General features: G+C 34.3%; 4 protein-coding genes and 1 pseudogene across 7 annotated transcripts; 4 read left to right on the forward strand and 1 right to left on the reverse strand.

Moving 5' to 3' along the window:
* The first annotated feature begins 24,823 nt into the window (after positions 1 to 24,823).
* On the forward strand, positions 24,824 to 25,168 carry LOC133700548 (calcium-binding protein PBP1-like). Its single transcript, XM_062124147.1, has one exon. It carries the CDS (start codon positions 24,824 to 24,826, stop codon positions 25,166 to 25,168), a length of 345 nt encoding a protein of 114 aa, XP_061980131.1.
* Positions 25,169 to 33,631: 8,463 nt separating this feature from the next.
* On the forward strand, positions 33,632 to 35,146 carry LOC133686560 (uncharacterized). Its single transcript, XM_062106982.1, has 2 exons — positions 33,632 to 34,517; positions 34,695 to 35,146. The coding sequence occupies exons 1-2, from the start codon at positions 33,948 to 33,950 to the stop codon at positions 34,962 to 34,964; spliced, it is 840 nt and encodes a 279-aa protein (XP_061962966.1). The 5' UTR covers positions 33,632 to 33,947; the 3' UTR covers positions 34,965 to 35,146.
* A 3,991-nt stretch (positions 35,147 to 39,137) lies between these two features.
* Positions 39,138 to 42,904, reverse strand: LOC133674074 (universal stress protein PHOS32-like). Of its 4 annotated transcripts, none has more exons than XR_009835117.1 (3): positions 41,969 to 42,904; positions 39,668 to 39,715; positions 39,138 to 39,430 (listed from the first exon to the last, which is right to left on the reverse strand). XR_009835117.1 is itself a non-coding variant. In XM_062095047.1 (2 exons), the coding sequence occupies exon 1, from the start codon at positions 42,751 to 42,753 to the stop codon at positions 42,013 to 42,015; it is 741 nt and encodes a 246-aa protein (XP_061951031.1). In that variant the 5' UTR covers positions 42,754 to 42,904; the 3' UTR covers positions 39,138 to 39,430; positions 41,969 to 42,012. The 4 variants fall into 4 exon arrangements, 2 of the variants coding, with proteins under 2 accessions (XP_061951031.1, XP_061951040.1); XR_009835115.1 differs by having other exon boundaries at positions 39,570 to 39,715; XM_062095047.1 differs by lacking the exon at positions 39,668 to 39,715.
* Positions 42,905 to 44,259: 1,355 nt separating this feature from the next.
* On the forward strand, positions 44,260 to 47,523 carry LOC133700638 (uncharacterized). Its single transcript, XM_062124258.1, has 2 exons — positions 44,260 to 45,387; positions 47,018 to 47,523. Exon 2 carries the CDS (start codon positions 47,035 to 47,037, stop codon positions 47,521 to 47,523), a length of 489 nt encoding a protein of 162 aa, XP_061980242.1. The 5' UTR covers positions 44,260 to 45,387; positions 47,018 to 47,034.
* A 1,856-nt stretch (positions 47,524 to 49,379) lies between these two features.
* Positions 49,380 to 56,068, forward strand: LOC133700792 (uncharacterized; annotated as a pseudogene).
* The last annotated feature ends 16,021 nt before the right edge of the window (positions 56,069 to 72,089 follow it).

A 72,089-nucleotide genomic window follows, 5' to 3' on the forward strand; every position in this document is an offset into this window, starting at 1 on the left:
ACGCAGCAAAAAAATAATAATAATAATTTAAAGTGTGTTTTTTTAAAGTTTCAAAGATCATGTTAAATAATCAAGTTGTTTAGGGTATAAACAAAAATTACTTAAAGATCACATTTTTTTTATGATGTTTGATTAACTTCTTTAAAATTAAGTTATTACAAACTACAAGCATTCCAAGTATCAAACCTCTAATAATAATATATGCAAATTACTAATGAGAAATCTCATAGAACTCTTCTAGGAGAGAGAGAGAGAGAGAGATATTATTATGTCTGGAGTGCTAACTTTTTCTTTTCTCTACTTATCTATATAGGTGGACTCTATATATATACAATATGTTATGTGTAGAAAATATGAGGTGTAACATTTTTTTTATAGAAAAAACTTAAGAACTCTATAAATAGTAAAATATCACTTTATCCTCTCAATAATATTACATATTATTTTAGGATAGTTTTAAAATTTTATTTAATCAAGTCCCTTCTTGATTTTTATAGATTTAGAATTGTAATTCTTTTTATTAATTACATTCTAGTTCTTAATTTTTAAAACTTATTTATAATCAAGTCACAGTTGATTAATTATTTCAGTTTAATTTCTAATCAATGATTTTTAATGTTTGTAAGCCATTAAATTTCTAATATATTGGATGAAATATAAATAACAATCCTAATCCTAAATCAGTTGTTCAGCTTTAGCATAGTCTCCAGTACAGAAACAATTTTGCACATTAACTTAAGAATTATCTATCTAGCTTCAAGCTCAGTTATGGAAAGTGCATTTTCTGTATAATGTTCTTCTTCCATACCAAAACTTCGTTCTATGAAGAAACCAAGCTGCTTGGGTTGAGCCAGGACAGCTCCCTCACTTTCCAACATGAAAATCACAGATGACATTGTTGGCCTGTCTTCAGTGAGCTTTTGGACACACAGAACGCCCACCTGAATACATCTTAGTACTTGAGATTCAACACATAAATCTACGAAACATGTATCCATTAGTTCCAAGGCCCTGGCCTCACTCCATAGCAACCATGCCTGAATCATTACAGTGTACTTAGTCATTTAACATGAAATTATGAGAGGGAGAGCTCATAAGAACTTTTCCTACTTACATGTCCTATGAGATTGTGGCTGTGATCTGAGTGAGTAAATGTTCGATTTCTTTTCCAGCTTACTATCTCCAAAAGAAGCATGCCCAAGCTAAAAATTGTTGGGTTGTTGCCATTGCATGTGCAGCAAATGATTGCCTTTCATGGATATTGCTCCCATGCTAAAGATCAATGAGTTAGAAGACATTTGCCTTGGACAATAAGTGTGTGACTTGTGGAGCATTAAGACGCGGCTGCTATGAAGGAGCAGAGGGCATGCGCAGATTCCGGGAACGAGTTGACTCTTGTCAAGGTGGTGAGCTCGGTAATGGCATTGTAATACTCAGAGTATGAAGACAGATATGGATCAACCTTTAATGGGCTGCCCCCATGGTTAAAGGTAGAGAGCTACCTGGACTCTTACGACTAAGAGCGAGAGACTCACGGAGAAGTAAGGCGTGGTTCCTAGGGTGGAACAGAGGGCAGGCTTAACTCCTGGATGAGTAGACTCTTAGAAGAGTGGTGAGCTCGTGATCATATTGAGATACTCAGATAATGACTGTCGCACTTGGAAATAGAAATTTCCGTTTGAGGGGGTGTTGTAAGCCTTGGTGTGAGGCTTGATGAATCATTCCGGACCGAGCATGGTTGATACGCTCGAAGGGGAATGTTGTGTCCCAGAGACAAGCGTTAACACTCTTCAGATGTGAAGTGGCAGACTATCTGGTTGTAGTGATCCTTTTGTGTGAGAAAAGGTGTGCTTTGATAACTCTGGTGATTGAAAGGTTTGGCGAGTACCTGTAAACTCGGCCACAGATGCTCTCAAAATGGTAAACTTGGAAAAGCTGCAAGATGCAAGCCTGTGCTGAAGAAGCAAGAGGACAGTTGTCCCACAAGAATGGCAAAGGGGGTGATTGTTGGGTTGTTGCCATTGCATGTGCAGCAAATGGACAGCACCAACCATTGACTATTGGCAGCCACCATTGTTGAAGAAAAGATGGAGTTGGCAGCCACCTTTGTTGAAGAAGAGCTGGAGTTGGCAGCCACCTTAGTTGAAGAAGTGCTGGAGAAGGTTGCCATGAAATGCCTATAAAAGAGGCATATTTTGTTAGAGCAAGATTGTGAGAGTGTGTGAGAACGTGAAGAGAAGAGAAGAAGAGAGAAAGAGGAGCTGCTGCATGGGTAGCAGCCCTGCTGCCATATGCAGCAGAATGTGTGAGCTGGGAGTTGAGTGATCCTCCTCCATGTATTTATTGTATCCTTTCTCTATCTCTAATACAATGAGACTCTCCCGTGGATGTAGGCGGTTTTGCCGAACCACGTTAAATATTGTGTCAGTGTGCTTAAGTCCTCCTTTGAGCAACTATCAGTACACCGCCGGTCCGCACATGGGGTACCGGAATCACCCAACAAAAATGTCCGACTTCACGTAGAAGGTGTCATCAATGGCATATTAACGAGATGTCTAGCCACTGCACGAAAAAATCAAATGTAAGTTTTTGTCAATAAAACAAGCATGAGATGTATAACAACAGAACTTACTATGTTCCAACTACTCTCTTTGTTTTTCCTTCTTGATCGTCACCAGAAATTCTTGCCAAGCCAAAATCAGATATTTTAGCATTCAATTTGGTGTCTAGCAAAATATTGCTGGGTTTGAGATCCCTGCGAACAATATGAAGTTTTGAATCTTGATGGAGATACAGAACTCCTCTCGCTATACCCAAGACAACGTTGAAACGCTCTTTCCATGCTCAATAATGCGCTTCTAGTATGATCTGCACATCATTTCCACCCCTGTAAGATACTGAATCATATACGCTATAGCTTTGAAAGCACTAAGAGTTAAGATCAAATAAACGGGGAAAGGGTCGAGGATAAGAATTTCACACCTAAAGGGTCGAGGATTGGAATTTCACCCCTATTAAATCACACGATCATATTAGTTTAGATGCACGAATAGCATTATATATGCTCATGGAAGATATTTGTGACTTGACAGACAGCGAAAGGGTCAACAGGCACGAACCAAATATGAAGTAATCCAAGCTCTTATTGGCCATATACTCGTAGATTAGCATCCTTTCTTCTACTTGTATGCAGATTCCCAAGAGCCCTTCAAGATTCCGATGTTGGAGTTTGGCAATTAAAACACTTCACCCCTGAACTCTTCAGCACCCTGCTTTGAATTCTTTGACACTTTCTTCACTGCTATTTCTTGTCCTGATAAAAGTTGACCCTGCAAATTCAAAAAGGAAAATTCATGTTTATTTTTCTACTTTTGAATTTCACAAGGCATCCCTTTTGCTTACTGTTTGCTAATGTGCATGTATAAGCTTGTTTATGTTTGCTAGTGTGCATGTATAAGCTTGTTTACCTTATAAACATGACCGAATCCACCTTCTCCAAGTACATTAGCTTTAGAGAAATAATTCGTGGCATTAGCGATTGTAGCCAATTCAAACAGAGGTACGTCTACTTCCTCCTTCTGGCTTTCCCCGACTATAGAATGGATAGGTGACATTAAGATTGAAGAGAGAGAAAGAGAGAGAGAGAGTAAGAAACTGCTTTCCCAAAATGTTCCTCTGTCAGAGGAAGCTATTGGAAGAGTAGAAAATGACTAAGGTTGCATAAATGTTTTTGTTTTCTTCCTACTCATGCAGAATACCAAGCCCAAAAAAATACTGCAGAGGTGTTGGAAATGAAACCCCCATAATTATCTTCAGCCTTCTCGTCTAATTGGAGCTGTCGGCCGATTCTATAAAAAGAATGGAAAAGAAAAAACATTTGTAAAAAGAAATTATTCTTCTTTCTTTATTTATTTATAGCTAATTTCTGGTTTCATTTGTCAAAAACTCTATTTCAACAGAGGAGACAGGTGACAAGCAAAATCAAGCAGATTACTTGTGCTTTGCATTTGTTTTATGCTTCTACTCTTTAAATAGCTTTGGAATGCAAGGAGTTAGCACCTTATAGCTTACCGAATTCTGAAATTTGCACTCGTATGTAGATATCCTCTCCTCGTACCATTTCCGGTTGCTCCATGATATCAATTAGGTCCTGGAAGCACATTAAACAGACTTTGCCTCCACTGACATTCAAATTTGTGCAAGCACTGCAAGAGCAGTTTCTCATACACTCCGTCTCATATTCCTTCAGAGTTATTTTCTTTTTAAACGGAAAATCTAGGTCGGGTAATTTTATCCGGGAAACCTTAAGAAACCTCTCTTCTCTTTGGCATAATGGAAGTTTCCTCACATATTTTGTTGACCCAGATCAATTCTGTGTTAGCAGCAGACACTCTGACGGCAATAACTATGGTGTGAGTAGATGGAGTGATAAGGTGACTCAAGAATATGGAAGAAATAAGGATGAACACTCATACTCTGATATTAGCAATATTCTCAGAATTAGTAGATAAATGTTAGGAGAGAAAGAAGTTCAAAAGGCAATAAACTCTAGCCAACATGGAGTCTTATTTGATAAGGAAACAGCAGCTATAGGAGTGATTGATATACAATCAAAATCTATCTATAGAAAGCACACGAGTAGAATTCTTATGCACAATGGAAAAGATCATCCACAAGGATAAGGATAAGACTCGTCTTCCTTATCCTTGTAGATAAAGTAGAGATGTAATGTATACCTATATAAATACATAAGAAAAACTCATTCTGTAGTAATCTGAAAGAAAGGAATTATAGTGCTCACGTTAATAAAACAAACAACACAATTGTTGTTGTTCTGTCCTCTTTCTCCAAAACAATCTCTGCAAATTCAATTTTTCTTCTTGGTATCAGAGCTTGTGTGAGCACATTCTAGCCAAACAACACAATGACCTCACTTTCTCTCAATGTTGGTAACTTCATTACTCTCAAGCTAAATCCAACAAATTACCCTTTGTGGCGTGAACAAGCACTGGCACTAGTAGAAAGCCAGGAACTTGTCGGCCACCTTATAGATGAAAAACCATCCCCCACCAAATATACCACACAAGATTTAGCCACCAACACAGAACACTCTACACCAATGCTATCTAATGAATACATCTCTTGGCGCAAGTCAGATCGACTTCTACGAGGATGGATCATTGGCACTCTATCAGAAGAAGCCCTCAGCATTGTTGTTAGAGTAGAAACAGCATATGACGTCTGGGAAGTACTCAAGAATGCCTATGCAAAAGACTCTCAAGAAAGAGAGTTTACTCTTCGCCAACAGATGACATACTTCCGCAAACATGAAGACAAAAACATGGATGAACACATTTACAGATTCAAAAGCTTGTGTGATAGCCTTGCTGTAATAGGAAAACCAGTTCCTGACAAAGAAAAGGTGTTATGTCTCTTCACAAGCCTTGGTCCACAATATGAATCCTTCACCACAACTATGCTGAAACCCCCAAGACCAACCTATCCAGAACTAGTATCCCATCTTCAGAACTTTGATCAGAGACACAATTGGTTTTTGTCTCAAACAGATATTGCACACACACACAATCATCAACAACATGCTTTCTATGGACAACATCGTCAACAACGCTCTCAACAACCATCCTCAATCTATCATGGTAACACATCAAAATTCACTTCAAATGGGAGAGGCTTCCAAGCACAACAATACAGGGAACACAACGGAATCCCCACCACAACAGACACACAATGATGTCCTCCACCCCCAGGAGAACATCGGATGACACAAATAGAAAGAGACAATTTTCGCAATGAAAAATGTCAATATTGTGGGACAAAAGGCCACATTTCCAAGATATGTTGGTGGATACCGAAGAAATCTTTCAACAATGAAGAAATCCCACACGCACTTGCAGCTTTAACTATGGACAACACTTTAGTAGAAACAGAATGGACAACCGATACAGGTGCCTCCAACCATATGACAGGACAATCAGGTATGTTAACCAACCTTCGTAAATATAAGGGAGCTGACTTTGTAATTATAGGAAATGGATCCTCAATACCAATCCTTGGTATTGGGGATACACAAATTAAACAGCAGAAAATTGCTTTACCTCTTTGAGATGTCTTATTAGTCCCTATGCTAACGAAAAATTTACTATCGGTAAGTCAATTGACAAAGCAATTTCCTGTTAACTGTGAGTTTTCTAACGTTGATTTTTGTGTCAAGGAATGAAAGACAGGACAACCAGTAATCACAGGGACTCGCAAGGGTGATCTTTATGTCCTTCCGACTTCACCAGAACTATATTTCTCAACTAGATTTAGAACAGGTTCTGCTGAAGTGTGGCACTAGCGTCTAGGACATCCACAATTCTTAGCTTTACAATTGTTGAAAAATAAAGGCTTGATAGATGTAATGGGAACGTTGAAATCCAAGCATCTATGTGATAATTGTCAATTAGGAAAATTGAGCAGATTACCATTCTCATGTTCAGAAAATTCTAACACTGGTATTTTTGATAAAATTCATTGTGACTTATGGGGACCTTCTCCTGTTTTATCCATTGGTAAATTTTGATATTATGCATGTTTAGTAGATGATTTTTTGAAATATACATGGATTATACCCTTGCGACATAAGTCTGATTTTGTGAATGGATTTTGCCTTTGAGCAATATGTTAACTTGCAATTCAACAAAAAGATTAAAATTTTCCACTCTAATGGAGGTGAAGAATTTGTCAACTCCAAGCTTACATCTCATTTCCATACATCATGTATTATCCATCAAATTTCATGTCCATATACACCTGAACAAACAGGTATCGTAGAGAGACGACACAGAATTATACGAGAATTAGGAATGACTATGTTATTCTACAGTGGAGTACCCTTATTTTTGTGGGTAGAAGCATTTACAACAGCAGTACATCTCCTAAATAGGTTGCCTTCATCTACACAGAACTCAGAAACTCCATATTTTAAAATGCATGGTTCTCACCCGGACTATTCTTCATTACGTGTGTTTGGCTCAAAATGCTTTCCATATACATGGGACACACGAGGGCACAAGTTTGATCCAAAAACAGTTCTCTGTGTGTTCATTGGTTACAGCACAGCACATAAAGGGTACAAGTGCTATCATCCACCCAGTAAAAAAATATTAATCTCACGTCATGTTGTCTTTGATGAAACAATGTTTCCATACAAACCATTAATCACCATTCAGCCATCATCACATACATTTAAAATCTTTGACACATGGATACCTCACATTTCTCAAAGTATTTCAGGAAATATAGAGAACAAGGAAACAACCCCAAGTTGCAGTCCTTGCCAGGAATTACACAGGAGCAAAATACACCTGCCATACAGCTTCCCCAAGATAGCAGACTACAACCAGCGGGGTCTCCTGCATCACCACAGGTTGAGGGACAACAGTCAGCTGAAGATATGTATCTACAAGAACAGGAAAGCTATCCTACAACAAGGACAACAGTAATAGTGTATCCTGTAACAGATCATGTAGTAGCAGAAACAAGCTCTGAAGCAGCAACAGAGTTTACAGCAGAAGCAATGCTAGAATCCATAACAGATGTTGCAACAAATCTCACAGCAACAGGGATAATAATAGATCTTACAGCAGCAGATTCTCCAGCTATAACAGACTCTGCCCCAATCGTGACAGTCTCCACAACAGACCCTGCAAAAATAGCATCCGAGGCAGCTACAACTCATCACCCAATGATCACTCGTTCCCAATCAACAGAATAGGCAAAATCCTCACGAGCAGAGCTTACATCAACAATTCTACAGTAGTCTCAAGGACAAGACTCTCACACTATGGTTACACGATTTCAACATGGAGTTGTAAAACCAAATCCAAAGTATGCCTTGACATCCATAGCTTCTCAAAGTGTACCCAGGGAACCACAAAATATTCAAACAAGTCTGGCTCATCTTGGTTGGAAAACTGCAATAGAAGAAGAATTTGTTACCCTACAGCTAAATCAGACATGGATCCTTGTTCCACGCACCCCGGACCTACATATAATTAGCTCTAAATAGGTGTTTAAGACAAAACTGAAACCCGATGGATCCTTAGACAGACTAAAGGCTCGTGTTATTGCAAAAGGGTATCATCATATTGATGGAATTGACTACAATAAAACCTTCTCTCCAGTTGTCAAATCGGGCACCATACGAATGATTATCAGTACATCACTAACTCAAGGATGGCCTATTCGACAACTTGACGTAAAGAATGCCTTCTTGCATGGTAACATCACTTAAGATATATACATGGAGCAACCACCGGGAATGGCAGACTCACAACATCTAGAATATGTCTGCAAATTACAGAAGGCTCTCTATGGTCTCAAACAAGCTCCACGTGTCTGGTTTGATCGTTTCAGCACTTTTCTTCTTGAATATGGATTTATCTGTAGCCTAATTGATCCATCTTTATTTATCTTTCATTCTGAACATGGCTTGCTAGTACTTTTACTTTATGTAGATGATATGTTGCTCACTAGATCTATAGAGACCCTTGTCAGCAACTTCATTCAACTTCTAAGTGGCGAGTTTACCATGAAAGATTTGGGACCTATTCATCCTTTTCTTGGAATTGAAATATGCAAAACAAGGAGTGGACTCCACTTATCCCAGTCACACTATGCATTGACTATACTTGAACGTGCTACAATGACAGATTGTAAACCTATGAGCACACCTCTTGAAGAAAAAACAAAAACCTCCTTAACTGATATCCCTCTAAAAGACCCTAGCCATTTTAGAGGATTAGTTGGATCACTACAGTATCTCACTCTCACACAACCAGACCTTTCATATAGTGTTAATTATGTGTCACAATTCATGCATGCACCAACAATGACACATCTAAAAATGGTTAGACGAATCCTACGATATGTGAAAGGGACACTTAACATAGGTCTACATTTTTTTGCCAATACTTCACTTGATCTTTCTGCCTTTTCAGATGCTGATTGGGCAGGATGCCTCACTACTAGACGTTCCACCACAAGATACTGTGTTTTTATGGGTAAAAACATCATTTCCTGGTGCGCAAAGAAGCAACATACAGTATCGCATTCTAGCACTGAAGTCGAATATCGTGTAATGGCCAATACAGCAGTTGAGCTTACATGGTTAACTTTTATTCTAAAAGATCTCCACATTCCAATGACATCTCCTCCAACACTCTATTGTGACAATCTCAGTGCTCTTCATACGACAATCAATCCTGTCTTCCATACCAGAAGCAAACATATCAAATTAAACTATCATTTTGTGCGAGAGAGAGTTACCCTTGGACAACTGATCACCAAACATATCTCCACTAATGAACAAGTTGCAGATCTCTTCACAAAGCCAATGTCAAAGGCAGCCCTCAAAAGTTTTCAAAACAAACTATGCCTTTATCCCAAGCATAGTTTGAGGGAGAGTGTTAGCAGCAAACACTCTGACGGCAGTAACTATGGTGTGAGTAGATGGAGTGATAAGGTGACTCAAGAATATGGGAGAAATAAGGATGAACACTCACACTCTGCTGTCAGTAACATCCTCAGAATTAGTGGATAAATGTTAGGAGAGAAAGAAGTTCAAAAGGCAACAAACTCTAGCCAACATGGGAGTCTTATTAGATAAGGAAACAGCAGCTATAGGAGTGATTGATATACAATCAAAATCTATCTATAGGAAGCACACAAGAGCAGAATTCTTATGCACAATGGAAAAGATCATCCACAAGGATAAGGATAAGACTCGTCTTCCTTATCCTTGTAGATAAAGTAGAGATGTAATGTATACCTATATAAATACATATGAAAAACTCACTCTGTAGCAATCTGAAAGAAAGGAATTATAGTGCTCACGTTAATAAAACAAACAACACAATTGTTGTTGTTCTGTCCTCTCTCCAAAACAATCTCTGCAAATTCAATTTTTCTTCTTTCTGTACGTCTAATTTGTTTAGATTTCTAGATTTTTTTAAAAAAATCAATTTATCGGTTGTGAATCAATTCACTGGTTAAATTAAAAGAATCGATTTGGCAGTTAAAAAATAATTGACTAGTTAAGTTTGCAGAATTACTTTTCCTGATGAGATTAGGTTTTTTTCTATTTAGTTTAATTTCTTATTTGTTTAGAATTTTAAATCTATAAATAGATTTGTAATCGAAAATATAATGATAAGTTTGTGGAAATAGTTGAATCGGTCTACCAGTTGACCGGTTAAATTAAAAGAATCGGTTTACCAATTAAGAAATAGTTGACCAGTTATGTTTGCATAATTACTTTTTCTAATGTTTTTTTATTTAGTTTAATTTCTTATTTGTTTAGAACTTTAAATTTATAAATAGATTTGTAATCGAAAGTATAATGATAAGTTTGCAGAAATAGTTGAATAAGTCTACCAGTTGAGAAATAGTTGATCAGTTAAGTTCGTAGAATTACTTTTCTTGATGTGATTAGGTTTTTTATTTATTTTAATTTTTTATTTGTTTAGAACTTTAAATCTTTTGTAATCGAAAGCATAATATAATGATAAGTGTAAAACATATTTTATGCATTGCTTCTTTCATTTTCTTTTTCAATCAGTCACAAATTTCGAAACCATGGACAAAGGCTAAAGGCAAGTTTACTTTGCTAGCTTGTGCATTGTATCTGTTTTCTTTTGAATTGGAAGTAAGTGAAACCATAAATCAGAAAGTGCACATACCTAATTCTGAAGTGGGTACTCGCATGAAGATATCTTGTCCCATCAATGTTCTTGATTGCTCTCTGATATCGATTAATTAGATCACCAAACCACATAATACAGCCATTGCCTGCTCCACTTGTATTCGAATGTGTGTAAGCTGCACAGGAACAGTTCTTGAAACATTCTGTTTCACATTCGTAAAACTTCACGCTCTCAACCAGCCGAAACTCTATCAAATCAGGCAATTTTGTTCTTCCAAGCTTGAGGAACCCTTCTCCTCTTTGGCAATCTATGGTCAATTTCCTCTCACATTTGGCATAACCAAACATATTTAGAACATCCAATTGTGCTTGTGATGAATTGGACAAAAACCCTTTTAGACAATCACTGTAACTTTTTTACCTAGTTCTGCAAATAGCATTAGCACCACACTGCCGTAGCAATTTTGTCCATTCCATGGTCTGTTGTGGACCTTCTTCACAGATCCCCTGGCAATAGCAATAACTGAGGCAAACCATGAATGCCGAGTATGTAAGTCCATGTTGAAGTTCAAAATTAACTAGGATTTAGACTAATAAGATTTAAAGTTTATAAAAGTTTTAATTTTAGCTAAAAAAAGAATCCTAATTAATATAGGAATTTTTGATGAAGAAGAATTTGTAATAAACTAGTTTATTAGAATCCTTGTTTAATTAGAATGTTAGATTTCTTATTAGATTAGAATTTCTTTTGAATAGTTTAATTCTTTAAATGTCTAGGACTTCAGGCCTATAAATAGGCTTGTAATCTTAAGCATAATACACAAGTTGAGAGAGATATAGAGAAGAGCTAGAAATGTGTATGTTTTCAGAAAACTCTTAATAAAATATCATTCATCTCATTCTTCTTCTTGTTCTGTAACTTTGTTCTTATGTTTGTTCTTATAAATTAGCTACCACATTTTATCCTTCTTTTCCAACAAGTGGTATCAGAGCTTAGGTTTTATTATTTAACATGGTCAATTTAAACTTTCAACTTTAATGTCCTAGATTAACAAAGAACAAGTATCAAATTTGGTGTATTTGAGTAAAAGCTTGGTTAGGTTCCCAAGATGTATGAGAGATGATTGAAAAAGGCTTTGAAGAGCCTATAGATGGAGCAACATTGACTTCAGCTCAATGAGAGGTCATGCAAAAGGCATGAAGGAATGATCAACTAGCACTAACAATCATCCATCAATGTTTGGATGATGCCACTTTTGAGATAGTGGCCAACACAATCACCGCCAAGCAAGCATGGAAAGTTTTGCAAAATCAAATCAAAGAGTTGAAAATATGAGAAAAGTACATCTACAAAAACAACATGGTGACTTTAAAAAGTTACATGTGCTTGAATCAGAGAATATTTTAGAATACTTTGCGAGAGTATTAACCATATACAATCAAATAAAGAGATATGATGAAAAGGTGGAAGAGACACATGTGGTAGAGAAGATCCTACGCTCGCTGCAAAAGAAGTTTCATTATATACTGATCGCAATAGAGGAGTCGTAAAATATAGATTTTCTTTAAATACAAGGTCTCATGAGAAAATTACAAGCTCATGAAGAAAGAGTCAATGAGATTCAAGAGGACGTGGGTGCACAAGCACTTTTTTTAAAGCAAGATGGTTCTGGATATTTCCAAGGATGAAGAGGAGATTGAGGCAACCCCAATAAATCAAATAGTCAACCGAAAAAAGGGAATCGATTAACTAGTTAATTAGCAGTAGCAATCCAAGATACAGATTTAGTAACAAGTTTAACAAATCAAAAGTTAAATGCTATGATTGTCAAAAAACATGTCATTATGCTAGGGATTGCTAGAATCCAACCAAAAGGGTTGAAGAGAATGCAAATCTTATAATAGAAGAAGATAAGAAAGCCACTCTATTACTAGTGCATAATGAGAGAATGTAAAATAAAAAGATTTTATGGTACCTAGACAATGGAGCAAGTAACCATATGTGTGGAGACAAAGACAAGTTTATAGAGCTTGATGAAGCAATTAGTGGTAATTTCACCTTTGCAGATCATTCAAAGGTTGTCATCAAAGGAAAAGGAATGATTTTGATTAAATTTAAAGATGAAAGTCATCAGTTTATTGGTAATATCTATTATATACCAATGGTGAAAAACAACATATTGAGCTTGGGACAATTACTGGAGAAGGAGTATGAGATTAAGATGAAAAATCATACTTTGACATTACTTAACATTAAAGGACATATGATTGCAAAGGTAGTCATGACAAAGAATAGAATGTTCTTGCTAAACATAGAGACGGATATGCCTAAATGCCTAAATACATATGTGAAAGATGAAACTTGGCTTTGTCATATGAGACTTGGTCATGTAAACTTTGATAGCTTAAAGATGATGGCACAAAAGGAGATGTTGAAGGGTCTACCATCCATTATACATCCAAATTAGTTATGTGAAGGATGTTTAGTGGGCAAGCAATTTCATAAGAGTTTTTCGAAGAAGTCTACATCAAGAGCAAATCAACCCCTACAAGAAATACATGTCAATGTTTATAGTCCTATCAAACCATGTTCGTTTGGTAAAAATTCATATTTTCTAGTTTTTATTGATGATTATAGTAGAAAGACTTGGGTATACTTCTTAAAAGAAAAGTCTAATGTGTTTAGTTGTTTTAAGAAGTTTAAAGCATTAGTTGGAAAAAAAAGTTGTTATTTTATAAAATCACTTAGGACGAATAAGGGGGTGAATTTTGTTTTAATAATTTTAATGAGTTTTGTAAAGTTCATGGTATAAAGAGACTCCTAACAGTGTTCAAATCCCCACAACAAAATGGTGTGGTGGAGAGAAAGAATAGAAGCATCCTCAACATGGCAAAAAGCATGCTCAAAACGAAAAAGATGCCTAAAGAGTTTTAGGTTGAATTTATAGATTGTGTTATTTAATTGTCAAATAGATGTCCTACTAAAAGCTTGAATGGTATGACTCCACAAGAAGCATGAAGTAGAAGAAAACCAAGTGTTTCTCACTTGAAAGTTTTTGGAAGCATTGATTATGTGCATGTAGATTATCAAGTAAGGACCAAGCTAAATGACAAAAGCAAAAAGATGATCTTTATGGGCTATGACCAAAAGTCTAAAGGATACAAGCTTTACAACTCTAATGAAGGAAAGATGGTGATTAGTAGAGATGTTGAGTTCAATGAAAAAAGAGCATGAGATTGAAAGGTAAATGATGGTGAGAAATATGATTTCTTACCAATTCTTGATGAAGAGGAGGAAATATATAAAAATTATCAAGAACCTATAGTCACACCTCCACAAACACCAATGAACTCAACTTCTTCTTCTAGTGAAAGCTCAAGTAGTGGTATTCCACCAAGTCCATCAAAACATATGAGGAGCCATAATGACTTATACGAGGTAACTAATCCTATTGATAACGATGTAACACTATATTGTTACCTTGCTACACGTGATCCTATAGTATTTGAATAAGCAATAAATGATGGATGAGGAGATTGCATCAATTGAAAAAAATAACACATGAAAATTAGTTTTTAGACCAAAAGGAAAGATGCTAATAGGTGTTAAGTTGATCTACAAAGAAAAGAAAAATGTCAAAAGAGAAGAAGAGAGGTACAAGGCGAGATTGGAAGAAAAAAGCTATAGTCAAAAGTAAGGAATTGATTACAATAAAGTTTTTGCTTTAATCGATAACACTAAAGGTAAGCTATAAGAAATTGAAAACATGCAAGCCCAAAAGTTAATCTCATTTGGAAAAGTCACAAATCCGGTTAAAGGTTTAGAAACATAAACATGGCGTGGAAAAATAAAATTAATGTTGAGTACAATAGTGAAACTACCTTCATCAATTTCTGGTAATGATGGAATGCGAACAACATCAATGCTATTAAAGCAAGATATCGTGAAGAGAAAGAAAAGATAAAAGAATAATGAAAGTTGATATTGAGGGGGGAGTGTTGAAGTTCAATATCAACTAAGATTTAGGCTAATAAGATTTATAGTTTATAAGAGTTTTAATATTAGTTAAAGGAGGAATCCTAGTTAATATAGGAATCCTTGATGAAGAAGGATTTATAATAAACTAGTTTATTAGAATCTTTGTTTAATTAGAATGTTAGATTCATTGTTAGATTAGTATTTTCTTTAAATAGTTTAATTCTTTGATTATCTAGGACTTGAGGCCTATAAATAGGCTTGTAAATAGACTTGTAATCTTAAGCATAATACACAAGTTGAGAAAGATATAGAGAAAAGCTAGAAAGGTATATCTTTTCATAAAACTCTAAATAAAATATCGTTCATCTCATTCTTCTTTTTATTCTTTAGTTTTATTCTTATGTTTATTTTTATAAATTAACTACCATACCCTATCTTTATTTTCAACAGTCCAATCCCCAGGGAAGGGTCCTTCGTAGTTCTCCATGATGTTAGGTATCTTTCTTGACCGCTCTTTTAAGTCCCATCCCAGCTTCATTCCTGGTAAAAGTGTATCTGATGGGTGATCAAAACTCTGCCACTGATAGCTTTCCCTACTTGTGCCGTTATTCTGGTTCCTCAGAACAAGGTTTCCAGAATCTAAGAGCTGATCCTCAGGATGATCTGCTATGATTGCCGACACATTTGAAGACCAGATAACGTTCTTTTATTGGTTGTGAAGGACAAGGTTCCCATCATTTCCGATTGTTAAAACTCCACAGAGATCAGTGATAGGGCTGTTCCTGTTTGCAACCCACGCAGCTGTCTCAGGGCTCTTCTTATACCATATTCCCAAGGTACCTGTTCTTTGAGTTTCCACGAGAGAAGAAACCAAGCTCAAAACTTCGAGATGCAGAGCTTAAAGTCTCACCATCTCTAAGAGGTAGCTTTGGAGTAATAAAATCAGCAGCAAATGAAGATTTTAGCAAATATAAAAGAAATTAATAATAATCAGAATGTTAAGAAGGGAAGGCTCTTCATTATTGTTTCTTGGTTAAAAAACGGTGTTGAACTGATCAGCTACTGTAGTCTTCTTTTGATTGCCATTGTTAGACGCCCATGTCATTTTTCCTTTCTTAAATTTCTGATTGGCTTGCTTTCTCACTTAATAAAATGAACAATTTTCATTTTCTTTCCAAGAAAGCCAGAGCTGTTGACCTGTTGCATTGAAGCACTCTAGCAGCAATGCAGGGAATTGAATTTGGAGGATTACACTAACCAAACAATTTAATTTGTTCTTATAATCTAAAAAGAAATGGGAAACTGTTTATGTTTAAATGGTTAATTTATTTGCTCATTATTTGGTTAATATACATTTTTTAAGTTACAAATACTAAATGTTTGAGTCCTTCCTTTCAATCCCTCCAATTGATAAGACTCCATTAAAGATTAAGAGCATGTTTGGAAACGCGATGCAAATAGTGTTTTTTTAAATTTTAAAAAATATTTTTTACTAACAATTATTTTTTTATGTTTTCAGATTGTTTTGATGTGCTGATCTAAAAAAAATTAAAAAAATAAAAATATATATTATTTTAATGCATTTTTAAACGAAAAACACTTTAAATCATAACCGCTATCACAATCCCAAACAGATACTAAAAAAAGTGAAGTTTCCTTGAATATCACCAATATTCCATAATTCCTCGTACTTGCCCAACATTTAAGCATGTAAACATAAAGGTTTATATTGATAAAAATCGATCAATAAACATTAGGTTTATTAACTAATACTCTAAATGGCAGAGGAAAGTAGTGTAGCTTTCCCCACATGTTTTTTCTTTCTTTTTTTTCCATTCCTCACATGTGGTTTTTTTTTGTGTTTTTTTTAAATTATCTTTGTTGATTTTATTTTTTACTATTAAACTGGTTGAGAATTTAGCTTTATAGTTTTTTCTTTGAAACATTGTCGATTGCTACAGTGTTTCACCACATGATTTTTGTTTTGCTACAGCATTTTTTCACATGTTTTTTTCTAAAATTATCTTTGTGGAATTTAGTTTTTTAATATTGAGATGATTAAGAATTTAGCTTTATAATTTTTTTCTTTAAAATATTGTGGATTGCTACAGTGTTTCCCCACGTGGTTTTTATGTTTTTTTATATGATTTTTTCCAAAATTATCTTTGTCGATTTTCTTTTTTTAATATTGAGTTGGTTGAGAATTACAAATGTAGCTTTTCTCACAAAACATTGTGGATTGTTATAGTGTTTCCTTACATAGGTCTTTTTTTTTTCTTTTGTTTTTTTTTTATGATTTTTGTTTTTTTATATGTTTTTTTTCAAAATTGTCTTTTTTGCTATTATCTTTATAATATTAAGCTGGTTGAGAATTTAACTTTGTACTTTCAAAAAAAAAATTGTGGATTGCTATAGTCATTTTCCACATTGTTTTTTTTGTTATGACTTTTTTCAAAATTATCCTTGTCATTTTTTTTTTATATTGAGTTAGTTGAGAATTACAACTGTATATTTCCTCACAAAACATTATAGATTGCTACAGTGTTTTCCTACATGGTTTTTTTTCTTTTATCTTTTTATGTTTTTTTTAATTATCTTTGTAGTTTTTTTCTTAAAAACATTGTAGATTGCAACAATTTTTTTATATTTTTTTCATAAGTCCATAACAACGCACAGGCATATCACAAACCCGTGGCAGCACGCGGGTATAACATCTCATCTAGTCACAATCTAAAGCCCTAAGCTATAAAATCTACATCATGTAACAGATCGTAAAGATTTTATGCAATAAAAAAATGCATAAAGAATTCACATCGAGCATAGAACTTGCAAGAAAAAAAATAGAAGATTAAATTACATAGCAAAGAGAGCAATTAAATAAAGCAATAAGTAAATTTCATGAAAAGTAAATTATGCGACAAATAAAATAAATGCATGAAAAATAAAGCGTAAAGCCATAAAGAAAGCATATAAAAAAAACAATAAATTAAATATAAAGATAAAGCATAATTGAGCTGAAAATAAATTTATAGAAAATAAATTGCAGAAGATAAATTATAGGGATAAGAACTTAAGAAAGTTTTGTATTGGAATTATATATCGAACAGTCCAAAGAAAGATTTTAATCTAAGACCTAAACTATATAAGTAAGAAAATGAGCTGAATAGGAATGGTAACATACCCGAAATTATTTACATTTATGGTAGCAAGAGATAAACCTCAAGCACAAGCCCAAGGATTTTAAATCAGGAGGGTCTTTTCGTTTCTTTTTTTCTTTTTGACAGGACTTTTGCTAGAAGAATTCGATAAGACAACTCAAATATATTGTCAACGTATATAATACTACTAAATATTTTACTTTTGTTTACTGTGTATCTGATAATTTGTTTTTGTAGAAAAATTAAATATATAGATTTTTTCAGCATATTTTTTATATAAGAAAAATTTTAATTATAAATTGAAATGTTTTAATGCATATCGAATTAATTAATCAACATTTGATCAAGAAATAATATAAATTAAGATATTTTATCTTGCAATATAATTCATATACTCAGTTGTGTGTGTCATAATTTTATTTCTTAGAATAATTTTTTTATTTAATTAAACAATTATCCATGCTAGTAAAAGATTAAAAAAAAAGTCATAAACGAAAGTGAATTAAATAAAACTATGAAGGTCAACTTTTAAACAATCCAATATTTAATGGTAAAATTAAAAAAAATTAAAACTAGTTTATTTTGAATAATGAAATTAAAAAAATATCAATTTAAAAAATTATCAAAGTAAATTCAATAAATAATGAAAAATAAAAATAATTAAGATAACTTGGGTTATTTTTTTAATTAATAAAAATTCTATAAAAAAACAAATAAATAAAGATAATGGAGCTCAATCTCCATTTGAATAAATAATGAAGTATGAACATAAAAAAAGGAGGAAAAAAAATTTTAATTAATGAAAAATTCTATATAAAGCAAATAAATAAAGATAATGGAGCTCGATCTCCATTTGAATGAATAATGAAGTATGAAACTAAAAAAGATAAGCATAAAAAAAGAAGGAAAAAAAACAAGATAACTCGGACAAATCTCTTAAACCCAGGTTAATATATGAAACTCGCATCTTGTCAAAATCTTAGATCTTGGCTCAATTAAGAAGCTCAACTTCAAATTAATTTAATGTTAAGGATGAAACCAAAAAAAAAAATCAAAGTGAAAAAATTATCAAGTGAAAAAATAGCAATCAAAAAAATAGATATCAAGTTTAATATGAAACAAATATGACGAAGAAATTATATAAAAAAAATGATCTTAGATAAAACATATTGAAATTAAAAGAATTGAAAACAAATTTGAAAGATAAAAAAAATTAAAAATGTGAAATTAAAAACAAAGTTTAATTTTATAAATTATTCCAAATAAAACAAACAATAAAAAAAAACAAAGACCAAATCCTAAGGAATTAAAAATTAGCAGGTTGCTTTGAAATTTTAAAGGAGCAAGCATGAAAATTGAGGGGAGAGAAAATAAAGTGTAAAAAAAAAGGTCATTGATACTAAACTAGGTGGTCATTGGCCACACTCATCGCCTCCTCAAGGAGGGGACGTTGAGCCCATTCAAACTCAACTGCGAAAAACGGTGTTTGGTCATTAAACGACCCTACACCTACCGTCTAAATAAAGGTGGGGTCGCCCACATGCTAATGCATAATGTTTTTTAATAATATTTGTTTATATTGAATTATAAAATCTGACATTAATTAAAAACACAAATCATAAGTGCAAATACAAAAATGTCCAAGAACATAAGCTATATAAAATCCACTTTTATAGGCATGGAAGTCATTTTAGTATTCTTAAAAAATATAAAAGATGAAAACACTGATAAACGTAAGATTTAAAAAAAATTGAATCTAAAGATATAATGATCATTTTATTGTGTATTATAAAAGAAAAAAGACTTAATTGCCCCCTTTTAAGTTTGGCAATTACAAATGGGTTGTTGTGAAAATTATCTTCAATAACATGTTTTTTTATTTTGTTTTTAAGGTTAAAATGGGTATTTCACCTTAAAGTCCAAAAAATAACACTCTTTCTTTCATTTTTTTTCTTTGATCCCTTTTTTTAAATTTACAATCTCCTAATAAATTAGCCTATATTAACCTACAATTTAGAGACCGTTTGGCACTGCGACTGCGACTGCGGTTAATAAAAAAAGCAGGACTGAGATGTTTGATTATTTTCAACCACACTTTTTATTTAACATGGCCCCACCAAAAACTAAGGTTGGACCTCAGTTTTGGAAAAGCAAGTAACACCTGCTTTTCACTCCATGCCATACACTTTTCACGGACACTTTTTTTCTTGTAAAAAAACTTTCCTTACCCGAGCTTAAGCTCTGTTCCCTTCCTCTCTGTTACTGATCTGGACAATATTGATGAAGATTGACGAAGATTGACGCCAGAGACAGTGTTCCATCTTGTTCCCCTTTGTCCCTTCTCATGTCAAACGAAAGATTTTAACACAACATTTTCTCAATTTTCCCAACCCGAGCTCGTCTCCTCTATTCCCTTCCCCCCTGTTCCCTTGATCTGGACGAAGATTGACGCCAAAGACAATGTTCGTCATTGTTCCCTGTTGTCCCTTTTGTTGTGAAGCGAAGATCAAATCACCTTCACCGAAATCATTTATGCCGAGCAGTCTCCATTGTTTCCGTTTGCAGGAAGTTTCGGTTTGCAGGAAGCACAACAATGCTAGGAACTTATTTCTGAAATCTTGATTTTTTAATAGAAATTGTCAGTTGAAGAAATTATGTAGTTGCTATTTTGGGTTTTGAGTAGTGATTTGCAGATTTTGCATCTGATTTATGGATCAATTTCGTTTTTTATTTATCTCCTGTGGGGCTCTTTTTGTTGTTAATCTGCCATTCAAACTTGTTGTGTTTTCCTTACACTTTGTTGATCAGTTTTCTTGGTAGTGTTGGCGGATTTCAAGACTTTGGTAAACTATCTTCTTGTGTGTAGTTTTATCTGTTGGTGATCTTGATTTCTTGAGAGAATTGTGCTTTAGGTCTCGGGGAAGCAAGATGATGAGGTTTTTTTCGAGTATGATCGCAATCCCAATTTCATTCCAGATGATTTTTTATCTGATATTGTACCTCGCTTAGCTAATCAAGGATCACAGCAGCCTTCATGTATGGATTTTGTACGAGATGGATTTTGTACGAGATGGAATTGCAAATAGTTTGATGGGATAATAAAAATTATTTTATATAAAGTATTATTTATTTCATCATGTAATAGGAGTAATTAATTCTATAATATTTAAATTTAAAACCATCAATATTAATATATATTTTTTAAAATTATTTTATAACCTCAATTTCAAAAGCATTCTTAACCAAACACATTAAACTACTTTTTCTTCAACCTCAATTTCAACCATAATTTTAACCAAATATCTATTTTTTCAAACCAACCTCAACTAAAAATATTTTTTATAAAACAATTTTTTTCAAATCACAGCAGCTACCGCAATACCAAACACGTATACTCCTATAAAATCTAAATAAAACAAGAGATGAAATAAATCTGTGAACAATAAATCTATAGTATTTTATAAGAAAATTCACAGTACATTTTACACAATAAATCTCCCCAGCCATTTAGATTTCCTTGTAAATAAATTATAAATATGTGAGAGTCGCCCTTATCTATTCACTTGTATATTTATTATGAAAACATATAAAGGAAAAGAGAAAAACTAAACTCGAAATGACGTAAGAACTGGTCATGCCTGGTCAGCATTTAAGGCCCATAGACAAGCATCAAAGATTTTTCTTTTCTTTTCTTTTTTTTAATGCTAAAAAAAAAATTTAACTCATTAGATATTAGACTTACTTTATAATAATCATTAATTAATTCAAGTTTTTTTAAAATTATTAAAAATTTATATAATCATTAACTTTAAAGTTAGTAAAATTAATATAAATACATGCAAAATAATCCAGACATTCACATTAATTAAAAAAATTATTTTTTTATTTTTTTTAATTCTCTTTATATATATATATATATATATATATATGCATAGTGGACAAGCATTTCTCTCGTACACTAATGTGCTATAGAAAGGAGGGATTCCAAAATCTTTGTTGTACATCTATGAATCACAAATAATCCTTCAAAAACCTCACATATCCACTCTAATTAAGTTCGTGTCTCCTGAGATAATTAATTTGATACTTTAAGAAATGTATCGGATATTTCTGATCAAGTATTTTTAAATAATGTTTTTTTTTTGAGATATTTTGGAAATAGTTATCTTACATCTCAAAGATACTCCACGAGCGTTGTTTTCATTTTGCACATCATTTCTCTAAGAAATGTTTTACCATATCAAAACATTTTTTTCATGAGTGAAAATTGATTAATATCATTAAAGGAAATACAAAACGTGAATTCGACATCCTTGTTTATTGTTCGAACTTAATGTATATTTATTTTTGCAATATTTTTTAACTACTTGAATTTACTTTTAATATATACTTACTATTTTTCCTTGAGAAAAATAATACATTAAATATGAAAAAAACGAATAAATTACAAGCATAGTTTTCTAATAACGTAGCATGTCCTTAAATTTTAAGAATTGACGCATCTTTGTGGAAAATTGACGCATTTGTGTCCGTACCTTTTGAGCGTGAATTGTGAGCTTATGCTTGCAAAAGGATGCTTAGCGTCTCCATCCATGCCACTCACGTCTACTTTTTTAGGATTTCAAAATCTTTTAGAATTTGAAACTCAAATCATTGACATGATACCTTCACTTGGAGACAACAGCTCCAGTTTGATTACTCCATTACCAAAAGGTTGTGTCTTATCATAAAGGAACGGTCTATATATGCTGCTTGCTTGACGTAAATTCAAATTGACACTAATTTGATTTTATTTTCTTTTTTATTTGATGATAAGGGTTATATTTTAATCAACTTATATTATTAAATCTTATTCAATAAACTTTTTTATTAATATGAATTGTCTTTTCATTTTTTTAAAAAAAAAGGTTTTTTAAGTCGATAGTCACATGCATAAAAGAATGCATAACGTTATTCATGTTAATTGAATATAAATTCCCATATTATTATTTATTATTAATTCGAAAACACATGAAATTGGAGAGGCATGAGATATTACATGTTCATGTACTTTTATTTACTTCCAAGCTCTTATAGAAGTAGATGTTATTATACAATGCACAACACTTGAGTTTTAATATTTAATGTCATAGCATTTGTGTAAATATAAAGAGAGTATAGTAACATTTAGTTTTCAAAATGTTTTTTGTTTAAAGATATATTAAAATAATATTTTTTTATTTTAAAAAAATTATTTTTAATATTGATTAGCATATTAAAATAATCTGAAGATATTAAAAAAATTAATTTGAAGTAAATAAAAAATAATAATTTTAATTTTTAAAAAAAAACATTTTTAAAATAAAAAAACAAACTGGCTAAAGATCTTATAATAATATAGTTCAGAATCTCTAATAAGTGAAGTGAGCTCCACAGAAGTGAAGAAATCATCAGAGGGAGTTGGTTTGTTCCCCTTGTAGATATGTTTGTAAGACATGAAACCATGCACTGCTTCTAGCTGTATTATTTCTTAATTTTATCATCACTAAGCTAAAGAAACACCATTAATTTTTCAGTATTAATTAACCCTTCTCTGAAAATTATGCAACTAACTTATAGACCGTACGCGGTTTCAAGATTTTCTCTGAAAATTAAAGCTAAAGATCGTGCAGGAAGCATGCGTCCCTTTCTTCTATCACTACTGCTGTGTTAGAAACATCATTGGCACTCAAAGTAGCTAGGGAGCATTGATCAATTAATTCACTTAAGAGGACGACTCGCTAGTTTCTCTCTTCTGATCCTTATTATTCAATATTCTAACCATTATAAGCTGGAGTAGATAAGTGGGCACATTCTAACATGCGTACAAAGAGTGAGGAAGGAAACTTCAGTGAAACTTCCTTTCAGTTGGAGCGATGCCACAAATTTCAATGAAAATTTTCCATGTTGCATCGCCATCAACCTCCTCCATTTGCAACTACAAGTTATATATCAAAGATAAATATTTTTGTATGGATTCTCCCTGTCTGTTTCATCTCATTAATTAATCAGCACTTGAAAAACCTGCATAGTGCCCATTTCCCTTTCATTTCACCATCTTAAACGTACACGCACCGGACAGTACTACTGAGGGACACTGAATTATATGTATATGTACGTACAGAAGTGAGTTGAAATATGCGTAGCACAAAGACGATAATCAGCCATTAAAGCGATCCAACAGATCTCATTTGGTTCCTAATGCCAGAGCTCCACGTTTTGGAAATTGGAGCGTGTCCCACTAGCTAATCTTGATGACTAGCTAGATACATGTCGCTAGTGGGAACTCTCTTGAGATATTGATGCTTGCATAGTTAACAAATATTGGTCTATAAATTTGGAATTTCGGCGTTGTTATAAATTTTGGTGCCAAATTAAAAGCACCGTACATGCATGCGGATTTGTAAGTCCGAGTTGATATCAAGTGCTTTGATAGTCAATCCGAGTACTTGTATTTATAGGTTGATGCAATTGTCAATTACTGTATGGTTTTGGCACAATTACAAAAGCTTCTACTTTTATTAATTTTCCTGCTCTCACGTTTGTCTCACCATGTGTAAGTTGCAAACAAGCTATAGTTCTCTATCAAACAAACTTTACTTTTAAGAACCTTCAGGAAGATCCTGTGATCCTTGCAGCTTCCAGGAAGTAGAGTTTTCACATAAGCTTTGAAAAAAAACGAAGCAAGAAGCTCGCTGCTAACCATAAAAGTTTCGCTGCTATTTTATTTGTTCCCTAGTTATTTACTGTAAGGCTCACTCTTTCCACGAAGACCTCTCCCTTTCTGTCTTTATCTCCTTCCTTCTCTTATATAACCCCACCCTCCTCACTGATTCATCCACCATCCCATTAGTCACATAACTCTCTCAAGCTTTCGCCATTTGTTTTGGCATTCGATTTCTTTATAATTAGCTATCAATACATTCGAGTTATTTTTTTTTTTGTACATCTTTTTAACCATCAATGGCATCAATAGGTCATGCAGTTGAGTTTCAGGACTACTTCCCTTCCATGTTGGAGGGACTGGGAACACAAGGATTTATGTTGGAGCTGTGTAATGGGTTTCGTTTGCTAATGGATAGTGATAAGGGGCTAATCACGTTCGAGAGCTTGAAGAGAAATATTGTGCTACTAGGGTTGCAAGAGATGAGGGATGATGAGCTTGTGTGCATGTTAATGGAAGGTGATTTGGATGGAGATGGGGCTATAAATCAGATGGAATTTTGTATTCTCATGTTCAGATTGAGTCCAGGGTTTATGGACGGATCAAAGCAATGGATGGAAGAACTTTCTGCAAATGAAATGTAGGCATCTATCTGTGTTGTCCTTAATTTCATGTTCTTACTATATCGTTAAGCATTAATGCTGATATTGTCATGGAGATGAAGCTTTAATCAGCTGTATTATGAATAACCTTCTATGAATAATAATTTAAGATTTTTTTTTTTTTTTTTTTTTTTTTTTTATTATCGTGGGTGTCCGGGCCAGCTTGCGCGCACCTCGACTAATCCCACGGGCAACTATTTAAGATTAATTCTATTGTTAAGAGGAGAGATCAAAGGTCGAGTTTGGGTTAGATTTTCTCTATCATACAAGTATACATATGCATGACAAAATTATCTAGAAAAAGGCTATGCATATTGCATAGGAATTGCAAGTACCTCACGAGGAAACTCACCAGCCTTCAAAATTATCATTGATGTTTGATTCGGTACTGGTACAACGGAGTCAAGTTTCACCGTTTCCCTCTTTACCACGAAAAACTTACTCTTAAATGGGGCTTGCAATTTCTAGGAAACTACCTCGCTAGGTAGACAAAAGGATTCTCAAAATCTGTGGTAGATGATGAATACATTAAATTAAAGATTGATTGATGAATTTCTTTCTGGCATGATCATGAAAGTTTAAATGGTACATTTCATCGTGCATTTGTTGAATTCCTGTTTGCCACAACCCCGTGCAGTTATATGAGAGTGCTTCCTGATCTTTTATGTCGGATTAAACATACAAAACTATATAAAAAATAATAATAAAATAAAAAACATGTTTCGGGTTTTTTTTTGTATCAATCTCAAATGGAAGAACTTCAAATTAATTATAGAGTTTTTCCTGACTCGAGAGAATACTTTATTATTTTTTAGTTATTTTGGTAATGAAAACTATAAATCTAGTAAATTACATTAAAAACTTCAAGTTTATAATTACAGCCCTATTGAAATTACAAGTTTATTATTGTTATTGTTTTATATTTAAAAGCTTTTTTTTTATTTGAGGAAATCTCATCCTCGAATAGCGTATTTTATGGGTTCTGATAAACAAGTAAAACTTTAGTTGTCCCATTATTAATAAGCCTATTGTTATCAGCTTACAATTACATATTTGTTTGATAAATAAATTTTTAAAATTACATAAACATGAACTTGATTGAATTATATAGCAGTTGCTTTTATTATTTTATTTAGTTATTGTGTATTAATAATATGTCTTACATCCTTTTTCTACTTACTCTATTATATTTAAGGTAATTTCGGATATCTATTCACCCAACCTATTTTATTATAAATATGTTTCATGTAGATTCTTTATATTACTCTTTCATGATATCTTTATAGTGTGTGTGGACTTTATCAAGTTTAGTTTGCAATTTGGTATATTTTTTATAATCCAAACTATCTTTTTCTTGAAATAGTGTTAAATTAAAAAAATTTATATATTTTTTATGATTTTAATAACTCAATATTAAAAATATAAAAACATTTTAATTATATCACATTATCAAACACATACTAAAAAAATTACTAAATTAAGGGAATGGGATTTCTGAAAAAACGAAGTGCTTTCCATGTTTATTTTCTAGTAAATGCGATTAGTACAACGTGAGAAAATACTCTCTCTTTAATTATCATGTTTAATTCATTACTTGGGAGGCTGTTTAGAGTTGAAGTTACACAACTGGAGATCCTTTTTTCAATTCATAGAATCAACTTAATTAAACCTTGAATTCTAAATCTGCAGATGAAATATGAAATAACTTTATATTATACAATATTAACTCATATATAGCAGCCTGTAGCCATGAATATTTGTTTCCATCACTGAACTACAGCTACAGAATAGTTTTGAGCATCTGGGAAACGACAATTAACGTAGATAAGTTACTGACAGCCCGACCAAGGAAAGACCAATGGTCCAGGCGTAGGCCTTATATTTCCTGTAGAAACCCTCATCACGAAAATGATGGGCCCTTTTCATTGCTTGAGTGAAATTCTTTCTTTTTAAATTCTATCTTTCTTTTTGGTTTTGGAGAGATAGCCCTCGAACTGATGCATAGATAAATTCGGTGTTGATTCTGAACCTCAGTTTTGTCTTCTGTTTTTTTTTTAATAAAAGACCGTAGGCTTGTCGTTACAAATACAGTGTTCATCAAATTCTAGAATGAGCACTTCGTTGTTGAGAGTCTTGAGACAGGGCAGGAGTGTATTGTGGAGAGCTTGAGAAAAAGAAACCCTTTTCTTTAATGGAATTTGGCAACCATTTTGATTATTTATTAGTAGTTCATTCAACTTGGAGGGAGCAGTAAGATTTAAATTATTTGTTTCCTCCATTATTGGAGCTTCAATTGACGATCTCACATTGGAAACCAAAAAAACGAAAAGAGTTTGTGACAACTGCCGAGACTGGTAACAGATGTTCTCTTTCCATCCAATCATGGTCTCGTTAGTGGGATGGGGAACCTTTTTAACCTCGAAGTTGGAGATAAGTAGATAACATAGAGATAGTGACTATATACAGTTTTATATTCAGACATTACTGGTGCATTTTAAGAAGGAAAAAAAAGCATTGACTTGACCTCTAAACTCCGCTAGATTCAATAAGAGAGGCTCTTTTAACTATATAATAAAAAAATAAGAATATTAAATTTAAAAAATAAACTGGGTTATCTCCTTTTTTTTATTTTTAATTCTTTGTTAAATTTAGTTTTTTTAAAGAAAATTTATTTTTGAATTAAATTACATTAATTGATTAAATATAATTAAGCATCGAATACCTACTTCATGATATTTTATTTGGTTTGTTTTTCGAGTTGTATTTTTATGCTGCGAGTGGCATTTTTTGATGTTATTTTGTTGTGTTTTGCAGTGGTGTTAGAATAGTCTCGATGAGTTCTTTCTAGTGATAAAGTGGCATCCAAAGCAGAGCAACAGTCACTTTTCGATGAGTATTTTTTTTCTTCTCCTCCCGATCAAGTATGATATGGGATGCTCATTTTCTATATTTGTTGCTAAAAAAAATATGTTCACTATATTTGTTGTCCATGGCACCCTTTTTAAAAATTATATTATTAAATTAATTGGGTTTATTCATTACAATTAAATAAATTAAAGAAGTGACTTGCATCTGGAGTTTTTTTAAAAAAAAAGGTTTAATCATCTAAGCATTATTTTTTTATTTTAAAAAATATTTAGGTCAAACCACATCCTACCACGAGTCACCTATCTATTAGTTTGTTATAATGATAAAATTATATTTACCGATAATCAAGTTTGATTCTATGATTTCCTCTTCTTTAAGAAATCATTTTACTTTTTTTTTATTTGAAGATTAAGGGTATCTTAAGTCATTTTATGTTAAAAATATACAAAATGAAATAAATAAATAAAAAAAAGTGAGAAATATATAATATTGTTCAAGGCATGATATGTTTAGCAATGAATTTAGAGTAGATTTCCTTGCAACTCACGAAAAAGGCAATAAAAAAACCAATTCCTATTGGAGATTTATTGTACACTGGCACACAAATCAAGAGACAGGGAGAGAGAGAGTGAGAGAGGGAGAGGGGGAGAGAGAGAGAGAGAGAGAGAAGCAACTGAAGCCACGCCAGAGACCCACCAATTATACATGCCGCCTTAAGAGTGATGATTCCAACACTGCCCAAAAAAGCCGTGAAAGGAGCCCCCACAAATCCCCACTTCAATGTGGCGGGCAACTTCACACACTAGCGCTCGCATTATATTGCGAGGGCTAGTTTTTTTTTATTTTAATTTGGTTTTTTAATTAATTAATTTTTTTATTTGATTTTTAATTTTTTAATAAATTTTAAGTATTTATACTTTTGCCCCCTATTCTTAGATGACTTTTCTAACTAGTCCTGATACTCATCTCACACGAGCCCAATAAAAACTCAACCAAAGAAAAGAAAGATGAGGAAAATAAATTACCACACTTAATTAGGTTCTTTTGGTCTTATCATGACCTGAATTATAAATTTAGCATATTAAATAGTTACTCTGAAATTATTTTTGGTCAATGGGCGACTGTAATAAAGAAGTTCAATCGTATGATCGTTTCTCTACATGTCAGAGTCATCACTGTTTGCTGCATGGCATGTTGATGTTATCCTGCAACATGCCATTCTGCTTTTTCAGTAGCTTTCGGCTGTGTGACTTCTTCAATCGATGACCTTAATTCGTTCATCGCTGTAAGACTTAAAGTTAACCACCACCACCACCACCTTCTTCCACCACCACCACCACCATCTTCTTCGATGAAATAAAGGAGTTCGTTATCTGATGTCTTCAATGGTGAAAATTAACCAGTTAATGAGGGTGACCCGCCTTCAAAAGGGCAAGTAATTTAAGAGCCTATTAATGCCCTATGTGGTATATAATATCAACTTCTCGATAAGTTTGGTGGGCTAGTAAATACGAAAATCAGTAAAGGATACCAATACTTTAAAAACTTTAGCTTCACAGAAATGATTAGTAATTACCTTCTCTTTTCTATTTTTTCTTTCTGTGGGTTAGCCAGCATCGACAATGAATCCTGAAGCCATATGAAAAGCTTGAGAATCTTTGGTTATGATTTTCGACTTTCCATTCCATAAATATAATTAGTATGTTTTGCAGTGTACATAGTAGCATTTATTTTTTAATGATGTTTTTTTATTTTTAAAATTTTAATTTTGATATTGGTATATTAAAACAATTCAAGATATACAAATTATATTAAATTTTAGTAAAATAAAAAATAAAAAAATAAATTTTTTAAAAATATGATGCAACCGTGTTCCCAAACGATTGTATTTCATGAAACAAAGCATAATTACTCACTCATAGTGCCCCCTTGAAAGGTTATGAGTTCTTATTATTATATCTTGGATCATATTAACCTTGAATAAATCTAATATTTTGCACATCAACTGAGAAACAAAGTTTATAGATCATTTCTTATTAGATTCTCCAAAGTTTTTTTATTTCTATAGAGGGTTTTTTAGGTTGATCTTAAATGTTTTATACTGTGTGGGTTTTTCCTGGCTTTCAAGTTTTTAAAAATACTTGAAAAACAACTATTTTTCTAGAATTAATTATAAATTAATTTAATTTTTTTAATAATTGTAGGGGGTTTTTGTTTCCCAAAAAATAACAAAAAATCAATGAAAAAAACATAAATAATATACAACAACACAAGCAAGAGTGAAAATTAATTTTTCGAGAAATTACGTCTGTAAATCATTAATAAAAATCTATATATAAAACCTAATCTTCAAACACTTTATTCATAAGAACCCAGAACAAAGATTAAAAACAAATATCAGACACCCACCGAACTCACAACAACAATAATAAAATAAAATAAAAAACATAAATTGATTATCACTATTGATGAGAACCCTTCTAATTAACGGTAAAATCATGACCTAACCTAATTAATTTTATATATTGATGAAATGATTCCTCCTAGCTCCTCCCCCAGTTATTCCTTATGCTCTAGTTTTGACAGACACATTTGGATGAGGGCAGCTGAGTGGGGCTCACAGAACATCTCTAGACACCTCACCTTCTTCTCCAAATAAACAAAGTCTCAATACAGAGAACCCTAAATCCTTTCTTTCTCCTCCACACATTTGACATTCCCCTCCTTGTGGCTGCAAGTAAGCGAAAAGATATAGATTTCACTCGCTCCACCATCTGCCACGTTGGATTTTTGCCATGTCAACATAATCTTACAAGATCTTTTTCCATATATAATCCCTTGAAATATTACAAGATTATATTAACTATTTCAAAATTAACTATATAAATGATCCGTAATTTATAGTATCTTTGGGCTCTTAGATATTAATTTCTTGTAATTTCATTATATTTTTTTGAGGCTTTTATAATTTATTTTTATTTAATTAAAAAAAGACGTGGCCATGGTTGTGCCACGACCATCAACCACGCCCGATAAGAAGATCACTTCCTGCCCAAACATTTCTTGGGCCTCTGCATTTCTTTATAATATCAAAACAAATAAATAATTAACATAAGGTGGACGTCGGGGAGTCGATGTGGCTATAAATTACTCCCTATGCATAGAACAATTTGATATCATGCCGGTGAATCTCCTTTTCTAGAAGCAAATAGGGTTACCATAAAGTTTTTTAATGCAGAAAATGTGTTAAAAATAAAAAAAATATTATAAATTTGGTTTTATATTTGTGAGAAGATCATCATAAAAAAAAATATTCTTGAAAGTAGTGTTATGCTTCGAGGACGGGAGAGGGGGGGGGGGGGGGAGAAATAGAAAATAGTATGAAAAGTCGAGGGATTGGATAAACAGAGTATGGGCCCACATGAAACTTAGGCCGTAGCATATGAAATGGGCAGGTGGGCGTCACGTGGGTCAGTAGTTATCGTGGACTAGGTTTGTCCACGTAGGATAGATTGGAATCTGCCGGCCCCTAAGTGTCTCATCCTTAAACCAGAAAAATATCTCGGGGGACTAAACTAAATTTTTAATTCTCTTAGTTAATTACCCCTGCAAAACCCAGCTATATTTTAGCTCCGTAATTCTTTTGACACGTGGCACGCAAGTAGGCTCGATATAATTATATCAGTAATTTAAGATTAAGCTTCGAGCATTATTCCTGTACTAGATAAGTGTCTCGTTATACATCGTTGAGCATGTCAAATTTATTTTCTAATATATAAACAAAATTCAAAGGAAATTAGGTTTCTGATTCTATGAATTCAACAAGCTCAGATAATTTAATAATATAATTATATATATAAAAATCATGATAATAAAAAAACAAAAATAAATTAAAAACAATGACTAATAAAATTATATTCTCTAAATATTTTTAAAATTTCTCAATAATTTTATTTGATGACATAAAAAATAAATAAATGAGAAAGAAATAACTTTGTAAAGAGAAAAAAAATTAAAACTTAGGTCTCGTTTATTTCACAGATACCTAAGTTTTAGAAATCACTTTTCAAACTTTTATATGTTTGTTTGTTATCAGAAAAATTTATTAATGAAAAACACTTTTTAGTTAAAGAAAAATTTAGCTTGATTTTCAGGAAAGAGTTTTTCTTTTATTTTGGGCAGAAAACACTTTCTAGAAGTTGTAAAAAATTTAGAAATGTCATGTTATTTGCTGATTATATCAAATTTGGTTCTCAAACTTTTAATTGCTCTATATTTTGTTTTGAATCTTTTTTTTTAATTTTATCCCTATGAATTTAATTTGATTTGATTTTTATATCAACTTTAGTCCTTATTTTTTATGATTGTTATTTGTTTTTTTAATTGAAATTTTTTATCTATCATATTTGGTCCTCATTCTTTTAATTGTTATTTATCTTATTTGAAATAATTTATAAAATTATATTTTTTTAATTTCATCATCTTTCAACTTTTTTATTTGTTAGGTTTAATCTCCATTATTTTGATTGTTATTTATTTTTTTGAGATAATTTCTGAAATTAATTTTTTTTTCAATTTTATTCTCATTCAATTTTTGAATTTGTAATATTTGTCCTTCATTATTTTAAAAACATGAAAAAAATATTAACAATTTATTTTCCAGCTCATTTTTCATGATATAGTCAAACACTATACAGTGTTTTCCAACTTATTTCACATGTTACCACCAAACATCGAAAAATAATTCACTTTTCAGGAATCTATTTTCCAAGAAAATTACTTTCCAAAGAAACCACTTACCAAAAGAAAACTATTTTCCAACAAACAAATAGGGTTTTAAATTTCAATAAATCAAACGCCAAATAATGAATTAAAAAACACATATTTTTAAAAATAACCAAAAAGCTCAAATACAGTCAGCATGCTAAAATCACAATCGATCATGAAACTAGGATAATCTCACGCAAAAGAAAGTGAATAGAGCAATGGAAGTCAAGTCTCAAATAAACTAGATAACAAAAGGTGAAATTAAAAAAAATTGAGTAAACTTTTTGTTAACTCGACTAACTCATGACTCGGGACACGAGATTAGGATAATCACATAGAAAAAAAAACGAAAAAAATCACGAAGCTCGAAACCCAATAATATAATGTAGAATGATAAAATTGAGAAAATCAATTTTAAAATAAGAACCTAGAAAATAATTAGATCGAGTTAATCTTTAAAACTCGTGACCCTGAGAGCAAGATCATCTAAAATTTTTTTTAAAAAATCAAATATAAATTTGAAAAAACAAAATAAATAACAGGCATAAAAAAGAAATTCTGGAAGCTTTCTTTTTCTTCATGGCAAGAAACCCCGCACAGGTGACTTCGAGCGCATGATTCCTAAAAACTAAATTAATCCAAGCGTTTCGATCTGAATAGTCAATTTCTAGGAATCAAGGGAGACTTTTGATTACAACTCGTAATTTATTATATACCTTCGGTCCAGTTCACACTTGAATATTGAAGCAGAAGTTGTGTGGACATGCTTCTTCCGAGAAATGGCATATATTAAAAAAGTCGATTAAACATCTTGTTAGCCTCATTGGCAAAGCAAATTCCAGCCCTAATTGAAAGCAAAGTCTTTCCATAGATGCTGCTGAAGGCAGCAGCCAGCTAGATCTTTTTTATTTTTAATCTCACATCAACCCTAGATTCCCCATGAAACTCCCAAAACACCCCCCGTGGAAAAAATATCCCATAATTAAATGCAAAAAATTAGGGTAGTTTCCGTTATTTACTACATCTTGCACGCCTGCCCTTTCTCTCCTCTCTCAGAACTCCTTTCCCCTTCCCTAAAAAACCACCAAACCCAACAAGGACATAGACAGAGAAGCAAAAGGAGAGAATGAAAGGGTGTGAGCTATGTGGGAGTTCAGCAAGAATGTTCTGTGAATCAGACCAGGCTAGTTTATGTTGGGATTGTGATGAGAAAGTACACTCTGCCAACTTCCTTGTTGCAAAGCATTGTAGAACCCTTCTTTGTCAAGTGTGTCAATCTCCAACTCCTTGGAAATCCTCAGGGTCTAAACTTGCCCCTACCGTTTCTGTATGTGAATCCTGTTTTGCTGTCCATAAAAATAATAAAAAACAACTCCAAGATCTGAACGTCATGGCTAGTGATCAAGAAAGCCGAGAAGCCGGAAATGATTATGACGAGTCTGAAACTGATCGAGAATTCGACGACGACGACGACGACGACACTGATGATGATAGTGATGAATATGACGAGGAGGAAGACGAGGAGGAAGATGGAGACAACCAGGTGGTGCCATGGTCAGGTCTTACTGCATCTTCTTCGCCATCAATTGCGCCACCTGTGGCTAGTTCTTCTAGCAGTGAAGAGGAGATTTCCTGTGCTGGTGGGAATGGGTTCTTGAAACGGATGCGAGACAGTAATGTTGATCTTGATTCTGATGTAAGTCTCTTTTTCTTGTTCTTTCATCTCTTTGCCATTTTTTTTATATTAGTTTTTAGAGGGCACATTTTAATAATTGAATTTGTGGATCTTAGGAAATATTGGGTCTTCTTCCTCTTCCTTTTTAGGTTACAAACTTTGGGTTTGGTTAATACATTTAATGTTGGATAAATGCAGGATGAAACTGGATGTTCCTCTTCGCATAATTTAAGAGATGGAAGCATGAGCACCGAGGAAGGGAATTCTTTGAGTTCATCAAGGCCATGGAAGCAAGCAAGAACAAGCGTTCATGTAGAAGAAGATGGTCATGATGGTCAAGCAATGTCAAGATCATCGGCTATCATAGACTCCCTGAAGAGACTGCAGAAAGACTTGGTCGCGAATGGAGAAAACGCGTCTGCTGCTATTCTTGGGATCTGCGAATTGAGCAGAGATCAGAGCCTTTGATTTCTGCCCCCCCTAACTTTTTTTATATGATTAATTAGTAACCATATAGTTTTTGAACCATAACTATTTAGTATTTCATTTTATTTTGAAGCTTGTTTTAGTAGCTGGTTGTGTTTGTCTTCATGGTTTTGTACATGAGATGGTATTTGGTTCAATGGTTAATGCAATATTACCTTATGCTATTTGTTCTTCATTGTTTTTCTTGATTTACCCATGGAAAAAGTGATTTTCTGTGTGCTTCTCCTAACATTCTCGACTTGCTAGCTTGCTATTGTCAATTATTTAGGAGTAGAAATGGTAGATGATTCGCCATTCCCCCATTCTTATAACTACTTTTGTTACAATAAGACGTTGCTCTACACTAGAGAAATAAGAAAGATCACTGATCCATGTAAATTTCAACCCTTGAGTCTTGACCGATGCTGACTGAGGCTATGAACTCAATGCTTTATTGTAAATGTTAGTTACATTTCGGCTTATATGAAGAAAAGATGATCAGATCGAAGCTTGTATTCGATGATCCATTTACTGAGCACCTCGATGCAAAATAATTAATGGATTGTAAATTCCTAGTTGGCCATTTATGCTAACTTCTCTTTAAGAAAAGGAAAGGAAATGATAGATTAAAAACACAACTTTTTAAAGATAAATTTGATATAATTAAACATATAAAAATAGATATAAAAACCCATTTTTCTCATAAAAAATGTTTAGATCCATGTAAATTTACTTCTTCTTTTTTAAGATAACGTAATATGGGATTCCTGGTTATCTAGTTCATAACGGATGTACATGTACCCAGCTCAGGTTGATGGAGTAATCGATGAGGAACAGAAAGGGACGTAGGGGAGGTTGTCTGGCCATTACGTTGCAAAATTCAGGACCATCCATAGCCAAAGGAGTCTGTAGTATAGACTGTATTATGGGCTACTTCTCCTTCCCACCACATATCGTTGCATGCCTAGCAAAAAAGGTCAGCAGCTGTCACGTATCAACTGGCAGAGTCCATACTCCATGCTGACATAGCTGCTCCTCTCTTTGAATATAAACGGGATGCCATTGTAGCGAAAGATGAAATGAACAGGAGCAATGGAAGATACCCAGAACGAGAAAGTTAATATGTGGTTTTGAGCGGACCAAATGTTCTTGAAGTCAAGAGCGGCTGGTTTTTGTGGTAGCACGCCATGAACGTGGGCTACAAATGAGAATAGAGTGTGTGGCTGGTATGAAACAAAACCCCACTAGAATTTAGCATAAAATAAGTAAAGAAGAAGTCCACTTGCGTGGCTTTATACGGTTTTGGAGATAATTTCCCTTAATTTATAATAGAGGGCATTGAACTTTGATTTCATCTGTGGTTTTGATTCGACGATTTTTGATTTCTTATCTTCATTACTGTGGAAGTTATTTTTCGTGTCGAGTGTTACCTGGTTGAAAATTAATATCTTGGTTTGGCTTTGTCATCTAGATGCTAGTGTTTTTTCTCGCTGTCGGTCGGATTAATTTTTTTAAAATTAACTTTTTAATAATTTTAACTTATTTTAATGAGTTGATATCAATATAATCTTTTTAATATATTTTTATATAAAAGATATTTTAAAAAAACATTTCCATCACAAACTCAAACACTATCGTAAACCAAGCTTAAATAAGATTAAAAGACTAATTATGAATATTTTAATAAAGATATTTTTTTAGATAGTGTGGGTCATTGGTTAAAGTATTTTTTATTTAAAAATATATTAAAATAATATTTTTATTTATTTAATATTAAAATAACCTAAAAATATTAAAAAAATCAATTTCAAAAAAACAAATTCTAATTTTACAAGAAAAAAGACGGTTGCCTCCACGTAGACAAACATTGTATTAATAAATAGGGAAAATTAAAGCGAAGGGCCCTTCCCATCTAGTTGAATCGAGGAAGCAATTATTTGTGTCCTACGATATGATATGAATATTGTATTCTGCCTTTGAAGTTATAGACCAATTTTACAATTTGAATAGCTGGAAAGGACCATCAAGTTTGACAAGAAAATATTAGATAAACAAGAAAGGTTAAAACCACGTGTACAGCTTGATAAGATCTGTTTATTTTTATATTTTAAAAATGTTTTTTAAAAAATTAAAATTTTTTATTTTTTTTAGTTTAAATTCATATATATATTTAGTGTTTTTAGATTATTTTGATGTATTGATATTAAAAATAATTTTTTAAAAATAAAAAAATTATTTTAATACATTTCCGAGTGAAAAACACTTTGAAAAGCAACCACTACCACATTCTCAAACACCCCCAAGTAAAAATCTAAAAGACATGTGATTTTAGCTGTAAAGCCAGCACTATTCACATGCACACAAAACATTATGGATTTATTGTGTATTTTTTAATAATTTATTTTGGTCATCAAAGTTTAATTTTGAACGATTTGATCCTAACTAAAAACCAAATTGGAAGAAAATAGACCAGATTAAAAAAGACGTCAAACATGGGTAGCGTGTGAGAAGTTTCAGGAAAGATGCATTTTAGTCCTCGCAGTTTAAAAATAACGCAAATTGTACAATTTTGGTATCTCAATATTTTTCCAATTCAATTTTCATAAAAAAAATTCATTTTTGTTATCGTTTGGTCCTTAGTTGAGAAAGGAGAAAGAAAAAGCAAGAGGTCCCTGGATTTTCTTGGTAAAAAGATAAAGATGTTGTTGACATTGATTTAGGTTACCAAAATATTCCATATTTATTTCAAATGATTTCATTTGATAAGTAGGGTTCATATTAGATGTTTTTTACCCATAAAACATATCTAAGTTCTGGTTGATTGTTTTATTTCTGATTGATTTTGGGATAATTTTTTGTTTTTTAGGTCATATATAGGTTTATCATAGTTTTCTAAGATGTTTTGGGTTGAAAAACAAGTATTTGGGTCAAACAACATTAAACTCTGACTTTCTAGCCACCACAGTGGCCGGAATCAAGGCAAAAATGAGCGACACTGCTAATTTTTTTTTCAAAAAACTTTTGGGCAAACAACATGTGGTTTGCCCCAAATGCAAAAAAAAAAAGGGGTGGCGGGGCTCGATTGCCCTGGTAGGCTAGTGCGTGGGACCTAACAAATGGGCGATGTAGACTGGCCTGGCTTGAGAGGTGGGCTGGCCTAGCTTGCTAGGCTTAGTAGCGCTGACTTTTTTTTTTTAATTCATACTTCTTTTTATATGCTTTTTTTTTAAAAAAATAAATTATTTATATTTAGACTAATACTCATTCTCTCTTTTATTTTATTTAGAGCCTCTTTTAATTGACAATTATTTTTTTTTTGTTAAGCATTTAATTTTTGAAGAGATTTTTTTTAATTCATCTATAAGTTTTTTTTATACGTTGTATAAATATTTTTTTTTCAGTCTTGTATAGTATTTTTATTTTATTCTATTCTATTGAATCAATTTGATATATATCTATTTTTATTATTATTTAATTTAAAAAATAATTTTATTATATAAATTTAATAAATAAAATTAAATTAATATCTCATCTTCTAAGATGAGATATTTGTTGCGGGAAGAATCTCTCAAATCCCATGAGAAAAGAAAGCCTCAAAATTTGGCCCCCATTGAAAGTCAACGATATTTCATAGGCTCAGTATCAACTTGTTAGGAGCTTCTCAACGATTTTGTTGCTTGCATGAATAGTTTGACCATTTCCTTTATCTTTCACCATGGGGAGCTCAGGATATTTAGTCAGAAATTCAGAAGGTGACCTTGCATGGCATGAGAACACAATCTAAGAAAACATGAGTAAAACAAGAAAGCCATCAATTAATCTCTTAGTTTCTGGTACGAAAACATTGACATGTTTCCAGTCAAGACTTCAACATGTCAGCAACATCCTTTCTCATCATTACAAACACACACTTGCTAAGGTAACCCAACCAGTTGTCCCAGCCGGCAACTGTCCTACATTGTCAACTATTACAAAACCCGGAGCTCTCAAGTCAATCATGCGCCGAGAAAAACCCGAATATTTTTGCCCACAAACTGGGAACCTGTCGTCAATTCTTCTTTACACACAAACTGTACTTTAGCTTATTGGGTTGCTTGATTTCAGTTTACAAGTTCAGTTATGATTAACTTATTCATAAAGAGCTAATAACCAACTTCGTAACTGGGAACAAAAAGGTAGAGAGAAGCAATCTTCAACACCAAAACGATGTACATTATAATCCATTAAAACATATTTCCAAAAGCCTACAAGAATATCCAGAAACCTAACACCATTGATCAGCCGTGCGAGTGTAACAAATCCTCCCAAGTTTTCATATATGAAAAACTTCTGACAAGAGTCGCAAGGGAGAAAAGATCATCCTACAATCTGTCTATTAGCACAAACAGGAGACCCAAACAAGAACATCTTATTAACTCCTCAGCATGTTCCCCTAATCTCTGCTGACTGTGACACCTCCTCCATCATATCTACAAAGACAGACGGCCAAATAGAAAAATTGGATCCACATGACAATTGAAGAGTAGAAACATCATGGAAAATGCGCATACAAAAACAAAGGAAGGAAATAACAGCGGCTATGATTACAGCGCCATGTGTAATGCATACACGTGATAATGGGGGGAGTGGAATGAAGGGGCATGACAAGACAACATTGCACAGATAAATGCAAACTGAAGAACAAAAACCAAGATCCGGCTGCAAACTGCTGTGGAGATGGATCAGTCACGATATAGTAAGTTCAAACTAGGCATCTGTCAGGCAACAAGCAAACAAATAGAGACATCATTTAAAAATTTCCCACTATTTACTAAAACAGCTGTGAAACAACACAAGTGACAATAGCAAGAACAGCAATTCAGCCATCAGCATCCAGTCTAAGGAGATCACTTCTTGAACAGAAACAGCACAGCTAACATGATCATTCAGAGTAAAAGGCAAAAATCATGGGCCAAATACAGTATACCTGTTTTCTTTCAGCTATGTTAAACAAGAGACACTACGAAACAAAAATTTGTCAATAGTGTTGACAAATAAGTGTTAAATTACCTATTCTGAATAGGTAGAAGTATTACAAAACATAGCAAAAAATCTTATTTCAAACACCATTGAGGAGCTAGCCTATAACCTCACTGAGCCAAGGGAGGAGCTAACCCATAACCTCACTGAGCCAAGGGAGTAGAAAACAATCTTCTAGACAGTCGAATTATACACTGTCTTGACTCTTGTTCATGCACTGCCAAAGCTATGCAAGGCCAATGAAAGTCAAACCATAGTTGCAACAATACACTCCAGTGTAGCCTTCAAGAAACACAACATAAGCTTAATGCTAATATTATGGATCCAACTAAAATGTCTAATACTCGAATAATTGTGTTATTGCTACTGCATCCGCTGCAGTAAGACCAGCAGAACTGAAAACAAATAAAAAAAAAAACAACCCTAAGGATCTGTCTATCCAAAGCCCAAAAAACCTCCATCATATTGCATTAATGAGATGCAAAAGTGTTTCATCAAGCATCATATATCGATTTTAGTGCTTAATTTTCATCAATAACTTGGTCAAATCACTATCAAGCTCCGTGGTAATAAGAACCAATAGCAACACAGTTGCAACAGACTCACCACTGCTTGCACTTTACATTTCATATGACATATAATCTCTCTTGATCATATCAACCACATCTCTAACAAAATTCTACAAGTACCTAAGGCTCCAAAGTTTGCTTACAATTCAGCATGCATTTCAATTATTTAATGCATCTTTACTGCAATATCACAGCAACTCTCTCAAATCCAGCCATGTAAAATATCATGTCACCCATGAGAAGATGAATCTCACATATTCACAAGTAATCCATTTTGTACTATTTATACACAACATCAACCACTAAAGAAATGCTATCGAAACCGATTGTAATTTCCGAATTTCTTTTGCTGCATAGGCTCCTAGATATTGTTTTAACTATGATCAATTCACTCAGCTGATAATGAAAAATTCAGGATGATGTGTCTTTATTCACACAAACCATTATCTGCGCCATTGATATCATAAAAAAACAAAATAAAATAAAAAACTCCAAAACCTAGCATGATCATGCATTACTAGGTCATCACATATTGGAATAAACATAACCATATTAGCCAATATCTCACAAGGCAGAAAACAGGCCTGGCAAGCATAATCATTGTGAATTTTGGGGAATAACCCAGAATTGGGTTATGACAATCATTACCAGCAATGACAAATTCCACCATCTAACAAAATAACAAAACGCAAGCACCAATCAAACCAGCTAGTTGAGGTAAAACTTTGCCAACTAATCAATATAGATTACAATTAGAAGAACACAATGAAGCCAAATAAGTGGAGTTGTCTTTCTATAGTCATGAAATGGCCGATACCCATTTACATTTAATTATAGCAAAGTAGCCTGCACATTTAGATGCTGACTCCAGCTCAAATCAACCCTACTTTCATCACCACAGCTTGTTATTTTACAAGCACCATTCAGATTTTCCGCTCAGGATTCATAAACCAACTCAGCTATTTAATGCATCTTTATTGCAATATTTCGGCAACTCTCCAGAATCCAACAATTTCAAGATTCATGAGAAGATTAATAACATCCAAAATCAAAATTAACCCGGTGCATCCTATTTATATGCAACTTTGATCGCTTATAAAATGCTCTAGAACCTAAGACATGATGTACACATTTCTTTTACATCCAAGTTAGGTTTTACATTATGATACAATCCAGAGCATTACGATTAGATAATGCATCCTAATCATGTGCATAACTATCTCTACGTTTTACTTTCGAGACAACTATCCTCCTCCAGTACATTACCATCATTAGCATACACTAGCAAACTTATAAGATAAAAAATAACATCATAAACAAAAATCATCAATCATTAAAGTAAGAAAAAAAATTCAAAACTTCAAACCACAATCAAAATCACCAAAAGCAAAAATGAACGGTCACATTACAAATCCTAACCTTTAGTTTTCCCCCCCGCAGCCTCCTCCACATCCTCCGGCACATTAACTGCTGCCTCCGGCTAAGTCCCGACCACAATCCTTATCCTCAGGATATCTAACAACAACGACAGGACAAAAACAATGATGAACACAATAATCACTTACACTACCCAATCTCTCATCGCTCCCTCTTATCGCCGCACCAAACCCTCTACTTCCCATAATAACCGCACTCAACCCTAACCTCTCAATTTCCAGACACAACCTTTCCTTCATATCATGATCTTTCACAATATGAATCTTATACGGAATCTGCGCTTCCTTCAAAGGCCTCGCAATTTCCGCCGCTTTCGAAGCCGTGAAAGCATCGAAATCATCCTCTTGCCGGGGCTGTGGCTTCTCACTATTCTCATTTTTAGTTTTACTATCAATTTCACTATTAAATTTGCTATTATTGTTCAAGAGATCGAGTTGCGATTGCGTGGGAGTGGAGAGTGGGAGTGGGCCCCAGTCAGCGCCGAGGAGGACGGAGGTAGGGCTGACGTGGAGGAGGATGACAGAGTCGCCAGGACGGATGTAGTGGTGGACAGACCAGCGGACAGCGTAGGCTGACTCGTCAGAGAGGTCGACGGCGACACCAATCTTGCGGCGAGTGGTGGGGGTGAGAGTAGGAGTGGCGGAGGGTGGGAGAGGGTGGCGTGGGGGAGAAGGGTTGTGGTGGATCTTAATTGTCGGGAGTAGCGGCTGGTCAGGATCTACTGGGTTTTGTTGTTGTTGTTGTTGTTGTTGTTGTTGAGGATTCATGGCCGCTGCTGCCGCTGCTAAGGTTTTGATGTTTGCTTGTGTAGTTGTTGATTTCTTGATTGAAAATGAAACTTGGATTTGTCAATTGTCTTTGTTCCTTTGTTTGGAGAGAAGGGAAATGGTGACGAGTCTTGGAAGGGGAGAAGGTATGAGCAGTTCGGGGACTGTTCGAGAATAATATAAATCATATCCTGGGATCTCACCTAATAGCTTAAGTTTTTGAGTTGAGATGGTTTTTTGACATGGTATCAGAGCCTTGATGATCAAGCGATCACGAGTTCGAATCTCACTATCCGCAAGTTTCAAGTCCAAAGAGCTTTCACTTAAGGGGGTGTGTTAGAGAATAATATAAATCATATCCTGGGACCTCACCTAATAGCTTAAGCTTTTGGGTTGAGATGGTTCTTTGACAGGGACAGTATATGAGATTTATTATTATTATATATATAAAAAATTATTATTATTATATTAGAGATATAAAGTTTTTTTACTATAAATACATGAAAATAATTTTTTAATTTTTTTAATATTGAATCATTAAAATGATATAAAAATACAAATTTAATTAATTTAAATTTAAAAAAACTAAAATTAAATTATAAAAAAAAAAACTAGTGTAACTCAGCTACAAACATGCACCAAAAATAGGTAAGATAATTGTGTGGGGTTGAGTTGGGTATGCTTTTCATGGGAACAAAGGTTTGATTTTGATATGGAGAGATGGAACCCAAAATGCGGTGGTAATTAGACTATTTGTATGACCATTTCAAATACAAGATATCTCACATATTTTTTTTTTAATTTCAATATTCTCACATGGATGATCGAGACTAAAAATCTCTTAATGGAAGTTGTGTTTTTTTATATAAATTTAAAAATTTTCAATAAACTCTTATAAATATTGATTCTTTAAGATATGTTAGCGGGTTAAACTAGGTTATGGTAGTATTTGTAATCGCGATAAAAACTATGTTTTTTAAAATTTTATTTTTTTATTTTAAATTTTTTTTTTATATTTTAAATTTTTTTTGATATGCTGGGGGTAAAAATAAATTTTTTAAAAAATATTATTTTGATATATTTTCTAATAAAAATACTTTAAAAAACAATTACTATCATACTTTCAAATACAAGAAACCATATACTGAAATGTTTTATTATATTCAAAATACTCTCCGGCACACAAAAACTTTATTTGAAGAGAAAAAATAAGAAAGAAAGAGAATAATATTTTATTGGTCTTTTATTCAAGGAGAAATGTAAAATTTATATATATAGCCATGATGACAACTTTTGTCATAACCCAATTTTTGACTATTTTATTTTAATTATTAGTATTATTATTTTATTTATTAAAAAGAAAAAATGATGAAAAAAAATAATGTTGGAAAAACAAGTAAATGAAAAATGAATTAAAATTTGGGTTAAGGACAAAATGATTGGAAGTTTTGGGGTTTAATTAAACTTTGGAATTAATCCAATTAAGTTTGGAATTAATTTAATTAATCCAATTAAGAGTTTAATTGGAGAATTGATAAGTTTTGAGACTTAATTAAGCTTGAAATTAATTTAATTCATCCAATTAAGAGTTTAATTGGAGAATTGATAAGTTTTGAGACCCAATTAAGCTTGAAATTAATTTAATTCATCCAATTAAGAGTTTAATTGGAGAATTGATAAGTTTTCAGACTTAATTAAGCTTGAAATTAATTTAATTCATCCAATCAAGGGTTTAATTGGAGAATTGATAAGTTTTAGACTTAATTGGACTTTGGATTTAATTAAATTAATGAAATCAGGGACTTAATTGAAGAAATTTCAAAGTTTAGGGTTTAATTAGGGTCTAAATTGCAAAAATTAAAATCCAAGGACTAGCTTGAAAATAGCACGGAAATGCAAGGATCCAATTACATTTTAACCAGGGGCTTGATTGCAAAATTACAAGAATTACAAGGACCGAATTGAAAGCAGCCTTTAGAACTGGAAAACGGAGTCGTATTGCAGCGACTGTTCACCGTCTTCTTGCTCTGCAACGGCTCCGCCATTAAGGCAGAGACGTTTCATCCGTTGGCAGCAACGCTTACGTTTGATCATGGAAGGCGGCCAGTTACATGGCATTTAGGAGGCGACCGTTACAGCGCTAATCGATCTCTGGCCTTATAAAAGCTGGGCAAAGGCAAACTCGCAGGGGGGTCAAAAACAGAGAGGAGAAAAAGAAAAAAATGGGGAAGGGAACTGAACAAAAAGAGAGAAGAAAAACCCAATAGACAGGGGAGTGGGGAAGCTAAAACCCAGACTCGAAAAACCACAAAGACTGAGAGGAGAAAAAAAAAGGAAAAAAAGAAGAAGGCAAAACAGAGAGACGGAGATACAGGGAACGAAAGAAAAACTGGGAGAGACAGAGGACAGAAACCCATAAAACAGAGACCAATACAAGCAGTAAACCCAGAAAACCAACACTAATATCATTGTCTTCAATCGCCCCCTCCTGCAAACCAAAAAAGCGAAGGACCCAAGCAGCAAGCCGTGACCTTCATCATCACCGAAACAAAAGGAAAACAGAAAGGGGAAGGTCATACACAGACGATAGCAAAATCACTGTGCCGCAAGCCTCCTCGCAATCTCCAGAAGCAGGTAGGCCGTTCTCATCTCCTTTTCATTCTTGTTTGAAATTGTGCAATTGTGAAAATAAGTAGGTGTATAACTTACAGCCTTGAAATGCACAAACGATAAACAACTGTTAAAGCAGCACCTCTAATTGCACGCATGAATTTGTTTCACGCGTGCACCTTAATTAACCCAGCCGGGTCACTGGCTTGGGCCAGTGACCGGGCCGGGCTGGCTGGGTCCAGCCCAGCCCATGTGGGCTGAGCTGGGCCCAGCCCCCAAAATAATAAAAAATAAAAAAATAGAAAAAAATAAAAAAATAAAAAAAGGAGAAATAGAAAAATATATGTATGCATGAATAAAAATAATATAAATTTACCGGTTTATTCACCAATGCCAGAGTCAGGAGTAAAATATTGGTTAAAGTTTATATTATTTTTATTCGCTATATTTTATTTTATTTAGCAAGAAAAAAATATATGTGCATGTATGAAAAATAAATTTATTTATTTATTCACTGACGCCAGAGTCAGGAATGAAAACATTGATTTAATTTTTTTTTTTTTAAACTACATAAGGAAAATAGAAAAATATGTGAATGCGTAATAAAATGAATTTAGTTTATTTGTTTATTCACTAGCGTTAGAGTTAGGAATAAAAAAAATATTAATCTAAATTTATTTTATAGCTACGTAATAATTACCAACGCCAGAGTTGGAATTATCCGTAGTCGAATATTCACTGACGCCAGAGTCAGGAATATCATGAATAAATCATCAGAATGTAAACCAATAAATGTTTAGCAATTTAAGACAAAACCAACAATGCAGTCTGCCTCAGGCAGAACGTTTAAGGGGTGATAATATCTTCCCTTTTACGTAACCAGTCCCGTACCATAGAATCTCTGTTGGCCAGTTAGGGTTCCTAGTAACCATAATACTAGGTGGCGACTCCTCAAACAAGATCTTTTCCCCTTAAAGAACCAGATGCCAGAAATCTGTTCTTTTTCCATAATTTAGATTATTTTTAGAGCCGTCGCGATGTCGGGTGCGACAGGATGGCGACTCCACTGGGGACCTAGGACTAAGCTTTGTTTTTTTTGTTTTCTTATTGTTAAATATGTTTTTTTTATGTTGTTGGTGTTTATCAAGTTTTTTATTTATTTATTTATTTATTTATTATTTGTTACGTATTCTTGTGTATTTTATTTTATTTTATTATTTTTATTATTTTTGTTCTTTTTACTGTTTTAGCATGCATAATTATTCATATTTATCACGCATATATGTTAATATGAACATCATTCAAATTTGTTTTTTATATATACATGTGGTACCAACTTTAAGATAAGTGGAGGAGTAACGGCACCCCAATGGCTTTAGCCTGGGTAAGGCTCGCGAAACTATCCAACTCTCGCATGATTTGTTTGCTCGATAGTGGTTGATATGCCAAACTGATTTTACTCAGGGCCTCTATCTTCACGCTGCTTGTAAACCTCATATCAACCTTTCGAGGGCGATCACTGAGCATGCGAAAGACCTTTGAGACTAGATAGCCAAACTACCCAGATATATTTAATGACTAGAACATATTCTTTAGGTTGGTCCCTGTATAATTTCACTAAGATAAGCATAACATTTAAGCATTTTCATTACAGGACTTTCGGGTGACATAATGACCATTATTCGAGAGGTAACCACTGTTGAGTATGGACTCGAATCTGAATCCTTGCAAATGACCGAGGGAGACTGCCCTAGACCAAATACCAGTGGGACACCGCTACTCAAAGATGTCAGGTGCATAATAAATGACACTAGCAGATTGTTTTCACTCACTAAGTATCAGATAGATGAAGCAGAATTTGCTATGAAGTATGGGAGGATTTTGCACCTTTTGAAGGTGCCAGTTTTGCCATCAGCTATAAAAGCCATGATACATTTTTGGGATCCTGATTACCATTGTTTTACTTTCCGAAACGTCGACATGACACCTACCATTGAAGAGTATAGTTTGTTGACTGAATTCCCTGAATATGCCTACAAAGTGTACTTCCGCCAGAGAATTGACGACACCATGGATGAGCTTGCCAAATTGCTAGGGATTCCTCAGCTAATACCATATAGAGAGAAAGATAACTCTGGGGTCTTAGATGGAAACGACTAAAGGAGTTGCTGATTGCTAAAAAAGCTAACCCGGATGTTAAATTAGAAAGACATAGAATATTGGCTTTGGGAATATTTGGTTTAGTTCTGTGTCCCTCTACTACAGGAATTATCAGTTTAGAAGCTGCCAATTTGTTTGTGGAATATGAAAAGACAAAGATCAACCCGTGTGCTGCGATTTTGGCTGAAACCTTCCTATCTCTTAGTCATTGCAAGAAAACGGGTAAAGGTTCCATGAGGTGTTGTGTCTCTTTACTATTCATCTGGTTGGTAAGCCATATAGAAACGGAGACGCCAATATTTAATAATTTCTGGTGGTTTGACCAAAAGCCACTCGAATTGTTTGTATCAAAAGAATGGGACAGCTTTTCGGAGGATGATTGGAGAGTAAAATTGCAAAGGCTTCCATTAAGCATTTTTAATTGGAAAGCTCCTTGGATGAGGAATATGACAAGCTTGATGAGTTGTGGAGAAAAGCCTTGGGTACCATTAATTGGAGTAACGGGTTACGTCAGTTACGCACCTGCTTTAGTGGCAAGGCAGCTTGGGGGCATACAAAGTGTTCCTAGGACAATTGACATGGCTCAATTTACCGGGGTCTATAAAGGGGCCGCCATGGAAATGTTAGAAAGCATTAAACAGGATTGGAACTCTTTGTTGTTGATAAAGAAGGAGAATGGATCAAGGAATCCCACAGTTAGTGAAAAGTATCCCGAATGGCGTGACAGAAGAGTCTCCGACATGGTAGAAATTTCAGAATCCGTGGGCACCCGAAGAAAGAGGGTGAGTTGTGAAGAAGAACTAATAGAGCAAGTAAAACGACTGCAAGCCGAGCTTAAAACGAAGGAAGATTTGAGACTATCATTGGAGCATCAATTAGCCGAAGAAAAAGCTATGAGGAAATTGGCTGAGGAAGAAAGGGACTCGTTGGGCCGAGATCGGATGAAAGCAATGAACGACTTGGAATCCCTAAAAGTCATCAATGAGGAGAAGATGCTTCAGGTGGAGAAGGCCCATTATTGGGAGGAATTGACCGTCAAAACTCAAGCGGTGTCAAGCAAGCGTTTAACAGATATAAAAGAACTTAAGAGCCAGTTAAAAGATGTTGAATTGGAGTTGGTTAAAACTATGAAGGTAGTCAAAGCCACCCAGAATGTGGGAACTGAACTCAATAGTGTTAAAATTGAAGCAAAAGCATTGAGGACAAAGTTGGCAAAGGGAGAAGCAAAGACCGAGCAATTGCTAGAAAGTCAGAAAATGATGGAGAGTCACATTCAAATATTAGATTCTGCTAATAATTCTCTATCCAGAAATAACCTGATCCATACTGAAAGAATAAGGGAATTTCAAGAGCAAATTAACCGAGCTGCGGCTAAGGCTCATTGGCTAAGAGTGGAGGCTCGTCAAGTTGGAGGGGACATCGCGAAGTATCGAAGGAGCATGAATAACACCGATATGTTTCTAAAAGCTATAGCTAATAAAGGCAGTGCCTTTCCCCCTGTAGTAGATTAAGATGAATCATTTGTTGTAATGAAAGTTTTTATGAGTTAAATAAAAAGGCGGAGACCTTTATTTATTATTCAAAATGTGTATACAAGGCTGAAAGCTCAGATGGTAAAAGGTTAAACAGATCTCCTCTCGGCATTGCAATAAGTATCAGATGTAGATCTGACCACACATCCAAAGAATAACGGTTTATTATGTCACCCTCCCACGAAATAATCCATGCTCAATATGTTTCATTCACATTCATGCATTTTTTTAAACATACACTTATGAACTGTCATAATGCTGCACACCAGGTGAAATATAGGTCCCCCATTAAAACACACTCATAACACACGGTTGCGGAAAAAAATGGAAAATGAAGAAAGAACTCAGTTGGATGCCCAATATCAGAAGGAGCTGAACGGTCTGAAGGAAGATGTCTCTAGGCTTACTAGCTTACTCGAACAAGCCTTGAGATCTAAGTCAGGGGAAGGGACATCCTCCCAACCAGCATTTACCGCTCAGATACCACCGACGCCTCCGACGTTCTTCAACCTACCAAACATGGGGGCAAGTGGATCTTCGCATGAGCCCCAATATGCTACGCATTTCCCAACTCAGCCTATATACCCGATGGGGATTCCTCATGCTGATGAGTTAACCTTATAGGGGTCTCATAAGGACAAAATGATAGGAGCTGAAGGTTTGGAGAAATTGACTGCCCTAGAGGAGAGGATGAGGGCAGTTGAGGGAAATCATTTGTATGACCCGGTGAAAGCCGCCGGGATGTGTTTGGTACCTGACGTAGTCATTCCTAAGAAGTTTAGGGTGCCAGAATTCATCAAATACACTGGAACTCAATGTCCAATAACCCACCTTAAGTCATACTGCAATAAGATGGCTGAAGTAGTACAAGATGAGAAGTTGTTGATCCATTTCTTCCAGGATAGTTTGAGCGATGTCGCTCTCACTTGGTACATGCGTTTGGACAACACCAAGGTGAGGGGATGGAAAGACCTAGTTGATGCCTTTATTAGGCAATATAAATTCAATATGGACATAGCCCCTGATAGATCAAACTTGCATTCGTTGGAGAAAGGTCATAAGGAATCTGCAAGGGAGTATGCACAAAGGTGGCGCGAAACGGCGGCACAAGTTAATCCACCCCTATTGGAGAAGGAAATGATAGGTTTGTTCTCCAATACTTTTAAAGCACCGTACTTTGAGTACTTGGTGGGAAGTGTTGCACAAAGCTTCTCTGATTTGGTTGTTATAGCTGAACGAATCGAACAAGCCATTCGAATGGGTAGGATCACAGATCCAAGTGAAAAAAGGGGTTTTGTTGGACGCAAGAAGGAAGTTGATATCCACAACGTCGAAAGAGAAGGTAAGAGAAGAAAGCACAACTTCAAGCCACTCATGACCATTCCTCCCACATCCAACATAAATTTCACTTCGCCTTATCTAAAAAACCAAACAAATATCCAAAATATCCCGTACCACCAAAGCAACACATTTCACCCACCCAGAAACTTCCCTGCAAACCAAGAAGAACTGCCCCTTTAGTGAGATGTATCAAAGATTGCTCAGCATTGGCCAAGTAACACCTGTTCCTTTAACACCCTTGCAACCACCTTTTCCTCAATGGTACCGACCAGACCAGAAATGTGAGTACCATGCTGGTATCACAGGCCATAATATTGATGGTTGTTTGGCTTTCAAAAGGAGAATCCTCCAACTCATCAAAGCGGGTTGGATTTCCTTTGATGATTTTCCGAACGTAAAATCTAACCCGCTACCACACCATGCTTCTGGAAGTGGAGGGGTGAATGCTTTGGAAGAAGAAGAGAGGGGTACTAATGTCTTAAAGTTGTCAATGGAGAGATTGTACAAAATATTGGAGCATACTAGGTACCTCCAAACACCCATCCGCAGAGCATAAGGGTGAATATTGTGAGTATCATCAGCATATGGGACACCATGTAAACTCTTGTAAAGAGTTTCGGGTGAAAGTAGAAGACATGATGACATTGGGAGTGTTGAGGATAGGAGTGCCTAAAGAAAACCTAGTAGGAACCATGACTGGTTTCGACAAGAAAATTGAAGTATGTAGATATCAACCAACGGAGGGAGGACCCCCAAGAATGATTTTGGCTAGACCTACGAGCACGGTTAGTGGAAATTATAATGCCATACCTTATAATTATGGTTATTCTTTCCATACCACGAGACCGGCTCCTACTCTTCATGCTGAAGTTGGGGGGTTAACCCGAAGTGGAAGGTGCTATACTCCTAAAGAGCTAGAAGACCAAATGAGGGCAAAAGGAAAGAATGTGGTGGAGTTGGCCAAGATGGATGAGGTCAACAAACCAGTGAGCGATGAGGAGGCTAACGAGTTCTTGAAGCTAATGAAGCACAGTGAATACAGTGTGGTGGACCAGTTGAAAAAGACCCCCGCTAGAATCTCTCTACTATCATTAGTTTTGAGTTCAGAGTTGCATAGAAACATTCTCCAGAAGGTCCTTAACGAAGCATATGTTCCTCAAGATATCACACAGGATTCTATAGAACATTTGGTGGGAAGGATTCAAGCCACTAACTATCTCTATTTCACAGATGATGAACTAGATCATGAAGGAACTGGTCACAATAAACCATTATATATCACTGTGAAATGTAAGGATTGTGTGATCGCCAAGGTGCTGATAGATAACGGTTCCGCTTTGAATGTGTTGCCAAGGCATGTGCTCGATAAAATGTCAATTGATGCCTCTCATATGAAGTCAAGTACCATGACAGCTAGAGCATATGATGGTTCGCCAAGGCCGATTATGGGAAATATCGATGTTGAGCTTGTAATTGGCCCCCAGCCATTCCAAGTTACTTTACAAGTGATGGATATTCATCCCACATACAGCATGTTGTTAGGAAGACCTTGGATTCATGCAGCACGAGCCGTTGCATCTTCATTACACCAACGGGTTAAATTTATCATCAATGGGAACTTGGTGACAGTAAGGGCCGAATAAGCTTTAACCATGGTGAGAAACGTGTCGATTCCTTATATAGAGGCTGAAGAGAGTAAGGACGGAAACCTACATGCATTTGAGGTAGTAAATGCTGAATGGGTACCTGAGAATACGGTGCGAAGGAAACCAGAGATTTCTGGGGCTGCAAGGATGGCTGCTAAATATTTTCTGAAACACGGGCTGCCATTCCAGTATGACCCTATCACAGGAATGCCCGAAAGGATCAACATAATAAAGATGAAATGCGCCGATCAGAGGTTCGGTTTAGGTTTTAAACCTAGAAAGGAAGATTTCAAGAGAGTGGCTGAGTCTAAAAGAGAAAGAAGAATGGCTCGAATCGAAGGAAGGGAGCCTAAGGGGAGCCAAATCCAGATCCCTCCAATCCACATAACATTCCCACGGCCTGTACAAGTGATCAATGCTGGAGGTGAAATTGAGAGGATGAGCAAAGAATTTAACAGTGCTACCATCCACTATCTGGAAGAGATCAACAAACAAGAACCTCAAGGAGGTTTGGAAGATGAAAAAAGCCCCTATGAAGAACTACCCCAACTGACTGTGAGTGCTCTAGAGGATGGTCTACCTGAGTTTGTGAGAAGATTAGCTGAAGGGGAAGAGTTGAACAATTGGGAAATTCAAGAAGTCCCAATTATCTTTAAAAAGTAAACATTTGTTGATTGCTTGCTTTTCTTGTTTTGCTGCATTTTGTTTGAATAAATTTGCGTTGCCAATAATCGTGGCTCAAGATATTGGTAACAAGATTTTGTTTTGAGCCCTTCTATCATTTCAAGTTTTAATGAGATCATGCTTTGTTTTTCCCTTCATCATGCCTTCTAGTTTCACCTTTTCCATTATGCACTCATAACAAAGGCACTTTCCGCTTTCAGGGAATCTGAAAGCGGGATAACGATAAACTTACAAACCCATTGCATTGAGAATAATTGGCCTAATTTTGATAAAACTATAACTTCAACGGATGAGGAAGAAGCTGGTGAAGATGACATTGAGGAGTTCCAGAAGCTTATAAAACAATCCGAACATGCATGGGAGCCTGCAAAAGAGGAATTAGAATTAATAAATGTAAGTACCGAGCATGACAAAAAGGAGTTGAAAATAGGGATGTTGATCACTACAGATATGAGGGGTGAGTTGGTCGCCCTTTTGCAGGAGTATGTGGATGTTTTTGCCTGGTCATACGCTGACATGCCCGGTTTGGATACTGAAATAGTAGTGCATAGGTTACCTTTGATTGAGGGTTGCCGGTCAGTCAAACAGAAGCTAAGAAGGACAAGACCTGATGTATTGCTCAAAGTAAAAGAAGAGATAACAAGACAGTGGGATGCAGGTTTCTTGGAAGTAGTAGAATATTCTGAATGGGTGTCTAACATTGTGGCGGTTCCCAAGAAGGACAACAAAATCAGGGTGTGCGTGGATTTTCGGGATTTGAATAGAGCAAGCCCGAAGGATGACTTCCCATTACCTCATATAGACGTGTTGGTGGACAATGCTGCTAAGAGTTCCACTTACTCTTTCATGGATGGTTTCTCCGGATATAATCAGATTAAAATGGCTGAAGCAGATAAGAGAAAGACGACATTTATCACCCCATAGGGAACTTACTGTTATAAAGTGATGCCATTCGGATTAAAGAATGCTGGAGCAACATACCAAAGGGCAATGGTAGCACTTTTTCATGATATGATGCACAAGGAAATTGAGGTCTACGTGGATGACATGATCGCAAAGTCCAAAGATGAAGAAAGCCACATCCCAGCTCTGAGGAAATTATTCGAGAGGTTGAGAAAATATCAGTTGAAATTGAATCCTGCAAAGTGTACATTCGGGGTGAAATCAGGCAAATTATTAGGATTTGTGGTAAGTAATAAAGGCATAGAAGTGGACCCCGACAAAGTAAAAGCCATACAAGACATGCCCGCTCCAAAGACTGAAAGAGAAGTTCGAGGCTTTTTAGGGCGTTTGAACTATATTGCCCGTTTTATCTCATAACTTACAGTCACGTGTGAACTAATTTTTCGATTACTCCGAAAGAAGAATCCTGGATCATGGGACGAAAATTGCCAAAAAGCTTTTGATAAGATCAAGCAGTACTTACAAAAACCACCATTGTTGGTACCGCCCGTGCACGGAAGGCCACTCATCCTATATTTAACTGTGACCGAATCAGCTATGGGTTGTGTGTTAGGGCAACAGAATGAATCAGGAAGAAAGGAGCAAGCCATCTACTATTTGAGTAAGAAGTTCACCGAGTGTGAATCCCGTTACAGTATGGTAGAGAAATTATGTTGTAGTCTAGTGTGGAGTGCGAAAAGGCTGCGACAATATATGTTATACTACACTACCTGGTTGATCTCAAGAATGGACCCACTGAAGTATATCTTTGAAAAGCCATACATGTCGAGTAGAATAGCTAGATGGCAAGTACTGCTGGCTGAGTATGACATCATCTACATGACAAGAAAATCAGTAAAAGGAAGCGCAATTGCTGATCATTTAGCCGATAATGCCATTGAGGATTATGAGCCATTGAACTTCGACTTTCCTGATGAAGATGTGCTAGTAATGGATAAGGAAGAGAAGAGTGGTTGGTGGGCCATGTATTTTGACGGCGCAGTAAATGTATCGGGCAACGGGGCAGGTGCTGTGATAATTTCCCCAGAAGAAAAGCAATATCCTATCTCGATAAAGCTGCACTTTAGTTGTACAAACAACACAGCTGAGTATGAAGCTTGCATCCACGGATTGGAAGCTGCATTAGAGATGAAGGTAGGGAAGTTAGAAGTATATGGAGACTCAATGCTAATAATCTGTCAGGTAAAAGGTGAATGGCAGAAAAGGGATGAAAAATTGAGACCATACCAGGAATACCTCTCCAAATTGGCTGAAAGCTTTGATGAAATAGAATTTACTCATTTGGGAAGAGACAAAAATCAGTTTGCCAATGCGTTAGCTACTTTAGCTTCTATGGCTGTAATTGATTGTGGTGCCAAAATTCAGCCTGTAAACATCGAGATCAGAAATTCTCCCTCTCATTGTTGTTTAATAGAAGAAGAAACAGATAAAGACCCATGGTACACGGATATAAAAAGATTCATTCAACATCAAGAGTACCCGTCGGGAGCCTCGAAGACAGATAAAAGGACCTTGAGAAGAATGGCTATGGAATACTACATAGATGGAGAGATTTTGTATAAAAGGTCATTTGATGGGACTTTGCTGAGATGTCTGGGTGATCTGGAAGCTAACAAGGCCCTACAAGAAGTACATGGTGGAATTTGTGCTACCCATGCAAACGGACACATGATGGCTAGGCAGTTGCAAAGAGCAGGTTACTTTTGGCTGACCATGGAGAAAGATTGCATAAATTTTGTCCGAAGGTGCCACAAATGTCAAGTGTATAGTGACAAAATCAATGCGCCCCCTACACCTTTATTTAACATGGTGTCTCCTTGGCCCTTTGCAATGTGGGGAATAGATGTGATTGGGCCTATTAATCCAAAAGCCAGTAACGGACATCGTTTTATCCTTGTAGCGATTGATTACTTTACCAAATGGGTAGAGGCCTGCTCATATGCCCATGTGACTCAGAAAGTGGTCAAACGGTTCATCGAGAAAGATCTAATCTGTAGATACGGTGTACCCGAGAGAGTGGTGACTGATAATGCTCAAAACTTCAATGGAAAGATGATAGCAGAGCTATGCACAAAGTGGAAGATCAAGCATTCCAACTCATCCCCTTACAAACCTAAAATGAACTGCGCCGTAGAAGCTGCTAATAAAAATATAAAGAAGATTGTTCAGAAAATGGTGATTACTTACAAAGATTGGCATGATTGGCTTCCTTATGCTCTCCATGCATATCGAATAGCAGTGAGGACATCAACCGGGGCTACACCATACTCTTTAGTATATGGAATGGAGGCAGTGGTACCATTGGAAGTAGAAATTCCATCTTTAAGAGTCCTCATGGAATCTGGACTCGAGGAGACTGAAATGGGCACCCAATTATGAAGGACCATATATAGTGAAGAAGGCATTTTCAGGAGGGGCGTTGATGCTAACAAGAATGGATGGGGAAGACGTGGTTAGGCCTGTGAACTTAGATTCTGTAAAGAAATACTATCCATGATGTATAAGTCTTTATCAAATCAATAAATAAGTTTGGGCCAATGATTTCTCTTTGCATATTGTTTGAAGAGGGTGCCTGCAAAAAAAAAAAAAAAAAAACCTTTTACGACCTCGCACGATCTCATAGACGCAATTCATCTCTTTTACCAAAATCAGTTTCCCTATTGGAGTTTTGAAAAAAATTGATCTTGCATTTTGATTCCGAAAATAATTTGATGTTTATTCAAAACCATATTTTTAACATTCTACTTGTAGAATGACAAGTGAATCAAGCAACTCCATCATTGAGGTGACTAAATTATATAAAAAAGAAATGAATAAACACCCTTACCCCATGACTCTTGAATCATGTTGTTTTTAAATGTATGAATAATGGTATGTAGTGAACTTGTTGCTCATAACCTTTGAAATGCATCTTTGCAAAGACCAAACTATCACACTAGATAAGGTCAAAGTTTATTGATCATAGTGGCTTGCGTTTGAAATGAGGAAAGGCCATCTTTGTTATTCCTTTCACTTTCTTAAATAAGTACATCCCTTGCGATTCCCTTTTTGAGCCTGAATAATTTTTCTTTCATGAAAACAAATCCCGACTAGGATCATACCCCACACTGGGGGGCAAGAGAAAATTTCAATGAGAAAAGAGAAAAAGCTGTGAGAAAGCCAAAAAGGCATAAGAGCTCAAGAAACTCAAATGCTAGGGGGCATGCCCAAATCACTAGAAAAAGTGGCATCCAAGATAAAAGGAGTATGCCCTAGCAAAGCGATAAAAAAGAAGAAGCAGCAAATCAAAGAAGAGTGGCAAAAGAAAATGTGAATGACGTCACGAGACAAACTGTTGATAGTGATCCTCGGTCTTTGAAATCCTGAAACACTCTTTGAGCCTTATGAATCCTTTTCTTTCATAAACCAAGAACCACAGCCTACATTACATGCCTGTAAAAGTCCTTTCTAATCAAGCAAGCAAGCAACCTAGAACAATAAACAATGCTCTCAAAATGCAAAGAATACTTTTCATGACATCAAGAATAAACTACTCATTATTATTCATGCTGATAAAGATGAATGTTCAAAAAGAGACAAGTTTTTCTCAAACAAAACCTCGAGCTTTTTTCTCGAGCCCTTCACTTTGAAAACCTAAAAAAAACAAAAAAAAAACAACAAAAAGTCACCTCATGATGTATTTTCACCGAAGACCTCATTGCCAAACACAAGAGCACATAATCTCTTTTACAAGAAAGAAAATAACCAAGGAGTTGCAAGATTTCAAAAGCAAATTGTTTCTGATTCACATCAAAATAATTTTTGTTTTCAAAATGCAAGATCAAGATTTCAAGATTCATTCTAGACCCATATTCCTTCACCAAAATGAAAAGGAGAGAAATGAGAGAATGGTCCCTTAAAACCATTATTTGTCTAAGTCACTACCTAGCACACTTGGGGGCAATGACCAGTACAAGGGGGCAACATTGTGTTTAGAAACAATTCCAGAAAAAGAGATGGTAATTTCCTTCAACCAGACAAGGGGGCATTTTGGTTTACAAAAGACAGTTTGATCCTTTCAGCAAGTGACACCGAATGTTTTTAGTAGTGAGACAAGGAGTAATGAATGATCCTCTCAATTTATTTGACAAGACAGAAAATCTCTAGCAAGCAAGTGGGTCACGATGGGCACTACAAAGGCTAAGTTGTGCAAACAAATCTGGAAATAGACTTACATGGGCCAACTCGAGTGGGCTAGAAGCCAAGCGACAAATATGACCCAAATCAGAGGTAGCAAGTTCTCATCAGTCAAGCAACAAGAAGACAAAGAAGAAATGGGGGGCCTATATTTCAAATCAGGTAAAGATGCATGCATATCATCTAAACTTTGAGAAATTGGACAATAAGTTTTGCAAATCTCATTAGAGAAAATTTCAACGGAATCCATCAAGTGGAAGGCCAACTTGAAATGGCCAGGATTGAAATTTCTATTGAAAAATTTTCATTGTTGAGAATTTTTCAACCTGGGCAGGCCGCCCACGAGAATTAGGCCCTCTGAAAAATCTCTATGTTTTTCCACCTCCTTAAAATGCACCTTCGAACCTTTGATCATCATTTTTAGGGCGCTCTCAAGTCCTTATCTCCTTTCAAGTGCGCTTTCGAGCCATTGACCATCCAAGGTATTGCGTTTCTTAACCCTACCTCCCTTTTCGAGAACACCTTCGAGCCATACCTCCCTTCAAATGCACCCTCGAGCCTTTGATCATCATTTTTAGGGCGCTTTCAAGCCCTCGCTTTCCTCTTTGAGTGCCTTTGAGCACTCGCTTTCCTCTTCGAGTGCCTTTGAGCACTTGCTTTCCTCTTCGAGTGCCTTTGAGCACTCGCTTTCTCCCTTCGAGCGCGCCTTTGAGCCCTCGCTTTCCTCTTCGAGCGCGCCTTTGAGCCCTAGCTTCCCTTCGAGCGCGCCTTTGAGCCCTCGCTTTCCTCTTCGAGCGCGCCTATGAGCCCTCGCTGTTCTCTTCGAGCGCGCCTTCGAGCCATCGCTTTCCTACTTGCTTTCCTCTTTGAGTGCCTTTGAGCACTTGCTTTTCTCTTTGAGCGCGCCTTCAAGCCCTCGCTTTCCTCTTTGAGTGCCTTTGAGCACTCGCTTTCCTCTTCGAGTGCCTTTGAGCACTTTCTTTCCTCTTCGAGTGCCTTTGAGCACTCGCTTTCTCCCTTCGAGCGCGCCTTTGAGCCCTCGCTTTCCTCTTCGAGCGCGCCTTTGAGCCCTCGCTTCCCTTCGAGCGCGCCTTTGAGCCCTCGCTTTCCTCTTCGAGCGCACCTATGAGCCCTCGCTGTTCTCTTCGAGCACGCCTTCGAGCCCTCGCTTTCCTACTTGCTTTCCTCTTTGAGTGCCTTTGAGCACTTGCTTTTCTCTTTGAGCGCGCCTTTGAGCCCTCGTTTTTCCCTTTGAGCGCCTTTGAGCCCTCGCTTTCCTCTTCGAGCGCGCCTTTGAGCACTCGCTTTCTTCTTGCATTCTTTTGAGTGCGCCTTCGAGCCTCTCATTTTCCTTTTTTATATACTTGGATAGGTCACCCATCACAATGAAACCACTAAAAAACGAAAACAGAAAAAAAAACAAAAACAAAAAAAAAGACAAAACAAAAACAAAAACAAACAAAATGAAACAAAAAAAAACAAAAAAAGGTGGGTCGTCTTCTAAATAACTTGTTTCTTGATTTCTACATCTCTCGATAAAAGTCGTGTGTCAATCTGCTGTTTTCAAAGTTCTCAAGACAAAAAAAAAAACAAAAAGCAAAGGTTCTTTTTGTATCTACTTTTCTTTATAAATTTACTACACAAAGCTAAAGGAAAATGAAATTTTCCAATATCTTTGCATAGTAAATATTATAAAGAGGGGGCAACTGTCATAACCCAATTTTTGACTATTTTATTTTAATTATTATTATTATTATTTTATTTATTAAAAAGAAAAAATGATGAAAAAAAAATAATGTTGGAAAAACAAGTAAATGAAGAATGAATTAAAATTTGGGTTAAGGACAAAATGATTGGAAGTTTTGGGGTTTAATTAAACTTTGGAATTAATCCAATTAAGCTTGAAATTAATTTAATTAATCCAATTAAGAGTTTAATTGGAGAATTGATAAGTTTTGAGACTTAATTAAGCTTGAAATTAATTTAATTCATCCAATTAAGAGTTTAATTGGAGAATTGATAAGTTTTGAGACCCAATTAAGCTTGAAATTAATTTAATTCATCCAATTAAGAGTTTAATTGGAGAATTGATAAGTTTTCAGACTTAATTAAGCTTGAAATTAATTTAATTCATCCAATCAAGGGTTTAATTGGAGAATTGATAAGTTTTAGACTTAATTGGACTTTGGATTTAATTAAATTAATGAAATCAGGGACTTAATTGAAGAAATTTCAAAGTTTAGGGTTTAATTAGGGTCTAAATTGCAAAAATTAAAATCCAAGGACTAGCTTGAAAATAGCACGGAAATGCAAGGATCCAATTACATTTTAACCAGGGGCTTGATTGCAAAATTACAAGAATTACAAGGACCGAATTGAAAGCAGCCTTTAGAACTGGAAAACGGAGTCGTATTGCAGCGACTGTTCACCGTCTTCTTGCTCTGCAACGGCTCCGCCATTAAGGCAGAGACGTTTCATCCGTTGGCAGCAACGCTTACGTTTGATCATGGAAGGCGGCCAGTTACATGGCATTTAGGAGGCGACCGTTACAGCGCTAATCGATCTCTGGCCTTATAAAAGCTGGGCAAAGGCAAACTCGCAGGGGGGTCAAAAACAGAGAGGAGAAAAAGAAAAAAATGGGGAAGGGAACTGAACAAAAAGAGAGAAGAAAAACCCAATAGACAGGGGAGTGGGGAAGCTAAAACCCAGACTCGAAAAACCACAAAGACTGAGAGGAGAAAAAAAAAGGAAAAAAAGAAGAAGGCAAAACAGAGAGACGGAGATACAGGGAACGAAAGAAAAACTGGGAGAGACAGAGGACAGAAACCCATAAAACAGAGACCAATACAAGCAGTAAACCCAGAAAACCAACACTAATATCATTGTCTTCAATCGCCCCCTCCTGCAAACCAAAAAAGCGAAGGACCCAAGCAGCAAGCCGTGACCTTCATCATCACCGAAACAAAAGGAAAACAGAAAGGGGAAGGTCATACACAGACGATAGCAAAATCACTGTGCCGCAAGCCTCCTCGCAATCTCCAGAAGCAGGTAGGCCGTTCTCATCTCCTTTTCATTCTTGTTTGAAATTGTGCAATTGTGAAAATAAGTAGGTGTATAACTTACAGCCTTGAAATGCACAAACGATAAACAACTGTTAAAGCAGCACCTCTAATTGCACGCATGAATTTGTTTCACGCGTGCACCTTAATTAACCCAGCCGGGTCACTGGCTTGGGCCAGTGACCGGGCCGGGCTGGCTGGGTCCAGCCCAGCCCATGTGGGCTGAGCTGGGCCCAGCCCCCAAAATAATAAAAAATAAAAAAATAGAAAAAAATAAAAAAATAAAAAAAGGAGAAATAGAAAAATATATGTATGCATGAATAAAAATAATATAAATTTACCGGTTTATTCACCAATGCCAGAGTCAGGAGTAAAATATTGGTTAAAGTTTATATTATTTTTATTCGCTATATTTTATTTTATTTAGCAAGAAAAAAATATATGTGCATGTATGAAAAATAAATTTATTTATTTATTCACTGACGCCAGAGTCAGGAATGAAAACATTGATTTAATTTTTTTTTTTAACTACATAAGGAAAATAGAAAAATATGTGAATGCGTAATAAAATGAATTTAGTTTATTTGTTTATTCACTAGCGTTAGAGTTAGGAATAAAAAAAATATTAATCTAAATTTATTTTATAGCTACGTAATAATTACCAACGCCAGAGTTGGAATTATCCGTAGTCGAATATTCACTGATGCCAGAGTCAGGAATATCATGAATAAATCATCAGAATGTAAACCAATAAATGTTTAGCAATTTAAGACAAAACCAACAATGCAGTCTGCCTCAGGCAGAACGTTTAAGGGGTGATAATATCTTCCCTTTTACGTAACCAGTCCCGTACCATAGAATCTCTGTCGGCCAGTTAGGGTTCCTAGTAACCATAATACTAGGTGGCGACTCCTCAAATAAGATCTTTTCCCCTTAAAGAACCAGATGTCAGAAATCTGTTCTTTTTCCATAATTTAGATTATTTTTAGAGCCGCCGCGATGTCGGGTGCGACAACTTTGAATTGAAATTTGAGGTTTTACTCACTGAGCCCATAAAAAGCATTTTCTAGAGGATAGGGTTTCTCGAATTCAAAAAGAAAAAATTTTGAAATTGATAGAAATTGGAAATTCCAACACAAAGTATTAAATTCAAGGGAAAATGATATGGGAAAAACTCATGGGTCTCAGAAGTCAAACAACCGAAGTATTTGGAGTGCTTGTGAATCTCGGTCCCATAAGCCCAACACTTGATCCAGGATTAGCCCAACAGAAGTTCAGAGCTTGATTCTTAAGTCCAGAGCTAATTTCAAGGCCGAGATAAAGGTGACAGCTTCCTTATTATTCTTTTCTATGAATTTAGGGATTTACGAGATTATTTTAATGGTTATAGTTTAAAATATTTTTTATTTAAAAATATATTAAATTAAATTTTTTTATTTTTTAAAAATTATTTTTAACATTAACACATTAAAAATATATAAAAATATATATATATAAAAAATACACAAAAACACTCTTAATATATAGATTTAAGCTCATGGATATGCCAGAGTGGTTAACAGGTATGACCAGAAACCTAGTGGGTTCTGCCCACGCAAGTTTGAAGTGTGGATATCTATAATTGCAAGATGTAATTGACATAAACAACATTTAATTTTTTTTAATAAAAAAAATCCTTGGAGAAATTTTTTTTTATCAATAAAAAAATTGGGTATTTTCATCAACCCCACCTTGATCAAGGCCACAAATGGAATCAAATTCTAAATTCAGTTATAATGTTAAGTGTAAATTGCATTAGATTCAATATTTTTAAGGAAACATTCTCTTCCTCGCAACCGCACAATTCACAACACTATAGCAGAATAGTATTGTGTCCAAATTGTCCTTTAGTCTTTGTATCTTGATTTTTCATTTTCTTTTAAATAATTTTCAAGAATTTATAGTTTTATATTCCAATCCTCAAACTTTATTTTCTATATTTTTTAGCCTCTCAGTTTTAAGAGATAAAAGATAAGTTCGTTGAAAATTGGAGAGGAGAGAAAAAAAAAAGTCCTACCACTAAAAAAACAAATCTTGATGTCAATAAGTTTTCATAAAGATGAGAGTTTAATGGTAGTTAAGGATGAGCAAAAAACCTGAAAAATCAATTAAACTGAGAAAACAAAAAACTAACCGAGAAAATTGAAACGAGAAAAAAAATTAAACTAATTGATTAAAAGACCAAAAACAATTCGATTCGGTTTTAGTTTTAAATGTCTAAAACGAATTGAACCAGACCGAATTGGTTCAACCATCACTTTGAAAAGATAAAAGAGACTATAAATAATCTAACACTAACCTAAACCAGCATAAGCGCCCCCCTTTTCTTTCTACCTCTCATCTCTCCAAATCCATCCCTACATCTTATCTTCTCCATCACACTCTCTTCTCTCCCCTGCAACAAATTCATGAACTTCAACATTCACTTCAATCAAACTACATCCAAACTCTTTGTCCACCGGCTTCTATTTTAAAGAGAGCCTTTGCTCAATTCTTCTCAAAATGATTGTGGGCAACATAAACGTTTGACAAAAGTACACAACTTGAGTTCTCATTTAGATCAAACTCATTCACGTGTTTCGTTGCTCATTTTGCCATTTCAATGTTTTCGTATTCTTTGCAAGAGGAGAGTAAAGACCCCCATATAATAGCATATGGGTTTATTGGCATGCTTCTTATTAGCTCTTCTACCTCTTCAAGGAGTCTTGTTTTGCCTAGCACATCAACCATGCAGATCTGTTTTTCTTCCCGTCTTGATTGATCTCCAGCTTATATTTTTCTTGATACTTTGTGGGGTACTTTTGGGGTTTTTGTTGTTTACATTATGTTGTAATTTGCAACTCTGGTTTTGCTTGTATTTTAAATAAAATTCAATCATGTCTTGATCATGTAAATTGGAACAAGTTTCTGAACAATAGAAACTGGTTTTACTTCTTAGTTTTATCGGTTTTTCAACAACAAAAATCGAACCAAAACCAGTCAATTCAACCGATTTCAATTTTAAATTTTAAAAAATAATAATTTCAGTTTGGTTAATTTTTTCATATGAAAACCGAACAAAAAATAATTACCCTACTAATAGTGGTTTTGTCCATCAATAATGTTGACAAAAGTAAATCAAGGCTCTTAAAGATTTTTTTAATTTAGTTTGTTCTTCGATTGATTTTGAGGTGTTTTATACTTATAAATTAATTTGGGTTTATATAATGTTTTCTGGTCGAAACAGATTGAAAATTAAGCGGGGCAAAAAAACTTTGAGCTCAATTTTTCGATGGCTGAAAAATTCTTGAAGTAGACGACGTGTCTTATTCTTTTATGGTGATCGAACGATACTTTGTTCGCTTAGTATAAAAAAAAATTGCTGAAGGAGATGGCTTAGATAAGCTAGGATAGGCACGTGCATACATGGGCTTTCCTCTTTAGAGCCCAGCTGTGCAAGCCTGGCCTTTAGACCTATATTTTTTTTTAATTTAATAAATACTTTTTAAATTAGTAATTACAATGCTATTTAAACAATTATTTGATTAGTCCATACTTTTTAAATGAGGCTAGAGCTTTCTATGTGATATTAATAATAGCTTGTTTTTAATAATTATATATAAGCCTAACATATAATAAATTGTAAACAAATTGCACATGGATATGAGAATAATTAAGTATTTTTTTAATTTTTTATATAGTTTTAATGAATAATTACTCTTTGGTTTTTTTTCATATAGCCACATAAAAATTATAATCATATTTTTTTCCTTAAAAATTGCCTTTTATTTGAAGATAAGTTTTTGTTTAAATTAGGAACAAGCTATAAATTAAATTAAAATATTTTTCTCTTCCGAAGAAAATAAATTAATAAGAAAATGGATTTTTTACTTTCAAAAACAAATTTTCTCACTCCTTAATTTATATTACTGATTTTCTTGCAAATAGTTTTTTAATTAACTTAGATTCTTGTTAAAAAAAATGATGTTATTAATATAAAAGGTATTTTTTGAAATAAAAAGATGCAGATATAGAGAATGAAGGCTTTGATTTAAGAAATAAGTTTTCTATGTTATAATTTAAATCCTCTAAACTCTTTTAAATATTTATTTTAATTATTATATAATTAAATTAATTAAAAATAGCTTTAAAATTACCGTGCGTGGAAGTAAAATCTAGACAGTAACTAACTATTTTAACACTCTTTTAATCAACTCATTCACCCAAATAAACTTGATGATGATCGAGGAGAGATATCATAATTAAGTAATTAACGCTAAGCATGGAGTTCATATATAGAGCGTTTAGGTTCATGAGGCATTCACATAAAAGCTGTGTTTAAATCCTCTAAACTGTTTTTTTATTAAGCTGTGTTTTATTATTGTTAAATATGCTATCCAAACCAAAATAACAAAAATTAATGCTGGATGGTTTTTATATATTTGCTAAGATTCAAGTTTTTATATCTGTAAATTATTTTTATATATATATATATATATTTTAATTCTCACTAATTATTTATATCATTTTATTAGCAACATCAATTTTAATTTTAACCAAATATTTTAAATGTATTTTTTATTAAATAATAACTTTAACTATTATTTTAACCAAACAAATATATGTACACTGAGCTTCTCTCCTGTATATATTGCAGATTTTGTATTATGGTTAAAATATTTTGTTGTAGCTGGGTCTGTACTCACTCGCAGGCCGCAGCCACTCACTGACCACATATATATACAGCAGTGACCACAATGTGTCTGCCAAGGAGGGAGGAAGGCTAGCTTTTTTATAGCTTGCTTTTTATCTATCTTTTTCACGTTTTTCAAAGTAGACCCTAAAAGTTGCTTGACTCCCATAAACAGTAATGCAGAGATGCCCTCCTTGTGTTTCAGCACATGAAAGATGTAACCTATGTTTAGAAGAGAAATCTCTCACCTATCTTCTAGCAGAAACAATAAAGAGAAGTGTGTGAGAGAGAGAGATATGCTACTTGCTAGGGTTTTGAGCCTCCTTGTGAAGTCATTTTAGCAGGTTATAAGTACAGAAGTGTAATATTTATCTTCATACAATATTGAAGTGCAACAAATCAAATATAAAACAAGATTTGTAATTAAATGTTTTCTATGTGACAATTGTAAACATTAATTGTAGAAATCGTTAGAAGTTAAGCAGATCAAAATATACACAGATCATGGTCTGTCCCACCTCATTACACACAGCTAGAACAAGCCAGCACAGTGTGACAACTGCATAATTGTATGATAGTATTGTAATGACCAAATGCCTCGAGATGCAAAATAGATCATAAGCAATTCGTTTGTGGCTATGTTTCTCAATTCTTGATAAGGAACAAGATAGATCATAAGCAAAAGTGAAAAACAATGTCGAGATCATAAAAGCAGGGAAATAATGTTAAAGCACTGACACTGATCAGAGATAGATTAAATAAAGCAAGAGTATGTACTGCAGTACTGTTTTCGCATTGCTATTAATTAATTAGTTAGTTTAAGAACAAAAGGGAAATTATAAGAAGCTGTGTTTAGGTTCAGGCAATCACACATATATCAAGAAAAGACATCAAAACCAAAACTAGACATGTTTCTTGGTTCTAACATGAAAGCTTCAGAGACAAATCAATAGAATTAGATGCATCAGATGCACTGTAATCAGAATAAGTTGTGACACAAGAAGCTTCACCAGTACCCACTGCAACTGAAGCTTCTGCAGTAGGAAATTCCATATCCTTGAAACAGGTGCTTTTACCATTTTTTCCAGGGAAAAGTTCATATTCCATGATAACTTTACTACCCCTTGCGTTATTACCCTTCCTGTGTGCTTCCATCGCCTCTACACCCTACAAAATCCACATGAATTACCGACCAATCAAGACTCAAACACAATTATTGGATATAGTATTTATAAGAAGCATGGTTCCAAAATATTATACATACCACTTGAAAGAAAGATGGAGATTTACCTCGTTGTTGTTGTGGTTGTGATATTTGGCATAGAAAGCACTCGTTGCAGCTCTGGCACTGAATCCTCCCATCTGTCCATAGAAAGTAAATTAGTAAAAATTTAAGATTTTAATCACAATGAGTTTAAAAGGATTGAAATTCCAGACTGCTAAAATATCTTGTTAGCCTATAATTTATTTCCTTCTTATATAATTCCTCAAGAAACGAACAGGGAAAAAAAAGGCAAGCGTGCATATAGCATCAAGAAAATGAAGAACCCTAGAAAACACAAACCTTAAAGCAAAGATCACAACGAGTAGGCTCATATTGCTTCTGCTGCTGCATTACTTTTGGGATTGAAGAGAGCTCTTTCGAAGCCTCAAGCAGTACTGCAGCAGCAGGAGCTGGAGCCCCAGCCTGATGAACCGGAGCTGATCCAACCATGTACGGGTTAACCAAAACCTGGCACCCAAACCCACCATTATTATTTGCATTAAACTCATCAACCCTCTTAACCACCACACCTCCCTGGTGATCCCAACCCAAGAACCCATTAAAAACAACACCATTATTTCTCATTGGCACACCATGGTTAACTGTAGTACCATACTGCGCCATTTGATTATCATCATTATTATTATTAAACGGGTCAAAAACGTGCAGCTGCTTGGTGGGTTGGAGAATGAGAGACCCAATTTGCTTAGTCTCAGTAATTGCCTTCCATCTTTCTTGAATCCTTAGATTCTCAAGTTGAGCTACTCCCATACCTCTTCGAGGTTGTTTCTTGCGAGTTTGACATTTGTTGGCAGCAGGCTTTCTGGTCCGAGTAGTAGTAGTAGTTCTTGTGGGTTCTGCTGGTTCGGTACTTATGGCCAGGGTGGACTCTTGTTTTCTATCATCGCTAGGCATGAGAAAAAGTGAAAGTGAAGTAGCCATTGAGAGGTTTTTTTGTTCAAGAAAGATCAATTAAAAATGAGTTTGAAGGGGAGTTATGAAAGAATGGTGGGTCTTAAAAGAGAAAAGGTAACTGATGATAATATATAGAGAGAAAAGGCACTGCTACATTGGAAGCTTAGACCTATATATAAAAGAAGAATTAGATGGGTTTATAAAGAGTGGTGAGAGCTAGGCAGCTAGCTAGATAGCTTCTTGTGGAGATGATGAACAGAGGATTTGGGGTTTGAGATTGAAAAGGAATGTTGGATACGAGTTTTGTTGTGTTCTTACGAGAAGAGAGAGTGAGAGAGGGAGAGGACAGAAGTAGCAGTGTGAACTGTGAAGCAGAGTGAAATGCCAAAAGGACATGGCCATGTCTATGCAATTGTATGGATGTTTGTTGGGTTTGTCATTTGTCTTGTCTGTGGGGTGATTTCTTTGCTAGCTAGTTTTTTTTTTTTTTTACTTTATTTACACCTTTTCTAGTCTATAATATGGACAGAAATAAATAATCATATGGAAGGAGATCATTGCTCAAACTGATCCAGCACAAGCCACCCAAGTCGATCCATAGTCCCTGGAGCTAGTCAAGCATGGGTGTGGAAAATGAAAATAGCTTTCCCTTTGCTTTTCCTTGGAACGCTCTGCTTTAACTTTTACCATCTCCACACCAATAGTTGATTTAGGGTTTTGATTAACCTGCAGGGTGTTGCCATGTGACACTACAAATTAAGGAATTTTAATTAAAAATCAACAAGTATCATGGATTTCAAAGGTAAGATGCAAGAGTGGTGAGTGTGCATGTATGATAGAAAGAGGAACTCAAGGAAAAACGAAAGCATATTTTCCTTCTCCTTTCTTCTTGGATTTTAGCTTCAATTCATCGTAGTTTGATAATTAACCTAAAAATCCTCGCTCTTTCATCACTGTAAACACAGAAGGAGATGCGTGGAGTGGAAAAGGCAGATAAAAGAGCTCTCCGAATCATACACATGGTCCCACGAACACGTATCAAGATCTGAGAAAACTTAGCCGATTGCATCAGGCATGGTCGGAGCTAAAAGGTATTGTCCTGTAGAGAAGATGTTAAGAGGAGCAAAACAGGTGGACGCAGCCCTGTGTCAGTTTTGTCAAAAATAGCAAAAAATCATTACTGTCATTTAAATCTCTTATAAAAAGAACAAAAAACATTGCTTTTGTAAAAAACAATTAAAAATATACATACCAGTTCGCTGTGTTTCTTCCACATTTAATTCTTGCCTGCTATACTTCAATGGTTATGATCTTCTGATCATGGTGTAGGGTTCGGAATCACCAGGTGATGGTGGTGTGGCCTTCAACAATTCTAATTGGTCCACCCGATCTAGAACATTAAAAGAGCAGTCTTTGGGCAATCATGCAGAGTATATGTATATGTATATGTATATGCATGCATGCATGTATCTGCCTATATATGATTCTTCATATTTGGAAATATCAAAAAGCTGACTCCATGTGGGAGCTTCTTTTAATAAACAATCTAGAATCCATGCCTAACTATACAAGGTTTTTTTGGTTTGATTTTTTATGAAGTTTCACACCAAGTAAGTAAATTTATTCAATTTTTTTGTAACCCATTAATGGTTTAGATTAATTTATTGAAATTTTTATATAGTATTTGTAGTTTGCTTGTATATTTAAGTTTTTTTTTTTAAAATCTAGATAATTTTTATATTAGGGTTTGTTTAATATTTAGAGGAAATTGAATTTCTTCATCTAGCGATGACATTGAATTTGATATTATAATTTAGGTGTGTTATAATTAAAGAAGTGATGAGTAATTTAATAGGTATCAATTATATTTTGTCAATTTTATTGTTAAGTTGGAAATTTAGAAAAATTTGGAGAAATGAATTTTTAATAGAATTGATAATAATTAAAGGGTATTAATTTAGGTTGAATAAATTTGAATTGAAAAAATAATTGATAATTAGTTGGACACCGATTATTTGTTGTTAATTAGATTTTTTTAGTTCATATTTTGACATTACATTGTATTTGTGTAAAAATAATAATTAATTATTTGATTGTGAATTCATTTTTAATATAAATTTAAATTTTTAATTGATAATTACATTATTAATAAATATTGTCATTGATATTCTATATAAATCTATAAGTAATTCATGGCCGTTCTTGAATATATCAAAATTTATCTGAAATGTTGTATAGGTAAGATTATCTAATTCAAGAGATTGAAAGTTTTAGTACTTCTAATCCAAAAAAAGATAATTAAATGTCAATATATGAAGTATAAAAAGAAAATGTTTTACCATAAAGATGTTATAATGATGAATCCACTTAAAAAAAGTTCGTTGAGTATATAATTATATATTATTTATCTACGATAAATTAAGATTTTTCATCTGGTAAGTCAATTTTATCATTGTATAGTTTTAAACCATTTTCTTTTATATTCTCATGTAGACTCAATTTAGTAATTTTTTTTATAGACAATGTCAGTTATTGTTATTTCAAAATTCAAATACCACTAAAGCTCAATTTGTTTAATTACAAGATAGAGAATCTGCCATATATTTTAAAACATATGTAGGAATTAAATGTCATAAGTATTGTTTTGATGTTTTCTTTACTTGTATTAAGATATATTGGACATATTTGATTAGACCTAATTCAATTATATAAAAATAAGAGAAGTAGATATACCAACTTAATTTAAAGATAATAAAATAAAATATTATAGTGAAAAATGAAAATCAATTTAGATTCTTGCTTAGGTATATTTTCTTCCTCAAATATAAAATTAAAGAGATTTTGAATTTAAGAACCACATTTACTAATAAAAAAATATTTACCAATGTCAATCTCAAAACCTTGAAATACTATTTTGACTTTAATAATTGAAAAAATCATTAAATTCTTATTTGTTGGCACTAAAACAATTTTTAAATGATGAATTTCTAATCAAAATTCAAAACCTAACATTATTTAAGTAATGACTTGTTTGGAGAGATAAGTTTCTTACTAAGCATTAAGGAAGGATGGACACTTTTGATATCAGATAACTCATTTACTATGTATTGCTCTCCCGGGCAAGAGTTTTGATATATGAATTCAAGAAGAATCATGAACCAAACAATTGGAAATGATATTACAAAGTATAGGGTTGGCAATGGTTATAAGAAAGAATAGGGATTATCATCTTCTTCTCCAACATATTTTTTAAAAATAAAAATAAAAATTAGAGGGTGAAATGACAATTAAAGAGTAAAGATCAAAATAAATATATAAGTTTGAATCTCTCCTCGAAACAAATATCAAATGAGGAGATAATAGATAAGAAGAGGTGGACGTCATAAGCTATAAATAGATAAAATGCATAGAAAAATTCAAATGAGAGTAGTCTTAGTGAACTCAAAGAAGGATAACATGCAAGACATTGTTCTTCATCCAAGCTCCATTAAAAAACAACTTTGTATAGCTCATAATGAAGTAAACGCCCTGATACAAGAGATTTTTAAGGTGAGAGTCACCTAAGAAGGTCTGAAGGGTGAGCTTTTTAATCCTAGAGAAGAAGTTTAGAACTTTAATGTATAGTTGAAGACTATGAGAAACTCTTTTGAGGAGTTTTAAAAGTTTTTTTTTTTTAATGATTGACAACCTTGACTAAGATGGTTGAGATCAAGATCTTTCTTGTCATATCTAACTTATACTTCTTCAATCTGTCAAGATGAATGTAGATGAACTTTAGTGTTGTCTTCCATTTAGTTCATGTGCCTGACTTTATAAATATATTCTTTGGCTAGGATTGCTCAACTTGGGGAATACCTTATTGAGAAGCACGACGTATATATCTAAGCCTTAGCCCCCCAATCTCCAGGGCTTGTTTGGGAGTGTGGTTGTGGTTGTGATTGTTTTTTAAAGTGTTTTTCGTGCTGAAATGCATCAAAATGATGTTTTTTTATTTTTTAAAAAAATTATTTTTGAGATCAGCACATCAAAATGATTCAAAACACAAAAAAATATATTTTTTTTAATTTTTAAGGAACGCGGTTTGCACCGCGTTCCCAAACTTTTTCACATTGTAATCAACCTCCGGCCTTGATGATTATCATTTTATAATATATTTTATATTTTATAAAATTAATTATTCATTTTCCATGTTGTCAGTGAGAAACATTTGGTTTGCAAAAGAACAAAAACTTGGATAAAGAATAATATACACCACGACATTAGTTATGTTTTGAA

Source organism: Populus nigra, chromosome 1, assembly GCF_951802175.1.
Source record: "Populus nigra chromosome 1, ddPopNigr1.1, whole genome shotgun sequence".
In the NCBI taxonomy this organism is placed as follows: Eukaryota; Viridiplantae; Streptophyta; class Magnoliopsida; order Malpighiales; family Salicaceae; genus Populus; species Populus nigra.

Coding starts and splice junctions, on each gene's coding strand:
- LOC133700638 (XM_062124258.1), top strand. CDS start 47,035: ATGACCATTATTCGAGAGGTAACCACTGTTGAGTATGGACTCGAATCT.
- LOC133686560 (XM_062106982.1), top strand. CDS start 33,948: ATGAAAGGGTGTGAGCTATGTGGGAGTTCAGCAAGAATGTTCTGTGAA. Junction 34,518..34,694: donor ATGTTGATCTTGATTCTGAT/GTAAGTCTCTTT, acceptor GGATAAATGCAG/GATGAAACTGGATGTTCCTC.
- LOC133700548 (XM_062124147.1), top strand. CDS start 24,824: ATGGCATCAATAGGTCATGCAGTTGAGTTTCAGGACTACTTCCCTTCC.
- LOC133674074 (XM_062095047.1), bottom strand. CDS start 42,753: ATGAATCCTCAACAACAACAACAACAACAACAACAACAAAACCCAGTA.